This window comes from Phoxinus phoxinus, assembly GCF_949152265.1.
Source record: "Phoxinus phoxinus genome assembly, chromosome: 9".
In the NCBI taxonomy this organism is placed as follows: Eukaryota; Metazoa; Chordata; class Actinopteri; order Cypriniformes; family Leuciscidae; genus Phoxinus; species Phoxinus phoxinus.
The window spans coordinates 19,069,791-19,141,879 of record NC_136884.1 but is presented as its reverse complement, the minus strand read 5'-3'; the positions used below and the strand labels follow the sequence as shown (position 1 = coordinate 19,141,879).

The 72,089-nt window shown below is 46.7% G+C and overlaps 1 protein-coding gene across 1 annotated transcript; it reads left to right on the top strand.

The window, feature by feature from the left end:
- Positions 1 to 49,875: 49,875 nt before the first annotated feature.
- On the top strand, positions 49,876 to 53,376 carry LOC307004060 (uncharacterized protein; the record flags this gene model as incomplete). Its single annotated transcript, XM_079623002.1, has 4 exons — positions 49,876 to 50,807; positions 50,947 to 52,030; positions 52,129 to 52,201; positions 52,319 to 53,376. The coding sequence occupies 4 exons, from the start codon at positions 49,876 to 49,878 to the stop codon at positions 53,374 to 53,376; spliced, it is 3,147 nt and encodes a 1,048-aa protein (XP_079479128.1).
- Between the last annotated feature and the right edge of the window lie 18,713 nt (positions 53,377 to 72,089).

Genomic DNA, 72,089 nt, shown 5'->3' with positions numbered 1-72,089 from the left:
CTGGATACCGCCATGCGGTCAGCAAGAATGCTTGCAACACATTAGCAGCTACCAGGTGTAGAGGAACTGAAACTCTCTTCGTTTGGACCCGGCATTGAAAAAAAACGCATTAACTTATTGTCCTGACCTAGCAGGGTCTTTATTAAAAAACAAGCTATCTAATTAAATAAAGTAACACGTTTTATACAGACATTTCATATTTAAATGCTATTAGATGGGTTTTTTTTTTTTACTTCACTGGCTTCTGTGAAGCGATGACATAAAATGACGCATGAGGCCGTTCCTGGAAATGGGAAGGCTGTTTGAAGCGAGCTGCAGTCGCGCTGATCGGGAGAGGCTACCTGTCTCTGCAGCTCCTCGTTAGTATAGTGGACAGTATCTCCGCCTGTCACGCGGAAAACCGGGGTTCGATTCCCCGACGGGGAGACCTAGTCCTTTACTGCTGCCCAAAGACCCATACAAATGTTTTGCTCCAGCCACGAGTTACAGAAGGAGTTGGCCAGGGGCCCCGGACGACTGCTTGAGCAAAAGGCAATGCGTTGGCCGGGAATCGAACCCGGGTCAACTGCTTGGAAGGCAGCTATGCTCACCACTATACCACCAACGCAGGGGTTTGTATGTAGGCTGGATGCAGGCTGGATACCGCCATGCGGTCAGCAAGAATGCTTGCAACACATTAGCAGCTACCAGGTGTAGAGGAACTGAAACTCTCTTCGTTTGGACCCGGCATTGAAAAAAAACGCATTAACTTATTGTCCTGACCTAGCAGGGTCTTTATTAAAAAACAAGCTATCTAATTAAATAAAGTAACACGTTTTATACAGACATTTCATATTTAAATGCTATTAGATGGGGGTTTTTTTTACTTCACTGGCTTCTGTGAAGCGATGACATAAAATGACGCATGAGGCCGTTCCTGGAAATGGGAAGGCTGTTTGAAGCGAGCTGCAGTCGCGCTGATCGGGAGAGGCTACCTGTCTCTGCAGCTCCTCGTTAGTATAGTGGACAGTATGTCCACCTGTCACGCGGAAGACCGGGGTTCGATTCCCTGACGGGGAGACCTAGTCCTTTACTGCTGCCCAAAGACCCATACAAATGTTTTGCTCCAGCCACGAGTTACAGAAGGAGTTGGCCAGGGGCCCCGGACGACTGCTTGAGCAAAAGGCAATGCGTTGGCCGGGAATCGAACCCGGGTCAACTGCTTGGAAGGCAGCTATGCTCACCACTATACCACCAACGCAGGGCTTTGTATGTAGGCTGGATACCGCCATGCGGTCAGCAAGAATGCTTGCAACACATTAGCAGCTACCAGGTGTAGAGGAACTGAAACTCTCTTCGTTTGGACCCGGCATTGAAAAAAAACGCATTAACTTATTGTCCTGACCTAGCAGGGTCTTTATTAAAAAACAAGCTATCTAATTAAATAAAGTAACACGTTTTATACAGACATTTCATATTTAAATGCTATTAGATGGGTTTTTTTTTTACTTCACTGGCTTCTGTGAAGCGATGACATAAAATGACGCATGAGGCCGTTCCTGGAAATGGGAAGGCTGTTTGAAGCGAGCTGCAGTCGCGCTGATCGGGAGAGGCTACCTGTCTCTGCAGCTCCTCGTTAGTATAGTGGACAGTATCTCCGCCTGTCACGCGGAAGACAGGGGTTCGATTCCCCGACGGGGAGACCTAGTCCTCTACTGCTGCCCAAAGACCCATACAAATGTTTTGCTCCAGCCACGAGTTACAGAAGGAGTTGGCCAGGGGCCCCGGACGACTGCTTGAGCAAAAGGCAATGCGTTGGCCGGGAATCGAACCCGAGTCAACTGCTTGGAAGGCAGCTATGCTCACCACTATACCACCAACGCAGGGGTTTGTATGTAGGCTGGATGCAGGCTGGATGCAGGCTGGATACCGCCATGCGGTCAGCAAGAATGCTTGCAACACATTAGCAGCTACCAGGTGTAGAGGAACTGAAACTCTCTTCGTTTGGACCCGGCATTGAAAAAAAACGCATTAACTTATTGTCCTGACCTAGCAGGGTCTTTATTAAAAAACAAGCTATCTAATTAAATAAAGTAACACCTTTTATACAGACATTTCATATTTAAATGCTATTAGATGGGTTTTTTTTTTACTTCACTGGCTTCTGTGAAGCGATGACATAAAATGACGCATGAGGCCGTTCCTGGAAATGGGAAGGCTGTTTGAAGCGAGCTGCAGTCGCGCTGATCGTGAGAGGCTACCTGTCTCTGCAGCTCCTCGTTAGTATAGTGGACAGTATCTCCGCCTGTCTCGTGGAAGACCGGGGTTCGATTCCCCGACGGGGAGACCTAGTCCTTTACTGCTGCCCAAAGACCCATACAAATGTTTTGCTCCAGCCACGAGTTACAGAAGGAGTTGGCCAGGGGCCCTGGACGACTGCTTGAGCAAAAGGCAATGCGTTGGCCGGGAATCGAACCCGGGTCAACTGCTTGGAAGGCAGCTATTCTCACCACTATACCACCAACGCAGGGGTTTGTATGTAGGCTGGATGCAGGCTGGATGCAGGCTGGATACCGCCATGCGGTCAGCAAGAATGCTTGCAACACATTAGCAGCTACCAGGTGTAGAGGAACTGAAACTCTCTTCGTTTGGACCCGGCATTGAAAAAAAACGCATTAACTTATTGTCCTGAACTAGCAGGGTCTTTATTAAAAAACAAGCTATCTAATTAAATAAAGTAACACGTTTTATACAGACATTTCATATTTAAATGCTATTAGATGGGTTTTTTTTTTTACTTCACTGGCTTCTGTGAAGCGATGACATAAAATGACGCATGAGGCCGTTCCTGGAAATGGGAAGGCTGTTTGAAGCGAGCTGCAGTCGCGCTGATCAGGAGAGGCTACCTGTCTCTGCAGCTCCTCGTTAGTATAGTGGACAGTATCTCCGCCTGTCACGCGGAAGACCGGGGTTCGATTCCCCGACGGGGAGACCTAGTCCTTTACTGCTGCCCAAAGACCCATACAAATGTTTTGCTCCAGCCACGAGTTACAGAAGGAGTTGGCCAGGGGCCCCGGACGACTGCTTGAGCAAAAGGCAATGCGTTGGCCGGGAATCGAACCCGGGTCAACTGCTAGGAAGGCAGCTATGCTCACCACTATACCACCAACGCAGGGGTTTGTATGTAGGCTGGATGCAGGCTGGATGCAGGCTGGATACCGCAATGCGGTCAGCAAGAATGCTTGCAACACATTAGCAGCTACCAGGTGTAGAGGAACTGAAACTCTCTTCGTTTGGACCCGGCATTGAAAAAAAAACGCATTAACTTATTGTCCTGACCTAGCAGGGTCTTTATTAAAAAACAAGCTATCTAATTAAATAAAGTCAAGTCAAGTCAAGTCAAGTCATCTTTATTTATATAGCGCTTTTTACAATACAGATTGTATCAAAGCAGCTTCACAGTGATAACATGAAAATAATACAAAAAAAAACAATTTCATCATCATCCACCTTTAAGGCAGATCTATAATATTGTTGAATATTAAATGTCCCCAACTAAGCAAGCCAGAAGGTAAGGCAACAGCGGCAAGGAACCAAAACTCCATCAGGTGACAGAATGGAGAAAAAAACCTTGGGAGAACCCAGGCTCAGTCGGGGGCCAGTTCTCCTCTGGCCAATGAGTGAACAGTGTATGAAGTTCAGAATGAATCAGAGTATTTGTCCAGTTCCGGTTGGTTGAAGTCGGAGTGGAGAGGAGGAGAGACTGGTTGACACTTCAGGTCAGCGGCGTCGTCGTCGTGTCCTGGCGCTGGTCCTTCATCAGATCTGGATACGGCCTGGTTCCGGTGGACAGCAGTAAACCTCGGGATAGACAGAGAGACTAATATTAGCGTAGACGCCATCCTTATTATGATGTACCAAGTACATCAGGATTTACGGGATTTACGGGAAGTGTTCCCGGTCCCGGCTGTTCTAAACTATGCAGCCTAATTATATAAGTCTATAATGTGTTATGTGTATGCTAGGCCGAAGAGATGTGTTTTTAGTCTAGATTTGAACTGACAGAGTGTGTCTGCTTCCCGGACAATGGTAGGAAGACTGTTCCAAAGTTTTGGTGCTAAGTAGGAAAAGGATCTACCGCCAGCAGTCGATTTTGATATTCTAGGTATTATTAACTGGCCGGAATTTTGAGATCGCAGTAGACGTGAAGGACTATAATAAGTTAAGAGCTCGCTCAAGTACTGCGGAGCTAAACCATTTAGTGCTTTGTAAGTGATCAGCAATATTTTAAAATTTATACGATGTTTAATAGGCAGCCAATGCAGTGTTGACAGAACGGGGCTAATATGGTCATACTTCCTGGTTCTAGTAAGAACTCGAGCTGCTGCGTTTTGAACTAGCTGTAGTTTGTTTATTAAGCGTGCAGGGCAGCCACCCAGTAGAGCATTACAATAATCTAGCCTTGAGGTCATAAACGCATGAACTAATTGTTCTGCATTATTCATTGAGAGCATATGACGTAATTTAGATATATTTTTAAGATGGAAGAAAGCGGTTTTACAGATACTAGACACATGACTTTCAAATGAAAGATTGGTATCAAAGAGCACACCCAGGTTCCTAACCGACGACGAAGACTTAACAGAGCAGCCATCAAGTGTTAGACAGTACTCTAGGTTATTACGTGTGGAAGTTTTTTGTCCAATAATTAGAATCTCTGTTTTTTCTGAATTTAGTAGTAGGAAATTACTAGTCATCAAATTTTTTATATCAGCTATGCATTCCGTTAATTTTGTGAATTGGTAGGTTTCGTTAGGTTTTGAAGAAATATACAGCTGAGTATCGTCGGCATAACAGTGAAAGCTAATTCCATGTTTCCTAATGATATCTCCTAATGGTAGCATATACAGAGTGAACAGCAGCGGTCCTAGTACTGAGCCTTGTGGTACGCTATACTGAACTTGTGATTGATAAGACATCTCTTCATTTACTGCTACAAACTGATAACGGTCAGATAAGTATGATTTAAACCATGCTAGTGCAATTCCACTAATGCCAACATAATGTTCGAGTCTATTTAAAAGGATGTTGTGGTCAATGGTGTCAAATGCAGCACTAAGATCCAGTAATACTAATAGAGAGATACAACCACGATCGGATGATAAGAGCAAATCATTTGTGACTCTAACGAGAGCTGTCTCGGTACTATGGTACGGTCTAAATCCGGTATAATTACTGTATAAAAGTAACACGTTTTATACAGACATTTCATATTTAAATGCTATTAGATGGGGTTTTTTTTTACTTCACTGGCTTCTGTGAAGCGATGACATAAAATGACGCATGAGGCCGTTCCTGGAAATGGGAAGGCTGTTTGAAGCGAGCTGCAGTCGCGCTGATCGGGAGAGGCTACCTGTCTCTGCAGCTCCTCGTTAGTATAGTGGACAGTATCTCCGCCTGTCACGCGGAAGACCGGGGTTCGATTCCCCGACGGGGAGACCTAGTCCTTTACTGCTGCCCAAAGACCCATACAAATGTTTTGCTCCAGCCACGAGTTACAGAAGGAGTTGGCCAGGGGCCCCGGACGACTGCTTGAGCAAAAGGCAATGCGTTGGCCGGGAATCGAACCCGGGTCAACTGCTTGGAAGGCAGCTATGCTCACCACTATACCACCAACGCAGGGGTTTGTATGTAGGCTGGATGCAGGCTGGATACCGCCATGCGGTCAGCAAGAATGCTTGCAACACATTAGCAGCTACCAGGTGTAGAGGAACTGAAACTCTCTTCGTTTGGACCCGGCATTGAAAAAAAACGCATTAACTTATTGTCCTGACCTAGCAGGGTCTTTATTAAAAAACAAGCTATCTAATTAAATAAAGTAACACGTTTTATACAGACATTTCATATTTAAATGCTATTAGATGGTTTTTTTTTTTTTACTTCACTGGCTTCTGTGAAGCGATGACATAAAATGACGCATGAGGCCGTTCCTGGAAATGGGAAGGCTGTTTGAAGCGAGCTGCAGTCGCGCTGATCGGGAGAGGCTACCTGTCTCTGCAGCTCCTCGTTAGTATAGTGGACAGTATCTCCGCCTGTCACGCGGAAGACCGGGGTTCGATTCCCCGACGGGGAGACCTATTCCTTTACTGCTGCCCAAAGACCCATACAAATGTTTTGCTCCAGCCACGAGTTACAGAAGGAGTTGGCCAGGGGCCCCGGACGACTGCTTGAGCAAAAGGCAATGCGTTGGCCGGGAATCGAACCCGGGTCAACTGCTTGGAAGGCAGCTATGCTCACCACTATACCACCAACGCAGGGGTTTGTATGTAGGCTGGATGCAGGCTGGATGCAGGCTGGATACCGCCATGCGGTCAGCAAGAATGCTTGCAACACATTAGCAGCTACCAGGTGTAGAGGAACTGAAACTCTCTTCGTTTGGACCCGGCATTGAAAAAAAACGCATTAACTTATTGTCCTGACCTTGCAGGGTCTTTATTAAAAAACAAGCTATCTAATTAAATAAAGTAACACGTTTTATACAGACATTACATATTTAAATGCTATTAGATGGTTTTTTTTTTACTTCACTGGCTTCTGTGAAGCGATGACATAAAATGACGCATGAGGCCGTTCCTGGAAATGGGAAGGCTGTTTGAAGCGAGCTGCAGTCGCGCTGATCGGGAGAGGCTACCTGTCTCTGCAGCTCCTCGTTAGTATAGTGGACAGTATCTCCGCCTGTCACGCGGAAGACCGGGGTTCGATTCCCCGACGGGGAGACCTAGTCCTTTACTGCTGCCCAAAGACCCATACAAATGTTTTGCTCCAGCCACGAGTTACAGAAGGAGTTGGCCAGGGGCCCCGGACGACTGCTTGAGCAAAAGGCAATGCGTTGGCCGGGAATCGAACCCGGGTCAACTGCTTGGAAGGCAGCTATGCTCACCACTATACCACCAACGCAGAGGTTTGTATGTAGGCTGGATACCGCCATGCGGTCAGCAAGAATGCTTGCAACACATTAGCAGCTACCAGGTGTAGAGGAACTGAAACTCTCTTCGTTTGGACCCGGCATTGAAAAAAAACGCATTAACTTATTGTCCTGACCTAGCAGGGTCTTTATTAAAAAACAAGCTATCTAATTAAATAAAGTAACACGTTTTATACAGACATTTCATATTTAAATGCTATTAGATGGGGGGTTTTTTTACTTCACTGGCTTCTGTGAAGCGATGACATAAAATGACGCATGAGGCCGTTCCTGGAAATGGGAAGGCTGTTTGAAGCGAGCTGCAGTCGCGCTGATCGGGAGAGGCTACCTGTCTCTGCAGCTCCTCGTTAGTATAGTGGACAGTATCTCCGCCTGTCACGCGGAAGACCGGGGTTCGATTCCCCGACGGGGAGACCTAGTCTTTTACTGCTGCCCAAAGACCCATACAAATGTTTTGCTCCAGCCACGAGTTACAGAAGGAGTTGGCCAGGGGCCCCGGACGACTGCTTGAGCAAAAGGCAATGCGTTGGCCGGGAATCGAACCCGGGTCAACTGCTTGGAAGGCAGCTATGCTCACCACTATACCACCAACGCAGGGGTTTGTATGTAGGCTGGATACCGCCATGCGGTCAGCAAGAATGCTTGCAACACATTAGCAGCTACCAGGTGTAGAGGAACTGAAACTCTCTTCGTTTGGACCCGGCATTGAAAAAAAACGCATTAACTTATTGTCCTGACCTAGCAGGGTCTTTATTAAAAAACAAGCTATCTAATTAAATAAAGTAACACGTTTTATACAGACATTTCATATTTAAATGCTATTAGATGGGGGTTTTTTTTACTTCACTGGCTTCTGTGAAGCGATGACATAAAATGACGCATGAGGCCGTTCCTGGAAATGGGAAGGCTGTTTGAAGCGAGCTGCAGTCGCGCTGATCGGGAGAGGCTACCTGTCTCTGCAGCTCCTCGTTAGTATAGTGGACAGTATCTCCGCCTGTCACGCGGAAGTCCGGGGTTCGATTCCCCGACGGGGAGACCTAGTCCTTTACTGCTGCCCAAAGACCCATACAAATGTTTTGCTCCAGCCACGAGTTACAGAAGGAGTTGGCCAGGGGCCCCGGACGACTGCTTGAGCAAAAGGCAATGCGTTGGCCGGGAATCGAACCCGGGTCAACTGCTTGGAAGGCAGCTATGCTCACCACTATACCACCAACGCAGGGGTTTGCATGTAGGCTGAATGCAGGCTGGATTCAGGCTGGATACCGCCATGCGGTCAGCAAGAATGCTTGCAACACATTAGCAGCTACCAGGTGTAGAGGAACTGAAACTCTCTTCGTTTGGACCCGGCATTGAAAAAAAACGCATTAACTTATTGTCCTGACCTAGCAGGGTCTTTATTAAAAAACAAGCTATCTAATTAAATAAAGTAACACGTTTTATACAGACATTTCATATTTAAATGCTATTAGATGGGTTTTTTTTTTTACTTCACTGGCTTCTGTGAAGCGATGACATAAAATGACGCATGAGGCCGTTCCTGGAAATGGGAAGGCTGTTTGAAGCGAGCTGCAGTCGCGCTGATCGGGAGAGGCTACCTGTCTCTGCAGCTCCTCGTTAGTATAGTGGACAGTATCTCCGCCTGTCACGCGGAAGACCGGGGTTCGATTCCCCGACGGGGAGACCTAGTCCTTTACTGCTGCCCAAAGACCCATACAAATGTTTTGCTCCAGCCACGAGTTACAGAAGGAGTTGGCCAGGGGCCCCGGACGACTGCTTGAGCAAAAGGCAATGCGTTGGCCGGGAATCGAACCCGGGTCAACTGCTTGGAAGGCAGCTATGCTCACTACTATACCACCAACGCAGGGGTTGTTTGTAGGCTGGATACCGCCATGCGGTCAGCAAGAATGCTTGCAACACATTAGCAGCTACCAGGTGTAGAGGAACTGAAACTCTCTTCGTTTGGACCCGCATTGAAAAAAAACGCATTAACTTATTGTCCTGACCTAGCAGGGTCTTTATTAAAAAACAAGCTATCTAATTAAATAAAGTAACACGTTTTATACAGACATTTCATATTTAAATGCTATTAGATGGGGGTTTTTTTTACTTCACTGGCTTCTGTGAAGCGATGACATAAAATGACGCATGAGGCCGTTCCTGGAAATGGGAAGGCTGTTTGAAGCGAGCTGCAGTCGCGCTGATCGGGAGAGGCTACCTGTCTCTGCAGCTCCTCGTTAGTATAGTGGACAGTATCTCCGCCTGTCACGCGGAAGACCGGGGTTCGATTCCCCGACGGGGAGACCTAGTCTTTTACTGCTGCCCAAAGACCCATACAAATGTTTTGCTCCAGCCACGAGTTACAGAAGGAGTTGGCCAGGGGCCCCGGACGACTGCTTGAGCAAAAGGCAATGCGTTGGCCGGGAATCGAACCCGGGTCAACTGCTTGGAAGGCAGCTATGCTCACCACTATACCACCAACGCAGGGGTTTGTATGTAGGCTGGATACCGCCATGCGGTCAGCAAGAATGCTTGCAACACATTAGCAGCTACCAGGTGTAGAGGAACTGAAACTCTCTTCGTTTGGACCCGGCATTGAAAAAAAACGCATTAACTTATTGTCCTGACCTAGCAGGGTCTTTATTAAAAAACAAGCTATCTAATTAAATAAAGTAACACGTTTTATACAGACATTTCATATTTAAATGCTATTAGATGGGGTTTATTCCCCGACGGGGAGACCTAGTCCTTTACTGCTGCCCAAAGACCCATACAAATGTTTTGCTCCAGCCACGAGTTACAGAAGGAGTTGGCCAGGGGCCCCGGACGACTGCTTGAGCAAAAGGCAAAATGCGTTGGCCGGGAATCGAACCCGGGTCAACTGCTTGGAAGGCTGCTATGCTCACCACTATACCACCAACACAGGGGTTTGTATGTAGGCTGGATGCAGGCTGGATACCGCCATGCGGTCAGCAAGAATGCTTGCAACACATTAGCAGCTACCAGGTGTAGAGGAACTGAAACTCTCTTCGTTTGGACCCGGCATTGAAAAAAAACGCATTAACTTATTGTCCTGACCTAGCAGGGTCTTTATTAAAAAAAACAAGCTATCTAATTAAATAAAGTAACACGTTTTATACAGACATTTCATATTTAAATGCTATTAGATGGGTTTTTTTTTTACTTCACTGGCTTCTGTGAAGCGATGACATAAAATGACGCATGAGGCCGTTCCTGGAAATGGGAAGGCTGTTTGAAGCGAGCTGCAGTCGCGCTGATCGGGAGAGGCTACCTGTCTCTGCAGCTCCTCGTTAGTATAGTGGACAGTATCTCCGCCTGTCACGCGGAAGACCGGGGTTCGGTTCCCCGACGGGGAGACCTAGTCCTTTACTGCTGCCCAAAGACCCATACAAATGTTTTGCTCCAGCCACGAGTTACAGAAGGAGTTGGCCAGGGGCCCCGGACGACTGCTTGAGCAAAAGGCAATGCGTTGGCCGGGAATCGAACCCGGGTCAACTGCTTGGAAGGCAGCTATGCTCACCACTATACCACCAACGCAGGGGTTTGTATGTAGGCTGGATGCAGGCTGGATACCGCCATGCGGTCAGCAAGAATGCTTGCAACACATTAGCAGCTACCAGGTGTAGAGGAACTGAAACTCTCTTCGTTTGGACCCGGCATTGAAAAAAAACGCATTAACTTATTGTCCTGACCTAGCAGGGTCTTTATTAAAAAACAAGCTATCTAATTAAATAAAGTAACACGTTTTATACAGACATTTCATATTTAAATGCTATTAGATGGGGGTTTTTTTTACTTCACTGGCTTCTGTGAAGCGATGACATAAAATGACGCATGAGGCCGTTCCTGGAAATGGGAAGGCTGTTTGAAGCGAGCTGCAGTCGCGCTGATCGGGAGAGGCTACCTGTCTCTGCAGCTCCTCGTTAGTATAGTGGACAGTATCTCCGCCTGTCACGCGGAAGACCGGGGTTCGATTCCCCGACGGGGAGACCTAGTCTTTTACTGCTGCCCAAAGACCCATACAAATGTTTTGCTCCAGCCACGAGTTACAGAAGGAGTTGGCCAGGGGCCCCGGACGACTGCTTGAGCAAAAGGCAATGCGTTGGCCGGGAATCGAACCCGGGTCAACTGCTTGGAAGGCAGCTATGCTCACCACTATACCACCAACGCAGGGGTTTGTATGTAGGCTGGATACCGCCATGCGGTCAGCAAGAATGCTTGCAACACATTAGCAGCTACCAGGTGTAGAGGAACTGAAACTCTCTTCGTTTGGACCCGGCATTGAAAAAAAACGCATTAACTTATTGTCCTGACCTAGCAGGGTCTTTATTAAAAAACAAGCTATCTAATTAAATAAAGTAACACCTTTTATACAGACATTTCATATTTAAATGCTATTAGATGGGGTTTTTTTTTACTTCACTGGCTTCTGTGAAGCGATGACATAAAATGACGCATGAGGCCGTTCCTGGAAATGGGAAGGCTGTTTGAAGCGAGCTGCAGTCGCGCTGATCGGGAGAGGCTACCTGTCTCTGCAGCTCCTCGTTAGTATAGTGGACAGTATCTCCGCCTGTCACGCGGAAGTCCGGGGTTCGATTCCCCGACGGGGAGACCTAGTCCTTTACTGCTGCCCAAAGACCCATACAAATGTTTTGCTCCAGCCACGAGTTACAGAAGGAGTTGGCCAGGGGCCCCGGACGACTGCTTGAGCAAAAGGCAATGCGTTGGCCGGGAATCGAACCCGGGTCAACTGCTTGGAAGGCAGCTATGCTCACCACTATACCACCAACGCAGGGGTTTGCATGTAGGCTGAATGCAGGCTGGATTCAGGCTGGATACCGCCATGCGGTCAGCAAGAATGCTTGCAACACATTAGCAGCTACCAGGTGTAGAGGAACTGAAACTCTCTTCGTTTGGACCCGCATTGAAAAAAAACGCATTAACTTATTGTCCTGACCTAGCAGGGTCTTTATTAAAAAACAAGCTATCTAATTAAATAAAGTAACACGTTTTATACAGACATTTCATATTTAAATGCTATTAGATGGGTTTTTTTTTTTACTTCACTGGCTTCTGTGAAGCGATGACATAAAATGACGCATGAGGCCGTTCCTGGAAATGGGAAGGCTGTTTGCCCAAAGACCCATACAAATGTTTTGCTCCAGCCACGAGTTACAGAAGGAGTTGGCCAGGGGCCCCGGACGACTGCTTGAGCAAAAGGCAATGCGTTGGCCGGGAATCGAACCCGGGTCAACTGCTTGGAAGGCAGCTATGCTCACCACTATACCACCAACGCAGGGGTTTGTATGTAGGCTGGATGCAGGCTGGATACCGCCATGCGGTCAGCAAGAATGCTTGCAACACATTAGCAGCTACCAGGTGTAGAGGAACTGAAACTCTCTTCGTTTGGACCTGGCATTGAAAAAAAACGCATTAACTTATTGTCCTGACCTAGCAGGGTCTTTATTAAAAAACAAGCTATCTAATTAAATAAAGTAACACGTTTTATACAGACATTTCATATTTAAATGCTATTAGATGGTTTTTTTTTTTTACTTCACTGGCTTCTGTGAAGCGATGACATAAAATGACGCATGAGGCCGTTCCTGGAAATGGGAAGGCTGTTTGAAGCGAGCTGCAGTCGCGCTGATCGGGAGAGGCTACCTGTCTCTGCAGCTCCTCGTTAGTATAGTGGACAGTATCTCCGCCTGTCACGCGGAAGACCGGGGTTCGATTCCCCGACGGGGAGACCTAGTCCTTTACTGCTGCCCAAAGACCCATACAAATGTTTTGCTCCAGCCACGAGTTACAGAAGGAGTTGGCCAGGGGCCCCGGACGACTGCTTGAGCAAAAGGCAATGCGTTGGCCGGGAATCGAACCCGGGTCAACTGCTTGGAAGGCAGCTATGCTCACCACTATACCACCAACGCAGGGGTTTGTATGTAGGCTGGATGCAGGCTGGATGCAGGCTGGATACCGCCATGCGGTCAGCAAGAATGCTTGCAACACATTAGCAGCTACCAGGTGTAGAGGAACTGAAACTCTCTTCGTTTGGATCCGGCATTGAAAAAAAACGCATTAACTTATTGTCCTGACCTAGCAGGGTCTTTATTAAAAAACAAGCTATCTAATTAAATAAAGTAATACGTTTTATACAGACATTTCATATTTAAATGCTATTAGATGGGTTTTTTTTTACTTCACTGGCTTCTGTGAAGCGATGACATAAAATGACGCATGAGGCCGTTCCTGGAAATGGGAAGGCTGTTTGAAGCGAGCTGCAGTCGCGCTGATCGGGAGAGGCTACCTGTCTCTGCAGCTCCTCGTTAGTATAGTGGACAGTATCTCCGCCTGTCACGCGGAAGACCGGGGTTCGATTCCCCGACGGGGAGACCTAGTCCTTTACTGCTGCCCAAAGACCCATACAAATGTTTTGCTCCAGCCACGAGTTACAGAAGGAGTTGGCCAGGGGCCCCGGACGACTGCTTGAGCAAAAGGCAATGCGTTGGCCGGGAATCGAACCCGGGTCAACTGCTTGGAAGGCAGCTATGCTCACCACTATACCACCAACGCAGGGGTTTGTATGTAGGCTGGATACCGCCATGCGGTCAGCAAGAATGCTTGCAACACATTAGCAGCTACCAGGTGTAGAGGAACTGAAACTCTCTTCGTTTGGACCCGGCATTGAAAAAAAACGCATTAACTTATTGTCCTGACCTAGCAGGGTCTTTATTAAAAAACAAGCTATCTAATTAAATAAAGTAACACCTTTTATACAGACATTTCATATTTAAATGCTATTAGATGGGTTTTTTTTTTACTTCACTGGCTTCTGTGAAGCGATGACATAAAATGACGCATGAGGCCGTTCCTGGAAATGGGAAGGCTGTTTGAAGCGAGCTGCAGTCGCGCTGATCGGGAGAGGCTACCTGTCTCTGCAGCTCCTCGTTAGTATAGTGGACAGTATCTCCGCCTGTCACGCGGAAGACCGGGGTTCGATTCCCCGACGGGGAGACCTAGTCCTTTACTGCTGCCCAAAGACCCATACAAATGTTTTGCTCCAGCCACGAGTAACAGAAGGAGTTGGCCAGGGGCCCCGGACGACTGCTTGAGCAAAAGGCAATGCGTTGGCCGGGAATCGAACCCGGGTCAACTGCTTGGAAGGCAGCTATGCTCACCACTATACCACCAACGCAGGGGTTTGTATGTAGGCTGGATGCAGGCTGGATACCGCCATGCGGTAAGCAAGAATGCTTGCAACACATTAGCAGCTACCAGGTGTAGAGGAACTGAAACTCTCTTCGTTTGGACCTGGCATTGAAAAAAAACGCATTAACTTATTGTCCTGACCTAGCAGGGTCTTTATTAAAAAACAAGCTATCTAATTAAATAAAGTAACACCTTTTATACAGACATTTCATATTTAAATGCTATTAGATGTTTTTTTTTTTACTTCACTGGCTTCTGTGAAGCGATGACATAAAATGACGCATGAGGCCGTTCCTGGAAATGGGAAGGCTGTTTGAAGCGAGCTGCAGTCGCGCTGATCGGGAGAGGCTACCTGTCTCTGCAGCTCCTCGTTAGTATAGTGGACAGTATCTCCGCCTGTCACGCGGAAGACCGGGGTTCGATTCCCCGACGGGGAGACCTAGTCCTTTACTGCTGCCCAAAGACCCATACAAATGTTTTGCTCCAGCCACGAGTTACAGAAGGAGTTGGCCAGGGGCCCCGGACGACTGCTTGAGCAAAAGGCAATGCGTTGGCCGGGAATCGAACCCGGGTCAACTGCTTGGAAGGCAGCTATGCTCACCACTATACCACCAACGCAGGGGTTTGTATGTAGGCTGGATGCAGGCTGGATGCAGGCTGGATACCGCCATGCGGTCAGCAAGAATGCTTGCAACACATTAGCAGCTACCAGGTGTAGAGGAACTGAAACTCTCTTCGTTTGGATCCGGCATTGAAAAAAAACGCATTAACTTATTGTCCTGACCTAGCAGGGTCTTTATTAAAAAACAAGCTATCTAATTAAATAAAGTAACACCTTTTATACAGACATTTCATATTTAAATGCTATTAGATGGGGGTTTTTTTTACTTCACTGGCTTCTGTGAAGCGATGACATAAAATGACGCATGAGGCCGTTCCTGGAAATGGGAAGGCTGTTTGAAGCGAGCTGCAGTCGCGCTGATCGGGAGAGGCTACCTGTCTCTGCAGCTCCTCGTTAGTATAGTGGACAGTATCTCCGCCTGTCACGCGGAAGACCGGGGTTCGATTCCCCGATGGGGAGACCTAGTCCTTTACTGCTGCCCAAAGACCCATACAAATGTTTTGCTCCAGCCACGAGTAACAGAAGGAGTTGGCCAGGGGCCCCGGACGACTGCTTGAGCAAAAGGCAATGCGTTGGCCGGGAATCGAACCCGGGTCAACTGCTTGGAAGGCAGCTATGCTCACCACTATACCACCAACGCAGGGGTTTGTATGTAGGCTGGATGCAGGCTGGATACCGCCATGCGGTCAGCAAGAATGCTTGCAACACATTAGCAGCTACCAGGTGTAGAGGAACTGAAACTCTCTTCGTTTGGACCCGGCATTGAAAAAAAACGCATTAACTTATTGTCCTGACCTAGCAGGGTCTTTATTAAAAAACAAGCTATCTAATTAAATAAAGTAACACGTTTTATACAGACATTTCATATTTAAATGCTATTAGATGGGTTTTTTTTTTTACTTCACTGGCTTCTGTGAAGCGATGACATAAAATGACGCATGAGGCCGTTCCTGGAAATGGGAAGGCTGTTTGAAGCGAGCTGCAGTCGCGCTGATCGGGAGAGGATACCTGTCTCTGCAGCTCCTCGTTAGTATAGTGGACAGTATCTCCGCCTGTCACGCGGAAGACCGGGGTTCGATTCCCCGATGGGGAGACCTAGTCCTTTACTGCTGCCCAAAGACCCATACAAATGTTTTGCTCCAGCCACGAGTTACAGAAGGAGTTGGCCAGGGGCCCCGGACGACTGCTTGAGCAAAAGGCAATGCGTTGGCCGGGAATCGAACCCGGGTCAATTGCTTGGAAGGCAGCTATGCTCACCACTATACCACCAACGCAGGGGTTTGTATGTAAGCTGGATACCGCCATGCGGTCAGCAAGAATGCTTGCAACACATTAGCAGCTACCAGGTGTAGAGGAACTGAAACTCTCTTCGTTTGGACCCGGCATTGAAAAAAAACGCATTAACTTATTGTCCTGACCTAGCAGGGTCTTTATTAAAAAACAAGCTATCTAATTAAATAAAGTAACACGTTTTATACAGACATTTCATATTTAAATGCTATTAGATGGGGTTTTTTTTTACTTCACTGGCTTCTGTGAAGCGATGACATAAAATGACGCATGAGGCCGTTCCTGGAAATGGGAAGGCTGTTTGAAGCGAGCTGCAGTCGCGCTGATCGGGAGAGGCTACCTGTCTCTGCAGCTCCTCGTTAGTATAGTGGACAGTATCTCCGCCTGTCACGCGGAACACCGGGGTTCGATTCCCCGACGGGGAGACCTAGTCCTTTACTGCTGCCCAAAGACCCATACAAATGTTTTGCTCCAGCCACGAGTTACAGAAGGAGTTGGCCAGGGGCCCCGGACGACTGCTTGAGCAAAAGGCAATGCGTTGGCCGGGAATCGAACCCGGGTCAACTGCTTGGAAGGCAGCTATGCTCACCACTATACCACCAACGCAGGGGTTTGTATGTAGGCTGGATGCAGGCTGGATGCAGGCTGGATACCGCCATGCGGTCAGCAAGAATGCTTGCAACACATTAGCAGCTACCAGGTGTAGAGGAACTGAAACTCTCTTCGTTTGGACCCGGCATTGAAAAAAAACGCATTAACTTATTGTCCTGACCTAGCAGGGTCTTTATTAAAAAACAAGCTATCTAATTAAATAAAGTAACACGTTTTATACAGACATTTCATATTTAAATGCTATTAGATGGGGGTTTTTTTACTTCACTGGCTTCTGTGAAGCGATGACATAAAATGACGCATGAGGCCGTTCCTGGAAATGGGAAGGCTGTTTGAAGCGAGCTGCAGTCGCGCTGATCGGGAGAGGCTACCTGTCTCTGCAGCTCCTCGTTAGTATAGTGGACAGTATCTCCGCCTGTCACGCGGAAGACCGGGGTTCGATTCCCCGACGGGGAGACCTAGTCCTTTACTGCTGCCCAAAGACCCATACAAATGTTTTGCTCCAGCCACGAGTTACAGAAGGAGTTGGCCAGGGGCCCCGGACGACTGCTTGAGCAAAAGGCAATGCGTTGGCCGGGAATCGAACCCGAGTCAACTGCTTGGAAGGCAGCTATGCTCACCACTATACCACCAACGCAGGGGTTTGTATGTAGGCTGGATACCGCCATGCGGTCAGCAAGAATGCTTGCAACACATTAGCAGCTACCAGGTGTAGAGGAACTGAAACTCTCTTCGTTTGGACCCGGCATTGAAAAAAACCGCATTAACTTATTGTCCTGACCTAGCAGGGTCTTTATTAAAAAACAAGCTATCTAATTAAATAAAGTAACACCTTTTATACAGACATTTCATATTTAAATGCTATTAGATGGGGTTTTTTTTTACTTCACTGGCTTCTGTGAAGCGATGACATAAAATGACGCATGAGGCCGTTCCTGGAAATGGGAAGGCTGTTTGAAGCGAGCTGCAGTCGCGCTGATCGGGAGAGGCTACCTGTCTCTGCAGCTCCTCGTTAGTATAGTAGACAGTATCTCCGCCTGTCACGCGGAAGACCGGGGTTCGATTCCCCGACGGGGAGACCTAGTCCTTTACTGCTGCCCAAAGACCCATACAAATGTTTTGCTCCAGCCACGAGTTACAGAAGGAGTTGGCCAGGGGCCCCGGACGACTGCTTGAGCAAAAGGCAATGCGTTGGCCGGGAATCGAACCCGGGTCAACTGCTTGGAAGGCAGCTATGCTCACCACTATACCACCAACGCAGGGGTTTGTATGTAGGCTGGATGCAGGCTGGATACCGCCATGCGGTCAGCAAGAATGCTTGCAACACATTAGCAGCTACCAGGTGTAGAGGAACTGAAACTCTCTTCGTTTGGACCCGGCATTGAAAAAAAACGCATTAACTTATTGTCCTGACCTAGCAGGGTCTTTATTAAAAAACAAGCTATCTAATTAAATAAAGTAACACGTTTTATACAGACATTTCATATTTAAATGCTATTAGATGGGGTTTTTTTTTACTTCACTGGCTTCTGTGAAGCGATGACATAAAATGACGCATGAGGCCGTTCCTGGAAATGGGAAGGCTGTTTGAAGCGAGCTGCAGTCAGGCTGATTGTGAGAGGCTACCTGTCTCTGCAGCTCCTCATTAGTATAGTGGACAGTATCTCCGCCTGTCACGCGGAAGACCGGGGTTCGATTCCCCGACGGGGAGACCTAGTCCTTTACTGCTGCCCAAAGACCCATACAAATGTTTTGCTCCAGCCACGAGTTACAGAAGGAGTTGGCCAGGGGCCCCGGACGACTGCTTGAGCAAAAGGCAATGCGTTGGCCGGGAATCGAACCCGGGTCAACTGCTTGGAAGGCAGCTATGCTCACCACTATACCACCAACGCAGGGGTTTGTATGTAGGCTGGATGCAGGCTGGATACCGCCATGCGGTCAGCAAGAATGCTTGCAACACATTAGCAGCTACCAGGTGTAGAGGAACTGAAACTCTCTTCGTTTGGACCCGGCATTGAAAAAAAACGCATTAACTTATTGTCCTGACCTAGCAGGGTCTTTATTAAAAAACAAGCTATCTAATTAAATAAAGTAACACGTTTTATACAGACATTTCATATTTAAATGCTATTAGATGGGGTTTTTTTTTACTTCACTGGCTTCTGTGAAGCGATGACATAAAATGACGCATGAGGCCGTTCCTGGAAATGGGAAGGCTGTTTGAAGCGAGCTGCAGTCAGGCTGATTGTGAGAGGCTACCTGTCTCTGCAGCTCCTCATTAGTATAGTGGACAGTATCTCCGCCTGTCACGCGGAAGACCGGGGTTCGATTCCCCGACGGGGAGACCTAGTCCTTTACTGCTGCCCAAAGACCCATACAAATGTTTTGCTCCAGCCACGAGTTACAGAAGGAGTTGGCCAGGGGCCCCGGACGACTGCTTGAGCAAAAGGCAATGCGTTGGCCGGGAATCGAACCCGGGTCAACTGCTTGGAAGGCAGCTATGCTCACCACTATACCACCAACGCAGGGGTTTGTATGTAGGCTGGATACCGCCATGCGGTCAGCAAGAATGCTTGCAACACATTAGCAGCTACCAGGTGTAGAGGAACTGAAACTCTCTTCGTTTGGACCCGGCATTGAAAAAAAAAGCATTAACTTATTGTCCTGACCTAGCAGGGTCTTTATTAAAAAACAAGCTATCTAATTAAATAAAGTAACACGTTTTATACAGACATTTCATATTTAAATGCTATTAGATGGGGTTTATTCCCCGACGGGGAGACCTAGTCCTTTACTGCTGCCCAAAGACCCATACAAATGTTTTGCTCCAGCCACGAGTTACAGAAGGAGTTGGCCAGGGGCCCCGGACGACTGCTTGAGCAAAAGGCAATGCGTTGGCCGGGAATCGAACCCGGGTCAACTGCTTGGAAGGCTGCTATGCTCACCACTATACCACCAACACAGGGGTTTGTATGTAGGCTGGATGCAGGCTGGATACCGCCATGCGGTCAGCAAGAATGCTTGCAACACATTAGCAGCTACCAGGTGTAGAGGAACTGAAACTCTCTTTGTTTGGACCCGGCATTGAAAAAAAACGCATTAACTTATTGTCCTGACCTAGCAGGGTCTTTATTAAAAAACAAGCTATCTAATTAAATAAAGTAACACGTTTTATACAGACATTTCATATTTAAATGCTATTAGATGGGGTTTTTTTTTACTTCACTGGCTTCTGTGAAGCGATGACATAAAATGACGCATGAGGCCGTTCCTGGAAATGGGAAGGCTGTTTGAAGCGAGCTGCAGTCGCGCTGATCGGGAGAGGCTACCTGTCTCTGCAGCTCCTCGTTAGTATAGTGGACAGTATCTCCGCCTGTCACGCGGAAGACCGGGGTTCGATTCCCCGACGGGGAGACCTAGTCCTTTACTGCTGCCCAAAGACCCATACAAATGTTTTGCTCCAGCCACGAGTTACAGAAGGAGTTGGCCAGGGGCCCCGGACGACTGCTTGAGCAAAAGGCAATGCGTTGGCCGGGAATCGAACCCGGGTCAACTGCTTGGAAGGCAGCTATGCTCACCACTATACCACCAAAGCAGGGGTTTGTATGTAGGCTGGATGCAGGCTGGATACCGCCATGCGGTCAGCAAGAATGCTTGCAACACATTAGCAGCTACCAGGTGTAGAGGAACTGAAACTCTCTTCGTTTGGACCCGGCATTGAAAAAAAACGCATTAACTTATTGTCCTGACCTAGCAGGGTCTTTATTAAAAAACAAGCTATCTAATTAAATAAAGTAACACGTTTTATACAGACATTTCATATTTAAATGCTATTAGATGGGTTTTTTTTTTACTTCACTGGCTTCTGTGAAGCGATGACATAAAATGACGCATGAGGCCGTTCCTGGAAATGGGAAGGCTGTTTGAAGCGAGCTGCAGTCGCGCTGATCGGGAGAGGCTACCTGTCTCTGCAGCTCCTCGTTAGTATAGTGGACAGTATCTCCGCCTGTCACGCGGAAGACCGGGGTTCGATTCCCCGACGGGGAGACCTAGTCCTTTACTGCTGCCCAAAGACCCATACAAATGTTTTGCTCCAGCCACGAGTTACAGAAGGAGTTGGCCAGGGGCCCCGGACGACTGCTTGAGCAAAAGGCAATGCGTTGGCCGGGAATCGAACCCGGGTCAACTGCTTGGAAGGCAGCTATGCTCACCACTATACCACCAACGCAGGGGTTTGTATGTAGGCTGGATGCAGGCTGGATACCGCCATGCGGTCAGCAAGAATGCTTGCAACACATTAGCAGCTACCAGGTGTAGAGGAACTGAAACTCTCTTCGTTTGGACCCGGCATTGAAAAAAAACGCATTAACTTATTGTCCTGACCTAGCAGGGTCTTTATTAAAAAACAAGCTATCTAATTAAAGAAAGTAACACGTTTTATACAGACATTTCATATTTAAATGCTATTAGATGGTTTTTTTTTTTTTACTTCACTGGCTTCTGTGAAGCGATGACATAAAATGACGCATGAGGCCGTTCCTGGAAATGGGAAGGCTGTTTGAAGCGAGCTGCAGTCGCGCTGATCGGGAGAGGCTACCTGTCTCTGCAGCTCCTCGTTAGTATAGTGGACAGTATCTCCGCCTGTCACGCGGAAGACCGGGGTTCGATTCCCCGACGGGGAGACCTAGTCCTTTACTGCTGCCCAAAGACCCATACAAATGTTTTGCTCCAGCCACGAGTTACAGAAGGAGTTGGCCAGGGGCCCCGGACGACTGCTTGAGCAAAAGGCAATGCGTTGGCCGGGAATCGAACCCGGGTCAACTGCTTGGAAGGCAGCTATGCTCACCACTATACCACCAACGCAGGGGTTTGTATGTAGGCTGGATGCAGGCTGGATACCGCCATGCGGTCAGCAAGAATGCTTGCAACACATTAGCAGCTACCAGGTGTAGAGGAACTGAAACTCTCTTCGTTTGGACCCGGCATTGAAAAAAAACGCATTAACTTATTGTCCTGACCTAGCAGGGTCTTTATTAAAAAACAAGCTATCTAATTAAATAAAGTAACACGCTTTATACAGACATTTCATATTTAAATGCTATTAGATGGTTTTTTTTTTTACTTCACTGGCTTCTGTGAAGCGATGACATAAAATGACGCATGAGGCCGTTCCTGGAAATGGGAAGGCTGTTTGAAGCGAGCTGCAGTCGCGCTGATCGGGAGAGGCTACCTGTCTCTGCAGCTCCTCGTTAGTATAGTGGACAGTATCTCCGCCTGTCACGCGGAAGACCGGGGTTCGATTCCCCGACGGGGAGACCTAGTCCTTTACTGCTGCCCAAAGACCCATACAAATGTTTTGCTCCAGCCACGAGTTACAGAAGGAGTTGGCCAGGGGCCCCGGACGACTGCTTGAGCAAAAGGCAATGCGTTGGCCGGGAATCGAACCCGGGTCAACTGCTTGGAAGGCAGCTATGCTCACCACTATACCACCAACGCAGGGGTTTGTATGTAGGCTGGATGCAGGCTGGATGCAGGCTGGATACCGCCATGCGGTCAGCAAGAATGCTTGCAACACATTAGCAGCTACCAGGTGTAGAGGAACTGAAACTCTCTTCGTTTGGACCCGGCATTGAAAAAAACCGCATTAACTTATTGTCCTGACCTAGCAGGGTCTTTATTAAAAAACAAGCTATCTAATTAAATAAAGTAACACCTTTTATACAGACATTTCATATTTAAATGCTATTAGATGGGGTTTTTTTTTACTTCACTGGCTTCTGTGAAGCGATGACATAAAATGACGCATGAGGCCGTTCCTGGAAATGGGAAGGCTGTTTGAAGCGAGCTGCAGTCGCGCTGATCGGGAGAGGCTACCTGTCTCTGCAGCTCCTCGTTAGTATAGTAGACAGTATCTCCGCCTGTCACGCGGAAGACCGGGGTTCGATTCCCCGACGGGGAGACCTAGTCCTTTACTGCTGCCCAAAGACCCATACAAATGTTTTGCTCCAGCCACGAGTTACAGAAGGAGTTGGCCAGGGGCCCCGGACGACTGCTTGAGCAAAAGGCAATGCGTTGGCCGGGAATCGAACCCGGGTCAACTGCTTGGAAGGCAGCTATGCTCACCACTATACCACCAACGCAGGGGTTTGTATGTAGGCTGGATGCAGGCTGGATACCGCCATGCGGTCAGCAAGAATGCTTGCAACACATTAGCAGCTACCAGGTGTAGAGGAACTGAAACTCTCTTCGTTTGGACCCGGCATTGAAAAAAAACGCATTAACTTATTGTCCTGACCTAGCAGGGTCTTTATTAAAAAACAAGCTATCTAATTAAATAAAGTAACACGTTTTATACAGACATTTCATATTTAAATGCTATTAGATGGGGTTTTTTTTACTTCACTGGCTTCTGTGAAGCGATGACATAAAATGACGCATGAGGCCGTTCCTGGAAATGGGAAGGCTGTTTGAAGCGAGCTGCAGTCGCGCTGATCGGGAGAGGCTACCTGTCTCTGCAGCTCCTCGTTAGTATAGTGGACAGTATCTCCGCCTGTCACGCGGAAGAGCGGGGTTCGATTCCCCGACGGGGAGACCTAGTTCTTTACTGCTGCCCAAAGACCCATACAAATGTTTTACTCCAGCCACGAGTTACAGAAGGAGTTGCCCAGGGGCCCCGGACGACTGCTTGAGCAAAAGGCAATGCGTTGGCCGGGAATCGAACCCGGGTCAACTGCTTGGAAGGCAGCTATGCTCACCACTATACCACCAACGCAGGGGTTTGTATGTAGGCTGGATGCAGGCTGGATACCGCCATGCGGTCAGCAAGAATGCTTGCAACACATTAGCAGCTACCAGGTGTAGAGGAACTGAAACTCTCTTCGTTTGGACCCAGCATTGAAAAAAAACGCATTAACTTATTGTCCTGACCTAGCAGGGTCTTTATTAAAAAACAAGCTATCTAATTAAATAAAGTAACACATTTTATACAGACATTTCATATTTAAATGCTATTAGATGGGTTTTTTTTTACTTCACTGGCTTCTGTGAAGCGATGACATAAAATGACGCATGAGGCCGTTCCTGGAAATGGGAAGGCTGTTTGAAGCGAGCTGCAGTCGCGCTGATCGGGAGAGGCTACCTGTCTCTGCAGCTCCTCGTTAGTATAGTGGACAGTATCTCCGCCTGTCACGCGGAAGACCGGGGTTCGATTCCCCGACGGGGAGACCTAGTCCTTTACTGCTGCCCAAAGACCCATACAAATGTTTTGCTCCAGCCACGAGTTACAGAAGGAGTTGGCCAGGGGCCCCGGACGACTGCTTGAGCAAAAGGCAATGCGTTGGCCGGGAATCGAACCCGGGTCAACTGCTTGGAAGGCAGCTATGCTCAGCACTATATCACCAACGCAGGGGTTTGTATGTAGGCTGGATACCGCCATGCGGTCAGCAAGAATGCTTGCAACACATTAGCAGCTACCAGGTGTAGAGGAACTGAAACTCTCTTTGTTTGGACCCGGCATTGAAAAAAAACGCATTAACTTATTGTCCTGACCTAGCAGGGTCTTTATTAAAAAACAAGCTATCTAATTAAATAAAGTAACACGTTTTATACAGACATTTCATATTTAAATGCTATTAGATGGGGTTTTTTTTTACTTCACTGGCTTCTGTGAAGCGATGACATAAAATGACGCATGAGGCCGTTCCTGGAAATGGGAAGGCTGTTTGAAGCGAGCTGCAGTCGCGCTGATCGGGAGAGGCTACCTGTCTCTGCAGCTCCTCGTTAGTATAGTGGACAGTATCTCCGCCTGTCACGCGGAAGACCGGGGTTCGATTCCCCGACGGGGAGACCTAGTCCTTTACTGCTGCCCAAAGACCCATACAAATGTTTTGCTCCAGCCACGAGTTACAGAAGGAGTTGGCCAGGGGCCCCGGACGACTGCTTGAGCAAAAGGCAATGCGTTGGCCGGGAATCGAACCCGGGTCAACTGCTTGGAAGGCAGCTATGCTCACCACTATACCACCAAAGCAGGGGTTTGTATGTAGGCTGGATGCAGGCTGGATACCGCCATGCGGTCAGCAAGAATGCTTGCAACACATTAGCAGCTACCAGGTGTAGAGGAACTGAAACTCTCTTCGTTTGGACCCGGCATTGAAAAAAAACGCATTAACTTATTGTCCTGACCTAGCAGGGTCTTTATTAAAAAACAAGCTATCTAATTAAATAAAGTAACACGTTTTATACAGACATTTCATATTTAAATGCTATTAGATGGGTTTTTTTTTTACTTCACTGGCTTCTGTGAAGCGATGACATAAAATGACGCATGAGGCCGTTCCTGGAAATGGGAAGGCTGTTTGAAGCGAGCTGCAGTCGCGCTGATCGGGAGAGGCTACCTGTCTCTGCAGCTCCTCGTTAGTATAGTGGACAGTATCTCCGCCTGTCACGCGGAAGACCGGGGTTCGATTCCCCGACGGGGAGACCTAGTCCTTTACTGCTGCCCAAAGACCCATACAAATGTTTTGCTCCAGCCACGAGTTACAGAAGGAGTTGGCCAGGGGCCCCGGACGACTGCTTGAGCAAAAGGCAATGCGTTGGCCGGGAATCGAACCCGGGTCAACTGCTTGGAAGGCAGCTATGCTCACCACTATACCACCAACGCAGGGGTTTGTATGTAGGCTGGATGCAGGCTGGATACCGCCATGCGGTCAGCAAGAATGCTTGCAACACATTAGCAGCTACCAGGTGTAGAGGAACTGAAACTCTCTTCGTTTGGACCCGGCATTGAAAAAAAACGCATTAACTTATTGTCCTGACCTAGCAGGGTCTTTATTAAAAAACAAGCTATCTAATTAAAGAAAGTAACACGTTTTATACAGACATTTCATATTTAAATGCTATTAGATGGTTTTTTTTTTTTTACTTCACTGGCTTCTGTGAAGCGATGACATAAAATGACGCATGAGGCCGTTCCTGGAAATGGGAAGGCTGTTTGAAGCGAGCTGCAGTCGCGCTGATCGGGAGAGGCTACCTGTCTCTGCAGCTCCTCGTTAGTATAGTGGACAGTATCTCCGCCTGTCACGCGGAAGACCGGGGTTCGATTCCCCGACGGGGAGACCTAGTCCTTTACTGCTGCCCAAAGACCCATACAAATGTTTTGCTCCAGCCACGAGTTACAGAAGGAGTTGGCCAGGGGCCCCGGACGACTGCTTGAGCAAAAGGCAATGCGTTGGCCGGGAATCGAACCCGGGTCAACTGCTTGGAAGGCAGCTATGCTCACCACTATACCACCAACGCAGGGGTTTGTATGTAGGCTGGATGCAGGCTGGATACCGCCATGCGGTCAGCAAGAATGCTTGCAACACATTAGCAGCTACCAGGTGTAGAGGAACTGAAACTCTCTTCGTTTGGACCCGGCATTGAAAAAAAACGCATTAACTTATTGTCCTGACCTAGCAGGGTCTTTATTAAAAAACAAGCTATCTAATTAAATAAAGTAACACGTTTTATACAGACATTTCATATTTAAATGCTATTAGATGGTTTTTTTTTTTACTTCACTGGCTTCTGTGAAGCGATGACATAAAATGACGCATGAGGCCGTTCCTGGAAATGGGAAGGCTGTTTGAAGCGAGCTGCAGTCGCGCTGATCGGGAGAGGCTACCTGTCTCTGCAGCTCCTCGTTAGTATAGTGGACAGTATCTCCGCCTGTCACGCGGAAGACCGGGGTTCGATTCCCCGACGGGGAGACCTAGTCCTTTACTGCTGCCCAAAGACCCATACAAATGTTTTGCTCCAGCCACGAGTTACAGAAGGAGTTGGCCAGGGGCCCCGGACGACTGCTTGAGCAAAAGGCAATGCGTTGGCCGGGAATCGAACCCGGGTCAACTGCTTGGAAGGCAGCTATGCTCACCACTATACCACCAACGCAGGGGTTTGTATGTAGGCTGGATGCAGGCTGGATGCAGGCTGGATACCGCCATGCGGTCAGCAAGAATGCTTGCAACACATTAGCAGCTACCAGGTGTAGAGGAACTGAAACTCTCTTCGTTTGGACCCGGCATTGAAAAAAACCGCATTAACTTATTGTCCTGACCTAGCAGGGTCTTTATTAAAAAACAAGCTATCTAATTAAATAAAGTAACACCTTTTATACAGACATTTCATATTTAAATGCTATTAGATGGGGGTTTTTTTTACTTCACTGGCTTCTGTGAAGCGATGACATAAAATGACGCATGAGGCCGTTCCTGGAAATGGGAAGGCTGTTTGAAGCGAGCTGCAGTCGCGCTGATCGGGAGAGGCTACCTGTCTCTGCAGCTCCTCGTTAGTATAGTAGACAGTATCTCCGCCTGTCACGCGGAAGACCGGGGTTCGATTCCCCGACGGGGAGACCTAGTCCTTTACTGCTGCCCAAAGACCCATACAAATGTTTTGCTCCAGCCACGAGTTACAGAAGGAGTTGGCCAGGGGCCCCGGACGACTGCTTGAGCAAAAGGCAATGCGTTGGCCGGGAATCGAACCCGGGTCAACTGCTTGGAAGGCAGCTATGCTCACCACTATACCACCAACGCAGGGGTTTGTATGTAGGCTGGATGCAGGCTGGATGCAGGCTGGATACCGCCATGCGGTCAGCAAGAATGCTTGCAACACATTAGCAGCTACCAGGTGTAGAGGAACTGAAACTCTCTTCGTTTGGACCCGGCATTGAAAAAAAACGCATTAACTTATTTTCCTGACCTAGCAGGGTCTTTATTAAAAAACAAGCTATCTAATTAAATAAAGTAACACGTTTTATACAGACATTTCATATTTAAATGCTATTAGATGGGGTTTTTTTTACTTCACTGGCTTCTGTGAAGCGATGACATAAAATGACGCATGAGGCCGTTCCTGGAAATGGGAAGGCTGTTTGAAGCGAGCTGCAGTCGCGCTGATCGGGAGAGGCTACCTGTCTCTGCAGCTCCTCGTTAGTATAGTGGACAGTATCTCCGCCTGTCACGCGGAAGACCGGGGTTCGATTCCCCGACGGGGAGACCTAGTCCCTTACTGCTGCCCAAAGACCCATACAAATGTTTTGCTCCAGCCACGAGTTACAGAAGGAGTTGGCCAGGGGCCCCGGACGACTGCTTGAGCAAAAGGCAATGCGTTGGCCGGGAATCGAACCCGGGTCAACTGCTTGGAAGGCAGCTATGCTCACCACTATACCACCAACGCAGGGGTTTGTATGTAGGCTGGATACCGCCATGCGGTCAGCAAGAATGCTTGCAACACATTAGCAGCTACCAGGTGTAGAGGAACTGAAACTCTCTTCGTTTGGACCCGGCATTGAAAAAAACCGCATTAACTTATTGTCCTGACCTAGCAGGGTCTTTATTAAAAAACAAGCTATCTAATTAAATAAAGTAACACCTTTTATACAGACATTTCATATTTAAATGCTATTAGATGGGGGTTTTTTTTACTTCACTGGCTTCTGTGAAGCGATGACATAAAATGACGCATGAGGCCGTTCCTGGAAATGGGAAGGCTGTTTGAAGCGAGCTGCAGTCGCGCTGATCGGGAGAGGCTACCTGTCTCTGCAGCTCCTCGTTAGTATAGTAGACAGTATCTCCGCCTGTCACGCGGAAGACCGGGGTTCGATTCCCCGACGGGGAGACCTAGTCCTTTACTGCTGCCCAAAGACCCATACAAATGTTTTGCTCCAGCCACGAGTTACAGAAGGAGTTGGCCAGGGGCCCCGGACGACTGCTTGAGCAAAAGGCAATGCGTTGGCCGGGAATCGAACCCGGGTCAACTGCTTGGAAGGCAGCTATGCTCACCACTATACCACCAACGCAGGGGTTTGTATGTAGGCTGGATGCAGGCTGGATACCGCCATGCGGTCAGCAAGAATGCTTGCAACACATTAGCAGCTACCAGGTGTAGAGGAACTGAAACTCTCTTCGTTTGGACCCGGCATTGAAAAAAAACGCATTAACTTATTGTCCTGACCTAGCAGGGTCTTTATTAAAAAACAAGCTATCTAATTAAATAAAGTAACACCTTTTATACAGACATTTCATATTTAAATGCTATTAGATGGGTTTTTTTTTACTTCACTGGCTTCTGTGAAGCGATGACATAAAATGACGCATGAGGCCGTTCCTGGAAATGGGAAGGCTGTTTGAAGCGAGCTGCAGTCGCGCTGATCAGACATTTCATATTTAAATGCTATTAGATGGGGGTTTTTTTTACTTCACTGGCTTCTGTGAAGCGATGACATAAAATGACGCATGAGGCCGTTCCTGGAAATGGGAAGGCTGTTTGAAGCGAGCTGCAGTCGCGCTGATCGGGAGAGGCTACCTGTCTCTGCAGCTCCTCGTTAGTATAGTGGACAGTATCTCCGCCTGTCACGCGGAAGACCGGGGTTCGATTCCCCGACGGGGAGACCTAGTCCTTTACTGCTGCCCAAAGACCCATACAAATGTTTTGCTCCAGCCACGAGTTACAGAAGGAGTTGGCCAGGGGCCCCGGACGACTGCTTGAGCAAAAGGCAATGCGTTGGCCGGGAATCGAACCCGGGTCAACTGCTTGGAAGGCAGCTATGCTCACCACTATACCACCAACGCAGGGGTTTGTATGTAGGCTGGATGCAGGCTGGATGCAGGCTGGATACCGCCATGCGGTCAGCAAGAATGCTTGCAACACATTAGCAGCTACCAGGTGTAGAGGAACTGAAACTCTCTTCGTTTGGACCCGGCATTGAAAAAAAACGCATTAACTTATTGTCCTGACCTAGCAGGGTCTTTATTAAAAAACAAGCTATCTAATTAAATAAAGTAACACGTTTTATACAGACATTTCATATTTAAATGCTATTAGATGGGTTTTTTTTTACTTCACTGGCTTCTGTGAAGCGATGACATAAAATGACGCATGAGGCCGTTCCTGGAAATGGGAAGGCTGTTTGAAGCGAGCTGCAGTCGCGCTGATCGGGAGAGGCTACCTGTCTCTGCAGCTCCTCGTTAGTATAGTGGACAGTATCTCCGCCTGTCACGCGGAAGAGCGGGGTTCGATTCCCCGACGGGGAGACCTAGTCCTTTACTGCTGCCCAAAGACCCATACAAATGTTTTGCTCCAGCCACGCGTTACAGAAGGAGTTGGCCAGGGGCCCCGGACGACTGCTTGAGCAAAAGGCAATGCGTTGGCCGGGAATCGAACCCGGGTCAACTGCTTGGAAGGCAGCTATGCTCACCACTATACCACCAACGCAGGGGTTTGTATGTAGGCTGGATACCGCCATGCGGTCAGCAAGAATGCTTGCAACACATTAGCAGCTACCAGGTGTAGAGGAACTGAAACTCTCTTCGTTTGGACCCGGCATTGAAAAAAAACGCATTAACTTATTGTCCTGACCTAGCAGGGTCTTTATTAAAAAACAAGCTATCTAATTAAATAAAGTAACACGTTTTATACAGACATTTCATATTTAAATGCTATTAGATGGGGGGGTTTTTTACTTCACTGGCTTCTGTGAAGCGATGACATAAAATGACGCATGAGGCCGTTCCTGGAAATGGGAAGGCTGTTTGAAGCGAGCTGCAGTCGCGCTGATCGGGAGAGGCTACCTGTCTCTGCAGCTCCTCGTTAGTATAGTGGACAGTATCTCCGCCTGTCACGCGGAAGAGCGGGGTTCGATTCCCCGACGGGGAGACCTAGTCCTTTACTGCTGCCCAAAGACCCATACAAATGTTTTGCTCCAGCCACGCGTTACAGAAGGAGTTGGCCAGGGGCCCCGGACGACTGCTTGAGCAAAAGGCAATGCGTTGGCCGGGAATCGAACCCGGGTCAACTGCTTGGAAGGCAGCTATGCTCACCACTATACCACCAACGCAGGGGTTTGTATGTAGGCTGGATACCGCCATGCGGTCAGCAAGAATGCTTGCAACACATTAGCAGCTACCAGGTGTAGAGGAACTGAAACTCTCTTCGTTTGGACCCGGCATTGAAAAAAAACGCATTAACTTATTGTCCTGACCTAGCAGGGTCTTTATTAAAAAACAAGCTATCTAATTAAATAAAGTAACACGTTTTATACAGACATTTCATATTTAAATGCTATTAGATGGGGGGGTTTTTTACTTCACTGGCTTCTGTGAAGCGATGACATAAAATGACGCATGAGGCCGTTCCTGGAAATGGGAAGGCTGTTTGAAGCGAGCTGCAGTCGCGCTGATCGGGAGAAGCTACCTGTCTCTGCAGCTCCTCGTTAGTATAGTGGACAGTATCTCCGCCTGTCACGCGGAAGACCGGGGTTCGATTCCCCGACGGGGAGGCCTAGTCCTTTACTGCTGCCCAAAGACCCATACAAATGTTTTGCTCCAGCCACGAGTTACAGAAGGAGTTGGCCAGGGGCCCCGGACGACTGCTTGAGCAAAAGGCAATGCGTTGGCCGGGAATCGAACCCGGGTCAACTGCTTGGAAGGCAGCTATGCTCACCACTATACCACCAACACAGGGTTTTGTATGTAGGCTGGATACCGCCATGCGGTCAGCAAGAATGCTTGCAACACATTAGCAGCTACCAGGTGTAGAGGAACTGAAACTCTCTTCGTTTGGACCCGCATTGAAAAAAAACGCATTAACTTATTGTCCTGACCTAGCAGGGTCTTTATTAAAAAACAAGCTATCTAATTAAATAAAGTAACACGTTTTATACAGACATTTCATATTTAAATGCTATTAGATGGGGTTTTTTTTTACTTCACTGGCTTCTGTGAAGCGATGACATAAAATGACGCATGAGGCCGTTCCTGGAAATGGGAAGGCTGTTTGCCCAAAGACCCATACAAATGTTTTGCTCCAGCCACGAGTTACAGAAGGAGTTGGCCAGGGGCCCCGGACGACTGCTTGAGCAAAAGGCAATGCGTTGGCCGGGAATCGAACCCGGGTCAACTGCTTGGAAGGCAGCTATGCTCACCACTATACCACCAACGCAGGGGTTTGTATGTAGGCTGGATGCAGGCTGGATACCGCCATGCGGTCAGCAAGAATGCTTGCAACACATTAGCAGCTACCAGGTGTAGAGGAACTGAAACTCTCTTCGTTTGGACCCGGCATTGAAAAAAAACGCATTAACTTATTGTCCTGACCTAGCAGGGTCTTTATTAAAAAACAAGCTATCTAATTAAATAAAGTAACACGTTTTATACAGACATTTCATATTTAAATGCTATTAGATGGGGTTTTTTTTTACTTCACTGGCCTCTGTGAAGCGATGACATAAAATGACGCATGAGGCCGTTCCTGGAAATGGGAAGGCTGTTTGAAGCGAGCTGCAGTCGCGCTGATCGGGAGAGGCTACCTGTCTCTGCAGCTCCACGTTAGTATAGTGGACAGTATCTCCGCCTGTCACGCGGAAGACCGGGGTTTGATTCCCCGACGGGGAGACCTAGTCCTTTACTGCTGCCCAAAGACCCATACAAATGTTTTGCTCCAGCCACGAGTTACAGAAGGAGTTGGCCAGGGGCCCCGGACGACTGCTTGAGCAAAAGGCAATGCGTTGGCCGGGAATCGAACCCGGGTCAACTGCTTGGAAGGCAGCTATGCTCACCACTATACCACCAACGGAGGGGTTTGTATGTAGGCTGGATGCAGGCTGGATGCAGGCTGGATACCGCCATGCGGTCAGCAAGAATGCTTGCAACACATTAGCAGCTACCAGGTGTAGAGGAACTGAAACTCTCTTCGTTTGGACCCGGCATTGAAAAAAAACGCATTAACTTATTGTCCTGACCTAGCAGGGTCTTTATTAAAAAACAAGCTATCTAATTAAATAAAGTAACACGTTTTATACAGACATTTCATATTTAAATGCTATTAGATGGGTTTTTTTTTACTTCACTGGCTTCTGTGAAGCGATGATATAAAATGACGCATGAGGCCGTTCCTGGAAATGGGAAGGCTGTTTGAAGCGAGCTGCAGTCGCGCTGATCGGGAGAGGCTACCTGTCTCTGCAGCTCCTCGTTAGTATAGTGGACAGTATCTCCGCCTGTCACGCGGAAGAGCGGGGTTCGATTCCCCGACGGGGAGACCTAGTCCTTTACTGCTGCCCAAAGACCCATACAAATGTTTTGCTCCAGCCACGCGTTACAGAAGGAGTTGGCCAGGGGCCCCGGACGACTGCTTGAGCAAAAGGCAATGCGTTGGCCGGGAATCGAACCCGGGTCAACTGCTTGGAAGGCAGCTATGCTCACCACTATACCACCAACGCAGGGGTTTGTATGTAGGCTGGATACCGCCATGCGGTCAGCAAGAATGCTTGCAACACATTAGCAGCTACCAGGTGTAGAGGAACTGAAACTCTCTTCGTTTGGACCCGGCATTGAAAAAAAACGCATTAACTTATTGTCCTGACCTAGCAGGGTCTTTATTAAAAAACAAGCTATCTAATTAAATAAAGTAACACCTTTTATACAGACATTTCATATTTAAATGCTATTAGATGGGTTTTTTTTTTACTTCACTGGCTTCTGTGAAGCGATGACATAAAATGACGCATGAGGCCGTTCCTGGAAATGGGAAGGCTGTTTGAAGCGAGCTGCAGTCGCGCTGATCGGGAGAGGCTACCTGTCTCTGCAGCTCCTCGTTAGTATAGTGGACAGTATCTCCGCCTGTCACGCGGAAGACCGGGGTTCGATTCCCCGACGGGGAGACCTAGTCCTTTACTGCTGCCCAAAGACCCATACAAATGTTTTGCTCCAGCCACGAGTTACAGAAGGAGTTGGCCAGGGGCCCCGGACGACTGCTTGAGCAAAAGGCAATGCGTTGGCCGGGAATCGAACCCGGGTCAACTGCTTGGAAGGCAGCTATGCTCACCACTATACCACCAACGCAGGGGTTTGTATGTAGGCTGGATGCAGGCTGGATACCGCCATGCGGTCAGCAAGAATGCTTGCAACACATTAGCAGCTACCAGGTGTAGAGGAACTGAAACTCTCTTCGTTTGGACCCGGCATTGAAAAAAAACGCATTAACTTATTGTCCTGACCTAGCAGGGTCTTTATTAAAAAACAAGCTATCTAATTAAAAAAAGTAACACGTTTTATACAGACATTTCATATTTAAATGCTATTAGATGGGTTTTTTTTTTACTTCACTGGCTTCTGTGAAGCGATGACATAAAATGACGCATGAGGCCGTTCCTGGAAATGGGAAGGCTGTTTGAAGCGAGCTGCAGTCGCGCTGATCGGGAGAGGCTACCTGTCTCTGCAGCTCCTCGTTAGTATAGTGGACAGTATCTCCGCCTGTCACGCGGAAGACCGGGGTTCGATTCCCCGACGGGGAGACCTAGTCCTTTACTGCTGCCCAAAGACCCATACAAATGTTTTGCTCCAGCCACGAGTTACAGAAGGAGTTGGCCAGGGGCCCCGGACGACTGCTTGAGCAAAAGGCAATGCGTTGGCCGGGAATCGAACCCGGGTCAACTGCTTGGAAGGCAGCTATGCTCACCACTATACCACCAACGCAGGAGTTTGTATGTAGGCTGGATGCAGGCTGGATACCGCCATGCGGTCAGCAAGAATGCTTGCAACACATTAGCAGCTACCAGGTGTAGAGGAACTGAAACTCTCTTCGTTTGGACCCGGCATTGAAAAAAAACGCATTAACTTATTGTCCTGACCTAGCAGGGTCTTTATTAAAAAACAAGCTATCTAATTAAATAAAGTAACACCTTTTATACAGACATTTCATATTTAAATGCTATTAGATGGGTTTTTTTTTTACTTCACTGGCTTCTGTGAAGCGATGACATAAAATGACGCATGAGGCCGTTCCTGGAAATGGGAAGGCTGTTTGAAGCGAGCTGCAGTCGCGCTGATCGGGAGAGGCTACCTGTCTCTGCAGCTCCTCGTTAGTATAGTGGACAGTATCTCCGCCTGTCACGCGGAAGACCTGGGTTCGATTCCCTGACGGGGAGACCTAGTCCTTTACTGCTGCCCAAAGACCCATACAAATGTTTTGCTCCAGCCACGAGTTACAGAAGGAGTTGGCCAGGGGCCCCGGACGACTGCTTGAGCAAAAGGCAATGCGTTGGCCGGGAATCGAACCCGGGTCAACTGCTTGGAAGGCAGCTATGCTCACCACTATACCACCAACGCAGGGGTTTGTATGTAGGCTGGATGCAGGCTGGATGCAGGCTGGATACCGCCATGCGGTCAGCAAGAATGCTTGCAACACATTAGCAGCTACCAGGTGTAGAGGAACTGAAACTCTCTTCGTTTGGACCCGGCATTGAAAAAAAACGCATTAACTTATTGTCCTGACCTAGCAGGGTCTTTATTAAAAAACAAGCTATCTAATTAAATAAAGTAACACGTTTTATACAGACATTTCATATTTAAATGCTATTAGATGGGGTTTTTTTTTACTTCACTGGCTTCTGTGAAGCGATGACATAAAATGACGCATGAGGCCGTTCCTGGAAATGGGAAGGCTGTTTGAAGCGAGCTGCAGTCGCGCTGATCGGGAGAGGCTACCTGTCTCTGCAGCTCCTCGTTAGTATAGTGGACAGTATCTCCGCCTGTCACGCGGAAGACCGGGGTTCGATTCCCCGACGGGGAGACCTAGTTCTTTACTGCTGCCCAAAGACCCATACAAATGTTTTGCTCACCACTATACCACCAACGCAGGGGTTTGTATGTAGGCTGGATGCAGGCTGGATGCAGGCTGGATACCGCCATGCGGTCAGCAAGAATGCTTGCAACACATTTGCAGCTACCAGGTGTAGAGGAACTGAAACTCTCTTCGTTTGGACCCGGCATTGAAAAAAAACGCATTAACTTATTGTCCTGACCTAGCAGGGTCTTTATTAAAAAACAAGCTATCTAATTAAATAAAGTAACACGTTTTATACAGACATTTCATATTTAAATGCTATTAGATGGGGGTTTTTTTTACTTCACTGGCTTCTGTGAAGCGATGACATAAAATGACGCATGAGGCCGTTCCTGGAAATAGGAAGGCTGTTTGAAGCGAGCTGCAGTCGCGCTGATCGGGAGAGGCTACCTGTATCTGCAGCTCCTCGTTAGTATAGTGGACAGTATCTCTGCCTGTCACGCGGAAGACCGGGGTTCGATTCCCCGACGGGGAGACCTAGTCCTTTACTGCTGCCCAAAGACCCATACAAATGTTTTGCTCCAGCCACGAGTTACAGAAGGAGTTGGCCAGGGGCCCCGGACGACTGCTTGAGCAAAAGGCAATGCGTTGGCCGGGAATCGAACCCGGGTCAACTGCTTGGAAGGCAGCTATGCTCAGCACTATACCACCAACGCAGGGGTTTGTATGTAGGCTGGATACCGCCATGCGGTCAGCAAGAATGCTTGCAACACATTAGCAGCTACCAGGTGTAGAGGAACTGAAACTCTCTTCGTTTGGACCCAGCATTGAAAAAAAACGCATTAACTTATTGTCCTGACCTAGCAGGGTCTTTATTAAAAAACAAGCTATCTAATTAAATAAAGTAACACGTTTTATACAGACATTTCATATTTAAATGCTATTAGATGGGTTTTTTTTTTTACTTCACTGGCTTCTGTAAAGCGATGACATAAAATGACGCATGAGGCCGTTCCTGGAAATGGGAAGGCTGTTTGAAGCGAGCTGCAGTCGCGCTGATCGGGAGAGGCTACCTGTCTCTGCAGCTCCTCGTTAGTATAGTGGACAGTATCTCCGCCTGTCACGCGGAAGACCGGGGTTCGATTCCCCGACGGGGAGACCTAGTCCTTTACTGCTGCCCAAAGACCCATACAAATGTTTTGCTCCAGCCACGAGTTACAGAAGGAGTTGGCCAGGGGCCCCGGACGACTGCTTGAGCAAAAGGCAATGCGTTGGCCGGGAATCGAACCCGGGTCAACTGCTTGGAAGGCAGCTATGCTCACCACTATACCACCAACGCAGGGGTTTGTATGTAGGCTGGATGCAGCCTGGATACCGCCATGCGGTCAGCAAGAATGCTTGCAACACATTAGCAGCTACCAGGTGTAGAGGAACTGAAACTCTCTTCGTTTGGACCCGGCATTGAAAAAAAACGCATTAACTTATTGTCCTGACCTAGCAGGGTCTTTATTAAAAAACAAGCTATCTAATTAAATAAAGTAACACGTTTTATACAGACATTTCATATTTAAATGCTATTAGATGGTTTTTTTTTTACTTCACTGGCTTCTGTGAAGCGATGACATAAAATGACGCATGAGGCCGTTCCTGGAAATGGGAAGGCTGTTTGAAGCCAGCTGCAGTCGCGCTGATCGGGAGAGGCTACCTGTCTCTGCAGCTCCTCGTTAGTATAGTGGACAGTATCTCCGCCTGTCACGCGGAAGACCGGGGTTCGATTCCCCGACGGGGAGACCTAGTCCTTTACTGCTGCCCAAAGACCCATACAAATGTTTTGCTCCAGCCACGAGTTACAGAAGGAGTTGGCCAGGGGCCCCGGACGACTGCTTGAGTAAAAGGCAATGCGTTGGCCGTGAATCGAACCCGGGTCAACTGCTTGGAAGGCAGCTATGCTCACCACTATACCACCAACGCAGGGGTTTGTATGTAGGCTGGATACCGCCATGCGGTCAGCAAGAATGCTTGCAACACATTAGCAGCTACCAGGTGTAGAGGAACTGAAACTCTCTTCGTTTGGACCCGGCATTGAAAAAAAACGCATTAACTTATTGCCCTGACCTAGCAGGGTCTTTATTAAAAAACAAGCTATCTAATTAAATAAAGTAACACGTTTTATACAGACATTTCATATTTAAATGCTATTAGATGGGGGGTTTTTTTACTTCACTGGCTTCTGTGAAGCGATGACATAAAATGACGCATGAGGCCGTTCCTGGAAATGGGAAGGCTGTTTGAAGCGAGCTGCAGTCGCGCTGATCGGGAGAGGCTACCTGTCTCTGCAGCTCCTCGTTAGTATAGTGGACAGTATCTCCGCCTGTCACGCGGAAGACCGGGGTTCGATTCCCCGAAGGGGAGACCTAGTCCTTTACTGCTGCCCAAAGACCCATACAAATGTTTTGCTCCAGCCACGAGTTACAGAAGGAGTTGGCCAGGGGCCCCGGATGACTGCTTGAGCAAAAGGCAATGCGTTGGCCGGGAATCGAACCCGGGTCAACTGCTTGGAAGGCAGCTATGCTCACCACTATACCACCAACGCAGGGGTTTGTATGTAGGCTGGATACCGCCATGCGGTCAGCAAGAATGCTTGCAACACATTAGCAGCTACCAGGTGTAGAGGAACTGAAACTCTCTTCGTTTGGACCCGGCATTGAAAAAAAACGCATTAACTTATTGTCCTGACCTAGCAGGGTCTTTATTAAAAAACAAGCTATCTAATTAAATAAAGTAACACGTTTTATACAGACATTTCATATTTAAATGCTATTAGATGGTTTTTTTTTTTTACTTCACTGGCTTCTGTGAAGCGATGACATAAAATGACGCATGAGGCCGTTCCTGGAAATGGGAAGGCTGTTTGAAGCGAGCTGCAGTCGCGCTGATCGGGAGAGGCTACCTGTCTCTGCAGCTCCTCGTTAGTATAGTGGACAGTATCTCCGCCTGTCACGCGGAAGACCGGGGTTCGATTCCCCGACGGGGAGACCTAGTCCTTTACTGCTGCCCAAAGACCCATACAAATGTTTTGCTCCAGCCACGAGTTACAGAAGGAGTTGGCCAGGGGCCCCGGACGACTGCTTGAGCAAAAGGCAATGCGTTGGCCGGGAATCGAACCCGGGTCAACTGCTTGGAAGGCAGCTATGCTCACCACTATACCACCAACGCAGGGGTTTGTATGTAGGCTGGATGCAGGCTGGATGCAGGCTGGATGCAGGCTGGATACCGCCATGCGGTCAGCAAGAATGCTTGCAACACATTAGCAGCTACCAGGTGTAGAGGAACTGAAACTCTCTTCGTTTGGACCCGGCATTGAAAAAAAACGCATTAACTTATTGTCCTGACCTAGCAGGGTCTTTATTAAAAAACAAGCTATCTAATTAAATAAAGTAACACGTTTTATACAGACATTTCATATTTAAATGCTATTAGATGGTTTTTTTTTTACTTCACTGGCTTCTGTGAAGCGATGACATAAAATGACGCATGAGGCCGTTCCTGGAAATGGGAAGGCTGTTTGAAGCGAGCTGCAGTCGCGCTGATCGGGAGAGGCTATCTGTCTCTGCAGCTCCTCGTTAGTATAGTGGACAGTATCTCCGCCTGTCACGCGGAAGACCGGGGTTCGATTCCCCGACGGGGAGACCTAGTTCTTTACTGCTGCCCAAAGACCCATACAAATGTTTTGCTCCAGCCACGAGTTACAGAAGGAGTTGGCCAGGGGCCCCGGACGACTGCTTGAGCAAAAGGCAATGCGTTGGCCGGGAATCGAACCCGGGTCAACTGCTTGGAAGGCAGCTATGCTCACCACTATACCACCAACGCAGGGGTTTGTATGTAGGCTGGATGCAGGCTGGATACCGCCATGCGGTCAGCAAGAATGCTTGCAACACATTAGCAGCTACCAGGTGTAGAGGAACTGAAACTCTCTTCGTTTGGACCCAGCATTGAAAAAAAACGCATTAACTTATTGTCCTGACCTAGCAGGGTCTTTATTAAAAAACAAGCTATCTAATTAAATAAAGTAACACGTTTTATACAGACATTTCATATTTAAATGCTATTAGATGGGTTTTTTTTTTTTTACTTCACTGGCTTCTGTAAAGCGATGACATAAAATGACGCATGAGGCCGTTCCTGGAAATGGGAAGGCTGTTTGAAGCGAGCTGCAGTCGCGCTGATCGGGAGAGGGTACCTGTCTCTGCAGCTCCTCGTTAGTATAGTGGACAGTATCTCCGCCTGTCACGCAGAAGACCGGGGTTCGATTCCCCGACGGGGAGACCTAGTCCTTTACTGCTGCCCAAAGACCCATACAAATGTTTTGCTCCAGCCACGAGTTACAGAAGGAGTTGGCCAGGGGCCCCGGACGACTGCTTGAGCAAAAGGCAATGCGTTGGCCGGGAATCAAACCCGGGTCAACTGCTTGGAAGGCAGCTATGCTCACCACTATACCACCAACGCAGGGGTTTGTATGTAGGCTGGATGCAGGCTGGATACCGCCATGCGGTCAGCAAGAATGCTTGCAACACATTAGCAGCTACCAGGTGTAGAGGAACTGAAACTCTCTTCGTTTGGACCCGGCATTGAAAAAAAACGCATTAACTTATTGTCCTGACCTAGCAGGGTCTTTATTAAAAAACAAGCTATCTAATTAAATAAAGTAACACGTTTTATACAGACATTTCATATTTAAATGCTATTAGATGGGGTTTTTTTTACTTCACTGGCTTCTGTGAAGCGATGACATAAAATGACGCATGAGGCCGTTCCTGGAAATGGAAAGGCTGTTTGAAGCGAGCTGCAGTCGCGCTGATCGGGAGAGGCTACCTGTCTCTGCAGCTCCTCGTTAGTATAGTGGACAGTATCTCCGCCTGTCACGCGGAAGACCGGGGTTCGATTCCCCGACGGGGAGACCTAGTCCTTTACTGCTGCCCAAAGACCCATACAAATGTTTTGCTCCAGCCACGAGTTACAGAAGGAGTTGGCCAGGGGCCCCGGACGACTGCTTGAGCAAAAGGCAATGCGTTGGCCGTGAATCGAACCCGGGTCAACTGCTTGGAAGGCAGCTATGCTCACCACTATACCACCAACGCAGGGGTTTGTATGTAGGCTGGATACCGCCATGCGGTCAGCAAGAATGCTTGCAACACATTAGCAGCTACCAGGTGTAGAGGAACTGAAACTCTCTTCGTTTGGACCCGGCATTGAAAAAAAACGCATTAACTTATTGCCCTGACCTAGCAGGGTCTTTATTAAAAAACAAGCTATCTAATTAAATAAAGTAACACGTTTTATACAGACATTTCATATTTAAATGCTATTAGATGGGTTTTTTTTTTACTTCACTGGCTTCTGTGAAGCGATGACATAAAATGACGCATGAGGCCGTTCCTGGAAATGGGAAGGCTGTTTGAAGCGAGCTGCAGTCGCGCTGATCGGGAGAGGCTACCTGTCTCTGCAGCTCCTCGTTAGTATAGTGGACAGTATCTCCGCCTGTCACGCGGAAGACCGGGGTTCGATTCCCCGACGGGGAGACCTAGTCCTTTACTGCTGCCCAAAGACCCATACAAATGTTTTGCTCCAGCCACGAGTTACAGAAGGAGTTGGCCAGGGGCCCCGGACGACTGCTTGAGCAAAAGGCAATGCGTTGGCCGGGAATCGAACCCAGGTCAACTGCTTGGAAGGCAGCTATGCTCACCACTATACCACCAACGCAGGGGTTTGTATGTAGGCTGGATGCAGGCTGGATACCGCCATGCGGTCAGCAAGAATGCTTGCAACACATTAGCAGCTACCAGGTGTAGAGGAACTGAAACTCTCTTCGTTTGGACCCGGCATTGAAAAAAAACGCATTAACTTATTGTCCTGACCTAGCAGGGTCTTTATTAAAAAACAAGCTATCTAATTAAATAAAGTAACACGTTTTATACAGACATTTCATATTTAAATGCTATTAGATGGGGGTTTTTTTTACTTCACTGGCTTCTGTGAAGCGATGACATAAAATGACGCATGAGGCCGTTCCTGGAAATGGGAAGGCTGTTTGAAGCGAGCTGCAGTCGCGCTGATCGGGAGAGGCTACCTGTCTCTGCAGCTCCTCGTTAGTATAGTGGACAGTATCTCCGCCTGTCACGCGGAAGACCGGGGTTCGATTCCCTGACGGGGAGACCTTAGGGTTGCCACCCGTCCCTTAAAATACGGAATCGTCCCGTATTTGAGAATAAAATAGCGCGTCCCGTTTTGAATCAATACGGGACGGGGTTTGTCCCGTATTTTCGGAGTTGTCTTCAATGCAGCATCTCATGCAAATCATCCCACCGGCATTCTGTGAAGACTCGTCCTATTCTGCCCCTGATTGGGTAATACTCGCTGCCATCGTTGGATTGATTGGTTTGTTTCAGGTTCACGGCCAATCAGAGTCAGAGGAGGGCGGGTCTCTTGACAGAGAGTCGATTTGAAAGAATGGCGGAGGCTGCTCCAGATACCCCCCCGCGTCCAGCGCTGAAACGAAAGCGGATGCAAAAGTACCGTCGAGAGTGGGAAGAATCAAATACTTGGCTGGAAAGTGTCAGCGGAAATGAGTATCAAGCCAACTGCACAATTTGTCGGAGAGTGTTCTCTGTTGCGCACGGTGGCTTGTCAGATGTGCGTCAGCATGCCTCGGGAGAGCAACATTCCCGCAATGCTAGAGGTCACAGAAATCAAAGCACCGTCTCACAGTTCTTCATACCTCAATCATCTCCTGAGGCAGATAGTGTAATGACAGTTTTTTAATCACCCTAATCATTTTCTGATTGATTACATTAGATTTCATAAGCTGCCTATTTGTTAAGAAATCATGTTAAAAATGTAAATGAATCATGTTAGTATGATTTGTTTGTAACACTTTACAATAAGGTTCATTTATTAAACATTAGTTAATGTATTAACTAACATGAACTAGCAATGAGTAGCTAATACATGTGTTACAGTATTTATTAATCTTTGTTAATAAAGCTGTTAATTGTTTGTTCATGTTAGTTCACAGTACATTAACTAATATTAACAAGATTTTAATAAAGTATTAGTAAATGTGGAAATGAACATTAACAAAGATGAACAAATGCTGTATAAATGCAGTTCATTATTAGTTCATGTTAATTAATGTAGTTAACTAATGAACCTTATTGTAAAGTGTTACCGATTTGTTTATTGCGGTTAAGGTGTACAGTCAGACATATAAGCATTATTTTAATAAGAGATAAGAAAGAGATATTTAATAATAAAAAATATAGTGCCTATGTGAAGCAAATAAACAACTTAACTAATTTAAATTATTGCATCCTTAAATAGGCTACTGTAGAATTAACAATAAAATAATTAACTTACCAATAATAAACAATTTTTTTGTGTGTTTTACATGAATTTAGAAATGTTTGTAGATCGGTTATTTATTATGTGGTTTCACTGTTTGGATGGTGTTACTGTCTGCAAACAATGACAAATATGTTATCCAAAATCTGTGTTCACGCCACCTTATACAAGTTCATTAGCAATTTCTCATCCTACTCCTCTCTAGGTTACAGCAGCGGAGTTAACGCAGGTGTACCACACGGTTAAACACAACCTAAGCTATAACAGTGCTGACTGTGGACACAAGCTTAACCAAAAGATTCTGCATGACTCCAAAATCATAAAGAAAATGTCCATCGGGAGAACTAAGGCAGAAGCAATGGCCAAAGATGTCCTTGCTCCAAAGGCAGTGGCTGATGTTGTTGACGTCTTAACATCAGGTAAACCCCTCCCGTTCTCCATACAGACGGATGCATCAAATAAAGGGAACAGGAAGATGTTTCCCCTTGCTGTACAGTATTTCAGGCCAGAAACTGGGATCTGCAACAAAATGCTTGATTTTGGAGAGAATGCAGATGAGTCAGCTGCTGGTATTATGGATTACATAGAACATTCCCTTGATAAATTTGGCTTATCGTTAGATCAAGTTACAGCATATAGTGCAGACAATACTAATGTAAATTATGGAATCCACAACTCTGTCTTCACCAACCTAAAGAAAAAGAAAAAAGATCTGCGGCAAGGAAACTGCCATGCCCATATTGTGCACAACACAGTGAAGCATGCTCTTGACCAGCTCACTGTAGATGTGGAAAATGTTGTGCTGAAGGTCTATGGCCACTTTTCCACATCTGCCAAACGAAGGGAATCACTGAAAGAGTTTTGCAAGTTCTGTGATGTGGAGTTCCGCGAGATTCTGCGACATGTTACAACAAGGTGGCTGTCCCTCAATCCAGCCATTTCCCGGCTTATGCAATCCTGGACTGCTCTCAGGTCTTATTTCATCAGCCTGGGGGAAGAGTGTCCCAGACAGATCAGAGCTTTGTTAAAGCTCAATGATGCCTCAACTGAGGAAGATGCTGATAATGTGGAAGTTTACCTCCTGTTCTCCAATAACATCCTCTCCCTCTTTGAGGATGTTGTAAAGAAGCTGGAAAATGATTCAACCACCTGTGTTGAGTTATATTCCATCATGTCTACCTTCAAGCAAAAACTCACACAGAGAAGAGATGACCAGTTTTATGGCTACTTAACAAAAGTGAAGCTGCAGCATCTTCTCCCACATGACGCAGACAGGGCAAGGAGAGATTTCACAGAGTTTCTCAACACAGCAATCTCATACATTGAGAAATGGTTTGACTTTTCAGAGGACAACTGGCTGTTCTCCCTGCAACCTCTCTCTCTTCACCATGGCATGCTTTCCTTCAGCGACACTGAGATCATCACTAATAAGCTTAACCTCATCCAAAAAGTCAGCATGGATGAACTTTATGATGAATGCACCACAGCAAATAGCATTCTGAAGGGGCTCAGAGAAGGTGCAGATGATGAATGGAAGTCCAAAGACGTGGCTGCCAGGTGGGTGGCTCTCTTTCAAGTAGCTAACCTGCCTAACATGCTGTCCATCATTAGCCACATCTTAAGTATCCCAGCATCCACTGGTTATGTGGAAAGGATCTTTTCCAGAATGTCCAACAAATGGAGTGACAGCAGGAACAGGTGCTCTGTGGAGCTCATAAGGAGTGAGCTCTTGATCACTCTCAACTTTGAGCAGTCCTGTTCAGAGTTTTACTCTATCTGTTTGAAAGACAAACAGCTTCTCAGTGCTGCACGGAGTGACAAGAAGTACACTTATAAAAGGAAGTAGGCATGCTCCAATACTGCACACTACTACTTGTGGGCCACTGATGTTATCATGTTCATGATGTTCATGGAAGATCCTTTGCAAGTCTCATGCACTATATATTTTTTTTCCAATAGTTTTTTTTGAGTATGAAAGCATTTGTTTAATTTAAAGTTAATAAGTTATGGATCTGTTAATTTAATAAGTTAATAAAATATGGTTCACATCTCACAAGTTCCTCCAAACGCCTATTTTTTTTGTGTTCTCACTGTCAAACTTTGTTGGCCTATGTTTGTTATCGTCATAGCTGTGTGTATCGTCATAGCCCCCCCCCCCCCCCCCCCCCTCCCCCCCCCTCCCCCCGCGGCAGGCGTCCCTTATTTTTCTGTATTGAAGGTGGCAACCCTAATCGGGAGAGGCTACCTGTCTATGCAGCTCCTCGTTAGTATAGTGGACAGTATCTCCGCCTGTCACGCGGAAGACAGGGGTTCGATTCCCCGACGGGGAGACCTAGTCCTCTACTGCTGCCCAAAGACCCATACAAATGTTTTGCTCCAGCCACGAGTTACAGAAGGAGTTGGCCAGGGGCCCCGGACGACTGCTTGAGCAAAAGGCAATGCGTTGGCCGGGAATCGAACCCGAGTCAACTGCTCGGGAGCCGAAAATGGGTAAGCTTAACTTCCCTTAACTTTTCCCATTCATTCTCTATGGTAGTGCTTAACACTACGGATGCAATATACTTTTGGCCACAGGTAGACTTCATGGCGCTGTTTCGTTTTTCCTTGGCGGGGAATTTAAGAAGCGTAGTGTCATCTGTCAATCATTCGCAGTGGAGGAGGGGAGACCCGTTTTACGATCGGAGAGATATTTGTTTACCGAATTGTCAGTAAATTGTTTTGTTTTTTACAACAAATATTTACAGTCTAAATTACCGTCAGACAGATTTTACCTCAGGTGACCCCATATACATTATTATTCATATATTTTATAATTTAAATTGCTTGTATATTATCATGTAACGTTAATCGTATTGTTAATTGTGTTGAATAGTTTGTGACCAAGTAAACCAAACTCCTCGTTGTAAATACAACTGTATTTTATAAGAGTATATTTGTTTGTAAAGGTGAATGTTTCGTCATTGATTTCTTATTAACGTTATGCACTCAAATAAAATGTTTAAAAATATAACGTTATATGTTAACAGTGCAGTTTGATGTAGTACTTTTAATGTAATTATTATATAGTACACACACATATATTACATTTAAATTACAAAAAAATATGTGTGCAATATAATGGTATAGTAGTATATGAATAACATTTTATTATGAAACAAATTATAATTAAACACAACAATAGTGTGTGAAAGAGGATATTGTGAAATATATATTTATATTTATTTCATAATACATTTTTTCATTTAATTGTTGTTTTATTTAATAAGAAATAAAATCATTTAAATCAGAATAGAAGTGTGTTAATTAAGTGTGTTAATGCAACAGACCATAAACACTAATCAGCTCTTTGTGAATGTATATGTACAGCACAGCAGGATGAAGGTGAAAGTGATCTTCCCAGGCAAGATCAACGTGTGCTTCAGGAAAGGACCTACTGGATATCTGAGACAAGAACCCTCAGATGAAGCCAAGAGGATCAAAGACAACCCCAATCTCCAGGACAAATCAGCCCCTCAAAGGGAAGACAAGGTCAAGGAGAATGCCCGCTCTGTTGTCTTCATGAGAGGAGGAGATGTGTCAGACAGACAGGAGGTGCTGGGAGAGTATCTGCTTCAGTTTGGAAAGTACAAAGGCAAGTCATTCCGGTGGCTACTAGAGAATGATGTAGGCTATACCATATTCTTGACTAAGAAGGTTGAGGAGGAGGAGAGAGCCGGACAGTTTAAACCAGAGGGTCCCAAGAAGGACAGCCTACTTTCATTTCTTGAGTACAGTAGAAGCTTCCAGGAAATCGAGGATCTCCTAAAGTATTTAACTGGAAGATCAGTGGCACCACCTGTGAGGAATGAAGATGACAACTTGGTTGGCTTTGGGATTAATGCAGAAAAGACTTGGAGGGATGTTTGGGAGAGCAGAGCAGATGGATATGCTGCATTCATCCTCCAGAAACAGTGTGTCCCAGGCAGCAAAATGTATCGGTTGCAGCAGTACCTCACTCAGAAAAAGAGCCAGCTTCAGACTGCTTCCGCTGGCCTTACAGCATCTGCCTCTCATCCTACAGGTTTGTTGACAGTACAGTTGAGTATATATAAGGTCAAATTGAAATATGTAAATGTGGGATGACATATGATTCACATCTTTGCTTTTATGCTTTGTTTCACAGAAATGGAGGATGATGAAGAATTGGAGAGAATGATGCTTTCTATATCCCCATCCAAACTCCAAGACCAACTGAGTAAGAAAAACTCACAGACACATTTTTGGATCGTTACGATTTGTTCTAATAAGTCTGTTGTACTCACCAAGGCTGCATTTATTTGATTCAAATACATTTTTTTTAAAACACAGTCAAAATTGTGAAATATTATTATAATTCAAAATAGCAGTTTTCTATGTGAATATATAGTAAAGTGTAATTTATTCCTGTGATCAAATCTGAATTTTGAGCATCATTACTCCAGTCTTCAGTGTCACATGATTCTGATGATTTGATGTTCAAGAAACATTTTATCATTATTATCAATGTTGAAAATAGTTATTTACATTTTAGTTTCAGGATTCTTTGATGAACAGCATTAATTTGAAATAGAAAGCTTTTGTAACATTAAACACTACCCTTCAAAAGTTTGGGGTCAGTAAGACTTTTTATTTATTTTTGGAGGGGAAAGAAATTAAAGAAATAAATACTTTTATTCATCAAAGGATGAATTAAATTGATCAAAAGTTACAGTAAAGACATTTATAATGTTGCAAAAGATTATATTTCAAATTAAAGCTGAATTAAAAGCTTTTCAAATTCAAATTAAAGCTTTTGAACTTTCTATTCATCAAAGAATCCAGAAAAAACAGTTTTCCACATCAATAATAATAATGAATGTTTTTTTAGCATCAAATCCCAAAACTTTTGACCGGTAGTGTAGGTGCATGCGCACACACACACACACACACACACACACACACACACATACACACACACACGCACACACACACAGTATTTATTTTATTGTGGTTGCTATATCCATATTTTTCTGAATGTAGGCTACACCTGTATGAATGTGGACTCGGCTTTTGCTGTAAAAGAGCTTACGTAATGCTCAGTCAATTTTCCCTGAATAAACAACAGTTGATGATATTTATAATTCCATCCTTTCATAACATTTTTTGGTTTGTTATTTTTCCATAGAAATGGAGGAAGGTGAAGATTTGGGGAGGATGATGCTACCCACATTTTCATCTAAAATTCCAGGCCAACTGAGTGAGAACCACATACATGCACATACATGCTCTATCAAACTGCATTCATTTCCATGAAACATCATAACATTTTTATTCAGCGTTATTGAAGATGGTAAATGTTTGGGATGTTACATTGTTTCTGCGCTGTGCACTCAGGTTCACAAGTTGTTGGAGTCCCTATGGCCAAAGGTCATTTTCTGACTGCACACTTGGGGATGATTCTGACATCAATCAGGATTATCCATCCAACACTGTCAAATCACTGTTTGTTTATTAGGTGTGATCAGTCCTGTTCTAATGCCCGTAAATTATTATACTACAGGTTTTTTCAAATTGATTACATTATTACATATTGTAGCTTGTATAGTATGTATATTCATACATACATATATATATATATATATATATATATATATATATATATATATATGAATATACATACAAGCTACAATATAGATTTTCACAGAAGCTTCACAATACTAACAAATTCAAAACAAAATCTGCTGTAAAGCATCTCTAACAAGCCAATTGTGACATTATTCAGCTCAAGTCACTTCTGTGTTGATTCAGTTTCAACTCAATTCAAGATTTAGATCAATTGTGCATACATACTGTATATACAGTGCATTTGTGCACATACATGTACGTGTGACTTCTAAATGCTTGAAAGTTAAATTATCTTCACTATGCTTTCAGGTTCAGAAGTTGTTGGAGTCCCGCTGGTCAAAGGTCTTATTCCTACAGCATACTAGGGATGATTCTGACATGAATCAGGATGATCTGTTCTACATTGATTTGTTGCTGTTTGTTGGTTTGGCCACGTTCAGGCCTGTTCTAATTCTTGTGTTCAATTGTTCTACTAACATTTATAAGGCATTTATATCTCATCATTAAGGGTAAGTACAGAGTTCTTGTTTTGCATGCTTTTTTGCATGCTATACTTTAAAGGTTTGGTATGTATATGATCTACAGAGTAAAATAAGTACATCTCCAAAATGCAGAAGTACAGCAAAAGTACAAATATGTATTCATTTGGACTAGAATGACGCATCTGTTTTGATACTTGAAGCTGTAGATTACTCATGTAATGTAGATCCATTAACATACCACACCTCTAATATTATAAAGAGTCTTGACATGTGTTCTATGGGTTTGTATGCATTTGCATTACGATTTAATAACACATTTACTAAGGGACAGTTCTACATGGTATTAGAATGGCATTACATTTTTCTGTGTTAGGGAGGCGTAAACCACCAGCAACACTCTTAAAACCAGACCAGCCTGATGAATATAGTGCTACTGCATCTCCACAGCCAGGTTAGTATATGGACTTGTACACAAGCCGACTCAACTGTAAGGATATGCCTGTTTCTGATCAGTGTTATTGTTTTACACCAATTCCCTTCACTCCAGTGAGGGTTCCTTTGCCAGTACCTCCAGAGTTGCTTGAATTGGGGTTATCGACAAGCAAGACCACATCGCCTTTGAGACCAGTGCAGGAAACCATGCTCTGTCAATGTAAGGACTTAATGTAACATAATTTTACTTATTACAATTTAAAACAGATTTAACATATTTAACAAATGTAATGCTCATCTATGACTAATGCCACCCATGTCATCCAGCAGCCCTCCTCCCAGTGACCTCTGCACAGTCTATAGCCTCTACTCCTCCCTCAGGCCCCCCTGCAGCTGCTGTCCAGTCGGGACTCCTTGCAGCCTCTACTCCTCCCACAGCACTTCCTGCAGCCTCTGCTGGGTACCCCTCAACTCAGTTGGAGGAGAAGCATGCTGTTCCACCACTGCCAAGCTATGAGCAGGATGTAAGCCAATGGCACTGCTCTCACCAGCAGAGAATCTGGATGAAAACAGAAATGGAAGCCTTGGGACTGTGGCCAGGCTCTAGACTGGTGAGACATCCAATGAACATGATCTCCTTGTGGCGTTACCCACCTCAGCCTGAGCTTATTGATGCTGTCTATAAGCTACCATCGGCAAAATACTTTCAACTTCATCCATTCTTCATTTGGAAACCAGAGCACACCATTATGGAAAGAGTCCGCAACAACTACACTCTGCCATGTCTGAACGGCTGTCCGAATCCTTACGTTGTCTCATCAGGAGTTGGACGACCCCGTGTCATTATTGGTACAAGCAGCCAATACTACATACTGGCCTCTCGGCTCAGCTGTAAAGTCTGTAAAAAGTACTGGTTTGCAGACAAACCCCAATGGATGGACATGCTGCCAAGTCGGTTCCGCAACATTTTTCCAGCTTTTCTGACGCACAAGAAGGCCATATGTAAGACGGTGATGGATGAGTTGCGGCGCACAGCAAAGTCTCCCAATGATATGGCCAATCAGTTGAATGAAGCTCTCCACCTCAGGTATGAGCGTGCACACCTGGCTTACCTGTCCACTGTTAAGAATGTGCTGGATGGAGACAGTGGACTTTATGGTCAGCAGACTATCACAGGGGCACTAAGAGCAACAAATACTCCTGCTCCATTTGGTGGGTATGGTGATGTGGCCGGCTGGTCCGGAGTAACAGTCTCACCCCACTACTTGGTTGACTGCCTCATTCAGGAGTACCATAGGCAGGAGAGCACACTCAATCTGCTCCTTCAAGGCACGTTTGGACAAGTATTAAGGGCTGACCATACCCGCAAGGTGGCCCGGAAGGTTGTGCTTGCATCGGGTACTATGTCATCATACGCTGTGATGAATGAAAACTGGATGATCTTGTCCTGGGTGATGCTGCAGTCTGAAAGTGATAAATCCCTGCAGCCAATGTATGAGGGGCTGTCCCGTCGTTACATTTTTGCAGGACTGCCAAAAGCCAACTACCAGTGGGTTGACAGGTAAGAACCAGCCATCACATTTTCCTTCCCACCTATATTATATTTGTAAAGGAAACAAAATATAGTATAGCAAATACATGTATCCTATTTATTTGAATGTTTACAATTTTAAATATACTTCTCTTTGTGTGTGGAACAGAGATTGCTGTGCTGCCTTCAGGATCCCAAACCCTGATCCCCAGGAGCACCTCCTCTGGGATTCTTGGAAGACCACTGAGGCTATAGTGACTGCAGCAACCTCTGGACATCTCATCAACACCTGTGCCTCCCGCAAAGAATATAATAGCGGCATCAACATCAAGCTGGACTTGTTCCACTGCATGCGGCGGTTCTCCAGAGAGTGTACTTCAGAGCACCATCCACTGCACAGTGCTTTCTGCAAGTTTCTGTCAGCAGCTTTTAGTGTTGTGGACCAGACGGACCTACAGAGACTGAAGCAGGCTTATGTCTTCTGTGGGATAGTGCCTGCAAATCCAACAAAGAAGCACATCAGGGAGCACTGCCGCAATAGGGTCCCACACCCCAAAGAGCTGCTGGAGAGAGTAGAGAGTGTTCTCCAAAGATTCTTTTTAGAATGCGATCCTGATGGTGGGCCACTGTTCAAACCATCGATGTTGAAGGTGTGGAGGATTCAGCGAGTCCATATCCTCAGAGGCTGCCTGAGTGACCCAGAGATTGAAGAGGGGATCCTCTATAGGCATGGTGGAACGGTCCAGCTGAACCATGTGAAGGGGGAGGCGGCAGCTGTACCCGTGTGGATCCCTGTGAGAGGCACCTCTCAGCAGGAGGGGTTCCATTTCCATCAGGCGAGATGGGTCACAGGCACTCAGGTATCCACAGAACTTTTCCAGGCGCAGGGCATGATTGGAGTGGCTCGCTGGAATTTTCAGCGCCTTGTGGACCTGAAGCAGCCTGGAGTGAAGCTGCCTGCAGTTTTTGATCCTGTGCTGATCATGGAACTGAACAAGCTCTCAGACGTGGTGACAGGACAGGCCAAGTACCCTGCCTTACTTGTCTCACAGACAGACACCAGAGAAAGGTTTGGACTGCAGTATGTGGAGCCTGGTTGTCGTCCTGTCCCCCTGGACTGGGACAAGCACAAGTCCCAGAAGTTACCTGTTGCAGGGGAGAGAGAGCATCAGTCCTCACAGCCGTCTGCTCTCAGTGAGATATTCCCACCTGATGACACACCTGAGGAGGTGAGGGAGGAACACTTTGCTCAGGTAAACTTGACTGTTTACAAATATCCCCACTCACTAAAATACAAAATTTAACTATGTAATCACTGATTGTAACCCAAATTAATTACCATATGCTCCAGGATGACATCTTTGGTGTGGCTTCTCCTGGCTCACAAATAATGATCCAGCCTACACAGCCCACCGATGTAAAAGGTGATTCAGCTCACATCTTCATCCCTTAATTATTCCTTATTTATATGAATACTACAGATATTTCAGAGATAAAAGTGAAAATGATTTATTTTTTCTGTCCCTTTTCCTCTCTTTTAGATGAGATGACACCACCACTGCCCTTTGCTCCTTCTCCACGAGCTGCTCGCACAGGTTCCATCAAGGCAGGCGGTCTACTTTTTGTCCTGGACCATTTTCGGTGGACACAGCCCATGAGGGATTCCATTGATGGCCTTCTGGCAAAGTACCATGGGCAGAAAGACCTTCTCACCCAGGTAGATGCGGAGTATGCTGCCCTTGTGCAGGCTGCCTCCAGGGATCCCAATAGCCTCTTACACCCCACCACGAAACAGCATATCTCACGTTATGTGAAACACCTGGCCAAGATGACGAACACAAATTCATCCCTGAATACCAGTCCGGAGAAACTACTGGAGACCCAGCAGCTATGGCATCACCTCACAAAAGGTAGTGAAACTGTAAGTGTTCCAGTGGTAACCCTCCCACCTGCCCCAGTGAACCCACCCAGAAATAATCCCAAGGAGTCCTTGCTAACTAAGGGTGAGATTGAACAGATGGTGAAAGAGATTGTGGAGAAGCAGCAGCAGCAACAACAGCAACAGCAGCCTGTTACAAAGAGGACACGGAACTGTCTAGCTTGTGGCCAGCCAAAGTCACGTTACCTTGGTGATGGCTCCTCCATTCATTTCTTTTATCAGTCTGGGAGCGTGAAGTACTTCTACTGCTCTACAAAGGTATACCAGATGTATGCAGCGGAAGGCCTCACCAATCCTCGAATGCCGTTTGCTGACTTTGCTGAAACACCTTTTTTTAATCGAGAGCTACAGGCCGCAAAGCAGCGCTCTGCAGAGGCAAGACAGGTAATGGAGGAGCGGGGAAAGAGAAAGGCCATGGAGCAGCATCCCACTGGTCGCCTCTGTAGGTTTTGCCACAAGCCCCTCAAACAAGGCCCAGAGAGTCCACACACACATACTGGGTTCCCTGGTGTGGCAGGAAAGTATGTATATTGTCCTTCCAAAGTGTTTTCCCTATATCGGACAGAGGGGATGACTCACGAGATGACTTGGGGAGAGTTCTGTCAGTCTTCCTTTTATGAGGCAGAAAGGAAGAGATGGGTAGCAGAAAAGGGAAAGTGACTGCCCTCATGTTTCCTGTTTTTTAATGTATATATTGTAATTATTGTATCATAAAAAAATATAACTCTGTATCTTGTTTGTTATGGATATCTGTTACATGCTGAAACCACTGTGGTTTGTTCTTGCCTTATTTGTCTTTCTGGTTTTTGTTTTGTTTTTTACTTTAGAATGCCATGTTGGGCCATGCATGATTGTAAAATGTAAAAAAGTCTGCTTAACTTTTACTGTTATATATGCATAATTTATCAGTTAAAATGTTTTTACAATTTGTTAAAAAAAACTCTGATTGTTTAGATGATGGAAAGCACTACTTTTAATCTTTTGTAATTGTAAATACTTTGCATTTCACCTGTAAGAATTTTTTTGTATATAATATTTCTTAAGCATGTTGTAATATTGTTCTTACTTTATATTAGTTTATTACTTTTGACACAATCATATTTATAATTGTACTGTATACATGCACATGGGCAGTTGGATAATCTTTGAAATCTTTGAAAAAGTACTAGCCTGTTTCAGCCTGTTTCTTTTTTATTCTTCCATAGACCTTTGTTCAGTAGGTGTTTTTAAACTGTCACTTGATTTCATAGATTGATTATTTATTTTGGTCATGTTGAGATATTCCCATTTTTTTACATTTGTTCATTCAATCTAATTGCCTTGGTTCACATTATTGTGTACTTAACATGTACTGTACATAGTGTTGTAAATGAGTTTTAAAATTAAAAAGGTATTATTTTATAATTGTATATTTTATAAAGGTATACTTTTATTCTTTTGAATGTTTATTTTTTATTAAAACGTAATTTTACTGAAAATATCCCGAAAATCCTTGACTCTTATTTTGGACAAGCACAATAAGTTACAGTATATATCACATTGCACCAATTAATTTATCAGTAAAATAAGGACTGTTATTTTGGACAAGCACACTAAGTTATATATCACATACCAACAATTAATTTTTTCAGTAAAATAAGTATCCTTCAGAAACAAGTTTCATATTAGAAAACAAAAGTAAACATATACATATATGAATATTAGTGAATGTGTCAAAAGGTATAAATAACATCACCTCAGCTGGGATTCGAACCGAGATTTCGGTGGGGAATAATATTGATAAAACCTGGGACACGCCCTTAAATTTTTCTCACTACTGATTGGCTAGTCACCGATCTACAGGTATACATGCCTGGCTACTGCTTGGAAGGCAGCTATTCTCACCACTATACCACCAACGCAGGGGTTTGTATGTAGGCTGGATGCAGGCTGGATGCAGGCTGGATACCGCCATGCGGTCAGCAAGAATGCTTGCAACACATTAGCAGCTACCAGGTGTAGAGGAACTGAAACTCTCTTCGTTTGGACCCGGCATTGAAAAAAAACGCATTAACTTATTGTCCTGACCTAGCAGGGTCTTTATTAAAAAACAAGCTATCTAATTAAATAAAGTAACACGTTTTATACAGACATTTCATATTTAAATGCTATTAGATGGGTTTTTTTTTTTACTTCACTGGCTTCTGTGAAGCGATGACATAAAATGACGCATGAGGCCGTTCCTGGAAATGGGAAGGCTGTTTGAAGCGAGCTGCAGTCGCGCTGATCGGGAGAGGCTACCTGTCTCTGCAGCTCCTCGTTAGTATAGTGGACAGTATCTCCGCCTGTCACGCGGAAAACCGGGGTTCGATTCCCCGACGGGGAGACCTAGTCCTTTACTAATGCCCAAAGACCCATACAAATGTTTTGCTCCAGCCACGAGTTACAGAAGGAGTTGGCCAGGGGCCCCGGACGACTGCTTGAGCAAAAGGCAATGCGTTGGCCGGGAATCGAACCCGGGTCAACTGCTTGGAAGGCAGCTATGCTCACCACTATACCACCAACGCAGGGGTTTGTATGTAGGCTGGATGCAGGCTGGATACCGCCATGCGGTCAGCAAGAATGCTTGCAACACATTAGCAGCTACCAGGTGTAGAGGAACTGAAACTCTCTTCGTTTGGACCCGGCATTGAAAAAAAACGCATTAACTTATTGTCCTGACCTAGCAGGGTCTTTATTAAAAAACAAGCTATCTAATTAAATAAAGTAACACGTTTTATACAGACATTTCATATTTAAATGCTATTAGATGGGTTTTTTTTTTTACTTCACTGGCTTCTGTGAAGCGATGACATAAAATGACGCATGAGGCCGTTCCTGGAAATGGGAAGGCTGTTTGAAGCGAGCTGCAGTCGCGCTGATCGGGAGAGGCTACCTGTCTCTGCAGCTCCTCGTTAGTATAGTGGACAGTATCTCCGCCTGTCACGCGGAAAACCGGGGTTCGATTCCCCGACGGGGAGACCTAGTCCTTTACTAATGCCCAAAGACCCATACAAATGTTTTGCTCCAGCCACGAGTTACAGAAGGAGTTGGCCAGGGGCCCCGGACGACTGCTTGAGCAAAAGGCAATGCGTTGGCCGGGAATCGAACCCGGGTCAACTGCTTGGAAGGCAGCTATGCTCACCACTATACCACCAACGCAGGGGTTTGTATGTAGGCTGGATGCAGGCTGGATACCGCCATGCGGTCAGCAAGAATGCTTGCAACACATTAGCAGCTACCAGGTGTAGAGGAACTGAAACTCTCTTCGTTTGGACCCGGCATTGAAAAAAAACGCATTAACTTATTGTCCTGACCTAGCAGGGTCTTTATTAAAAAACAAGCTATCTAATTAAATAAAGTAACACGTTTTATACAGACATTTCATATTTAAATGCTATTAGATGGGGGTTTTTTTTACTTCACTGGCTTCTGTGAAGCGATGACATAAAATGACGCATGAGGCCGTTCCTGGAAATGGGAAGGCTGTTTGAAGCGAGCTGCAGTCGCGCTGATCGGGAGAGGCTACCTGTCTCTGCAGCTCCTCGTTAGTATAGTGGACAGTATGTCCACCTGTCACGCGGAAGACCGGGGTTCGATTCCCTGACGGGGAGACCTAGTCCTTTACTGCTGCCCAAAGACCCATACAAATGTTTTGCTCCAGCCACGAGTTACAGAAGGAGTTGGCCAGGGGCCCCGGACGACTGCTTGAGCAAAAGGCAATGCGTTGGCCGGGAATCGAACCCGGGTCAACTGCTTGGAAGGCAGCTATGCTCACCACTATACCACCAACGCAGGGCTTTGTATGTAGGCTGGATACCGCCATGCGGTCAGCAAGAATGCTTGCAACACATTAGCAGCTACCAGGTGTAGAGGAACTGAAACTCTCTTCGTTTGGACCCGGCATTGAAAAAAAACGCATTAACTTATTGTCCTGACCTAGCAGGGTCTTTATTAAAAAACAAGCTATCTAATTAAATAAAGTAACACGTTTTATACAGACATTTCATATTTAAATGCTATTAGATGGGGGTTTTTTTTACTTCACTGGCTTCTGTGAAGCGATGACATAAAATGACGCATGAGGCCGTTCCTGGAAATGGGAAGGCTGTTTGAAGCGAGCTGCAGTCGCGCTGATCGGGAGAGGCTACCTGTCTCTGCAGCTCCTCGTTAGTATAGTGGACAGTATCTCCGCCTGTCACGCGGAAGACAGGGGTTCGATTCCCCGACGGGGAGACCTAGTCCTCTACTGCTGCCCAAAGACCCATACAAATGTTTTGCTCCAGCCACGAGTTACAGAAGGAGTTGGCCAGGGGCCCCGGACGACTGCTTGAGCAAAAGGCAATGCGTTGGCCGGGAATCGAACCCGAGTCAACTGCTTGGAAGGCAGCTATGCTCACCACTATACCACCAACGCAGGGGTTTGTATGTAGGCTGGATGCAGGCTGGATGCAGGCTGGATACCGCCATGCGGTCAGCAAGAATGCTTGCAACACATTAGCAGCTACCAGGTGTAGAGGAACTGAAACTCTCTTCGTTTGGACCCGGCATTGAAAAAAAACGCATTAACTTATTGTCCTGACCTAGCAGGGTCTTTATTAAAAAACAAGCTATCTAATTAAATAAAGTAACACGTTTTATACAGACATTTCATATTTAAATGCTATTAGATGGGTTTTTTTTTTACTTCACTGGCTTCTGTGAAGCGATGACATAAAATGACGCATGAGGCCGTTCCTGGAAATGGGAAGGCTGTTTGAAGCGAGCTGCAGTCGCGCTGATCGTGAGAGGCTACCTGTCTCTGCAGCTCCTCGTTAGTATAGTGGACAGTATCTCCGCCTGTCTCGTGGAAGACCGGGGTTCGATTCCCCGACGGGGAGACCTAGTCCTTTACTGCTGCCCAAAGACCCATACAAATGTTTTGCTCCAGCCACGAGTTACAGAAGGAGTTGGCCAGGGGCCCTGGACGACTGCTTGAGCAAAAGGCAATGCGTTGGCCGGGAATCGAACCCGGGTCAACTGCTTGGAAGGCAGCTATTCTCACCACTATACCACCAACGCAGGGGTTTGTATGTAGGCTGGATGCAGGCTGGATGCAGGCTGGATACCGCCATGCGGTCAGCAAGAATGCTTGCAACACATTAGCAGCTACCAGGTGTAGAGGAACTGAAACTCTCTTCGTTTGGACCCGGCATTGAAAAAAAACGCATTAACTTATTGTCCTGAACTAGCAGGGTCTTTATTAAAAAACAAGCTATCTAATTAAATAAAGTAACACGTTTTATACAGACATTTCATATTTAAATGCTATTAGATGGGTTTTTTTTTTTACTTCACTGGCTTCTGTGAAGCGATGACATAAAATGACGCATGAGGCCGTTCCTGGAAATGGGAAGGCTGTTTGAAGCGAGCTGCAGTCGCGCTGATCAGGAGAGGCTACCTGTCTCTGCAGCTCCTCGTTAGTATAGTGGACAGTATCTCCGCCTGTCACGCGGAAGACCGGGGTTCGATTCCCCGACGGGGAGACCTAGTCCTTTACTGCTGCCCAAAGACCCATACAAATGTTTTGCTCCAGCCACGAGTTACAGAAGGAGTTGGCCAGGGGCCCCGGACGACTGCTTGAGCAAAAGGCAATGCGTTGGCCGGGAATCGAACCCGGGTCAACTGCTAGGAAGGCAGCTATGCTCACCACTATACCACCAACGCAGGGGTTTGTATGTAGGCTGGATGCAGGCTGGATGCAGGCTGTATACCGCAATGCGGTCAGCAAGAATGCTTGCAACACATTAGCAGCTACCAGGTGTAGAGGAACTGAAACTCTCTTCGTTTGGACCCGGCATTGAAAAAAAAACGCATTAACTTATTGTCCTGACCTAGCAGGGTCTTTATTAAAAAACAAGCTATCTAATTAAATAAAGTCAAGTCAAGTCAAGTCATCTTTATTTATATAGCGCTTTTTACAATACAGATTGTATCAAAGCAGCTTCACAGTGATAACATGAAAATAATACAAAAAAAAACAATTTCATCATCATCCACCTTTAAGGCAGATCTATAATATTGTTGAATATTAAATGTCCCCAACTAAGCAAGCCAGAAGGTAAGGCAACAGCGGCAAGGAACCAAAACTCCATCAGGTGACAGAATGGAGAAAAAAACCTTGGGAGAACCCAGGCTCAGTCGGGGGCCAGTTCTCCTCTGGCCAATGAGTGAACAGTGTATGAAGTTCAGAATGAATCAGAGTATTTGTCCAGTTCCGGTTGGTTGAAGTCGGAGTGGAGAGGAGGAGAGACTGGTTGACACTTCAGGTCAGCGGCGTCGTCGTCGTGTCCTGGCGCTGGTCCTTCATCAGATCTGGATACGGCCTGGTTCCGGTGGACAGCAGTAAACCTCGGGATAGACAGAGAGACTAATATTAGCGTAGACGCCATCCTTATTATGATGTACCAAGTACATCAGGATTTACGGGATTTACGGGAAGTGTTCCCGGTCCCGGCTGTTCTAAACTATGCAGCCTAATTATATAAGTCTATAATGTGTTATGTGTATGCTAGGCCGAAGAGATGTGTTTTTAGTCTAGATTTGAACTGACAGAGTGTGTCTGCTTCCCGGACAATGGTAGGAAGACTGTTCCAAAGTTTTGGTGCTAAGTAGGAAAAGGATCTACCGCCAGCAGTCGATTTTGATATTCTAGGTATTATTAACTGGCCGGAATTTTGAGATCGCAGTAGACGTGAAGGACTATAATAAGTTAAGAGCTCGCTCAAGTACTGCGGAGCTAAACCATTTAGTGCTTTGTAAGTGATCAGCAATATTTTAAAATTTATACGATGTTTAATAGGCAGCCAATGCAGTGTTGACAGAACGGGGCTAATATGGTCATACTTCCTGGTTCTAGTAAGAACTCGAGCTGCTGCGTTTTGAACTAGCTGTAGTTTGTTTATTAAGCGTGCAGGGCAGCCACCCAGTAGAGCATTACAATAATCTAGCCTTGAGGTCATAAACGCATGAACTAATTGTTCTGCATTATTCATTGAGAGCATATGACGTAATTTAGATATATTTTTAAGATGGAAGAAAGCGGTTTTACAGATACTAGACACATGACTTTCAAATGAAAGATTGGTATCAAAGAGCACACCCAGGTTCCTAACCGACGACGAAGACTTAACAGAGCAGCCATCAAGTGTTAGACAGTACTCTAGGTTATTACGTGTGGAAGTTTTTTGTCCAATAATTAGAATCTCTGTTTTTTCTGAATTTAGTAGTAGGAAATTACTAGTCATCAAATTTTTTATATCAGCTATGCATTCCGTTAATTTTGTGAATTGGTAGGTTTCGTTAGGTTTTGAAGAAATATACAGCTGAGTATCGTCGGCATAACAGTGAAAGCTAATTCCATGTTTCCTAATGATATCTCCTAATGGTAGCATATACAGAGTGAACAGCAGCGGTCCTAGTACTGAGCCTTGTGGTACGCTATACTGAACTTGTGATTGATAAGACATCTCTTCATTTACTGCTACAAACTGATAACGGTCAGATAAGTATGATTTAAACCATGCTAGTGCAATTCCACTAATGCCAACATAATGTTCGAGTCTATTTAAAAGGATGTTGTGGTCAATGGTGTCAAATGCAGCACTAAGATCCAGTAATACTAATAGAGAGATACAACCACGATCGGATGATAAGAGCAAATCATTTGTGACTCTAACGAGAGCTGTCTCGGTACTATGGTACGGTCTAAATCCGGTATAATTACTGTATAAAAGTAACACGTTTTATACAGACATTTCATATTTAAATGCTATTAGATGGGGTTTTTTTTTACTTCACTGGCTTCTGTGAAGCGATGACATAAAATGACGCATGAGGCCGTTCCTGGAAATGGGAAGGCTGTTTGAAGCGAGCTGCAGTCGCGCTGATCGGGAGAGGCTACCTGTCTCTGCAGCTCCTCGTTAGTATAGTGGACAGTATCTCCACCTGTCACGCGGAAGACAGGGGTTCGATTCCCCGACGGGGACACCTAGTCCTTTACTGCTGCCCAAAAAGACCCATACAAATGTTTTGCTCCAGCCACGAGTTACAGAAGGAGTTGGCCAGGGGCCCCGGACGACTGCTTGAGCAAAAGGCAATGCGTTGGCCGGGAATCGAACCCGGGTCAACTGCTTGGAAGGCAGCTATGCTCACCACTATACCACCAACGCAGGGGTTTGTATGTAGGCTGGATGCAGGCTGGATACCGCCATGCGGTCAGCAAGAATGCTTGCAACACATTAGCAGCTACCAGGTGTAGAGGAACTGAAACTCTCTTCGTTTGGACCCGGCATTGAAAAAAAACGCATTAACTTATTGTCCTGACCTAGCAGGGTCTTTATTAAAAAACAAGCTATCTAATTAAATAAAGTAACACGTTTTATACAGACATTTCATATTTAAATGCTATTAGATGGGGGTTTTTTTTTACTTCACTGGCTTCTGTGAAGCGATGACATAAAATGACGCATGAGGCCGTCCCTGGAAATGGGAAGGCTGTTTGAAGCGAGCTGCAGTCGCGCTGATCGGGAGAGGCTACCTGTCTCTGCAGCTCCTCGTTAGTATAGTGGACAGTATCTCCGCCTGTCACGCGGAAGACAGGGGTTCGATTCCCCGACGGGGAGACCTAGTCCTTTACTGCTGCCCAAAGACCCATACAAATGTTTTGCTCCAGCCACGAGTTACAGAAGGAGTTGGCCAGGGGCCCCGGACGACTGCTTGAGCAAAAGGCAATGCGTTGGCCGGGAATCGAACCCGGGTCAACTGCTTGGAAGGCAGCTATGCTCACCACTATACCACCAACGCAGGGGTTTGTATGTAGGCTGGATGCAGGCTGGATGCAGGCTGGATACCGCCATGCGGTCAGCAAGAGTGCTTGCAACACATTAGCAGCTACCAGGTGTAGAGGAACTGAAACTCTCTTCGTTTGGACCCGGCATTGAAAAAAAACGCATTAACTTATTGTCCTGACCTAGCAGGGTCTTTAATAAAAAACAAGCTATCTAATTAAATAAAGTAACACGTTTTATACAGACATTTCATATTTAAATGCTATTAGATGGGGTTTTTTTTTACTTCACTGGCTTCTGTGAAGCGATGACATAAAATGACGCATGAGGCCGTTCCTGGAAATGGGAAGGCTGTTTGAAGCGAGCTGCAGTCGCACTGATCGGGAGAGGCTACCTGTCTCTGCAGCTCCTCGTTAGTATAGTGGACTGTATCTCCGCCTGTCGCGCGGAAGACCGGGGTTCGATTCCCCGACGGGGAGACCTAGTCCTTTACTGCTGCCCAAAGACCCATACAAATGTTTTGCTCCAGCCACGAGTTACAGAAGGAGTTGGCCAGGGGCCCCGACGACTGCTTGAGCAAAAGGCAATGCGTTGGCCGGGAATCGAACCCGGGTCAACTGCTTGGAAGGCAGCTATGCTCACCACTATACCACCAACGCAGGGGTTTGTATGTAGGCTGGATGCAGGCTGGATACCGCCATGCGGTCAGCAAGAATGCTTGCAACACATTAGCAGCTACCAGGTGTAGAGGAACTGAAACTCTCTTCGTTTGGACCCGGGATTGAAAAAAAAACGCATTAACTTATTGTCCTGACCTAGCAGGGTCTTTATTAAAAAACAAGCTATCTAATTAAATAAAGTAACACGTTTTATACAGACATTTCATATTTAAATGCTATTAGATGGGGGGTTTTTTTTACTTCACTGGCTTCTGTGAAGCGATGACATAAAATGACGCATGAGGCCGTTCCTGGAAATGGGAAGGCTGTTTGAAGCGAGCTGCAGTCGCGCTGATCGGGAGAGGCTACCTGTCTCTGCAGCTCCTCGTTAGTATAGTGGACAGTATCTCCGCCTGTCACGCGGAAGACAGGGGTTCGATTCCCCGACGGGGAGACCTAGTCCTTTACTGCTGCCCAAAGACCCATACAAATGTTTTGCTCCAGCCACGAGTTACAGAAGGAGTTGGCCAGGGGCCCCGGACGACTGCTTGAGCAAAAGGCAATGCGTTGGCCGGGAATCGAACCCGGGTCAACTGCTTGGAAGGCAGCTATGCTCACCACTATACCACCAACGCAGGGGTTTGTATGTAGGCTGGATGCAGGCTGGATACCGCCATGCGGTCAGCAAGAATGCTTGCAACACATTAGCAGCTACCAGGTGTAGAGGAACTGAAACTCTCTTCGTTTGGACCCGGCATTGAAAAAAAACGCATTAACTTATTGTCCTGACCTAGCAGGGTCTTTATTAAAAAACAAGCTATCTAATTAAATAAAGTAACACGTTTTATACAGACATTTCATATTTAAATGCTATTAGATGGGTTTTTTTTTTACTTCACTGGCTTCTGTGAAGCGATGACATAAAATGACGCATGAGGCCGTTCCTGGAAATGGGAAGGCTGTTTGAAGCGAGCTGCAGTCGCACTGATCGGGAGAGGCTACCTGTCTCTGCAGCTCCTCGTTAGTATAGTGGACTGTATCTCCGCCTGTCGCGCGGAAGACCGGGGTTCGATTCCCCGACGGGGAGACCTAGTCCTTTACTGCTGCCCAAAGACCCATACAAATGTTTTGCTCCAGCCACGAGTTACAGAAGGAGTTGGCCAGGGGCCCCGACGACTGCTTGAGCAAAAGGCAATGCGTTGGCCGGGAATCGAACCCGGGTCAACTGCTTGGAAGGCAGCTATGCTCACCACTATACCACCAACGCAGGGGTTTGTATGTAGGCTGGATGCAGGCTGGATACCGCCATGCGGTCAGCAAGAATGCTTGCAACACATTAGCAGCTACCAGGTGTAGAGGAACTGAAACTCTCTTCGTTTGGACCCGGGATTGAAAAAAAAACGCATTAACTTATTGTCCTGACCTAGCAGGGTCTTTATTAAAAAACAAGCTATCTAATTAAATAAAGTAACACGTTTTATACAGACATTTCATATTTAAATGCTATTAGATGGGGGTTTTTTTTTACTTCACTGGCTTCTGTGAAGCGATGACATAAAATGACGCATGAGGCCGTTCCTGGAAATGGGAAGGCTGTTTGAAGCGAGCTGCAGTCGCGCTGATCGGGAGAGGCTACCTGTCTCTGCAGCTCCTCGTTAGTATAGTGGACAGTATCTCCGCCAGTCACGCGGAAGACAGGGGTTCGATTCCCCGACGGGGAGACCTAGTCCTTTACTGCTGCCCAAAGACCCATACAAATGTTTTGCTCCAGCCACGAGTTACAGAAGGAGTTGGCCAGGGGCCCCGGACGACTGCTTGAGCAAAAGGCAATGCGTTGGCTGGGAATCGAACCCGGGTCAACTGCTTGGAAGGCAGCTATGCTCACCACTATACCACCAACGCAGGGGTTTGTATGTAGGCTGGATGCAGGCTGGATGCAGGCTGGATACCGCCATGCGGTCAGCAAGAATGCTTGCAACACATTAGCAGCTACCAGGTGTAGAGGAACTGAAACTCTCTTCGTTTGGACCCGGCATTGAAAAAAAACGCATTAACTTATTGTCCTGACCTAGCAGGGTCTTTATTAAAAAACAAGCTATCTAATTAAATAAAGTAACACGTTTTATACAGACATTTCATATTTAAATGCTATTAGATGGGTTTTTTTTTTACTTCACTGGCTTCTGTGAAGCGATGACATAAAATGACGCATGAGGCCGTTCCTGGAAATGGGAAGGCTGTTTGAAGCGAGCTGCAGTCGCGCTGATCGGGAGAGGCTACCTGTCTCTGCAGCTCCTCGTTAGTATAGTGGACAGTATCTCCGCCTGTCACGCGGAAGACCGGGGTTCGATTCCCCGACGGGGAGACCTAGTCCTTTACTGCTGCCCAAAGACCCATACAAATGTTTTGCTCCAGCCACGAGTTACAGAAGGAGTTGGCCAGGGGCCCCGGACGACTGCTTGAGCAAAAGGCAATGCGTTGGCCGGGAATCGAACCCGGGTCAACTGCTTGGAAGGCAGCTATGCTCACCACTATACCACCAACGCAGGGGTTTGTATGTAGGCTGGATACCGCCATGCGGTCAGCAAGAATGCTTGCAACACATTAGCAGCTACCAGGTGTAGAGGAACTGAAACTCTCTTCGTTTGGACCCGGCATTGAAAAAAAACGCATTAACTTATTGTCCTGACCTAGCAGGGTCTTTATTAAAAAACAAGCTATCTAATTAAATAAAGTAACACGTTTTATACAGACATTTCATATTTAAATGCTATTAGATGGGGGGTTTTTTTTACTTCACTGGCTTCTGTGAAGCGATGACATAAAATGACGCATGAGGCCGTTCCTGGAAATGGGAAGGCTGTTTGAAGCGAGCTGCAGTTGCGCTGATCAGGAGAGGCTACCTCTCTCTGCAGCTCCTCGTTAGTATAGTGGACAGTATCTCCACCTGTCACGCGGAAGACAGGGGTTCGATTCCCCGACGGGGAGACCTAGTCCTTTACTGCTGCCCAAAGACCCATACAAATGTTTTGCTCCAGCCACGAGTTACAGAAGGAGTTGGCCAGGGGCCCCGGACGACTGCTTGAGCAAAAGGCAATGCGTTGGCCGGGAATCGAACCCGGGTCAACTGCTTGGAAGGCAGCTATGCTCACCACTATACCACCAACGCAGGGGTTTGTATGTAGGCTGGATGCAGGCTGGATGCAGGCTGGATACCGCCATGCGGTCAGCAAGAATGCTTGCAACACATTAGCAGCTACCAGGTGTAGAGGAACTGAAACTCTCTTCGTTTGGACCCGGCATTGAAAAAAAACGCATTAACTTATTGTCCTGACCTAGCAGGGTCTTTATTAAAAAACAAGCTATCTAATTAAATAAAGTAACACGTTTTATACAGACATTTCATATTTAAATGCTATTAGATGGGGTTTTTTTTTACTTCACTGGCTTCAGTGAAGCGATGACATAAAATGACGCATGAGGCCGTTCCTGGAAATGGGAAGGCTGTTTGAAGCGAGCTGCAGTCGCGCTGATCGGGAGAGGCTACCTGTCTCTGCAGCTCCTCGTTAGTATAGTGGACATTATCTCCGCCTGTCACGCGGAAGACAGGGGTTCGATTCCCCGACGGGGAGACCTAGTCCTTTACTGCTGCCCAAAGACCCATACAAATGTTTTGCTCCAGCCACGAGTTACAGAAGGAGTTGGCCAGGGGCCCCGGACGACTGCTTGAGCAAAAGGCAATGCGTTGGCCGGGAATCGAACCCGGGTCAACTGCTTGGAAGGCAGCTATGCTCACCACTATACCACCAACGCAGGGGTTTGTATGTAGGCTGGATGCAGGCTGGATGCAGGCTGGATACCGCCATGCGGTCAGCAAGAATGCTTGCAACACATTAGCAGCTACCAGGTGTAGAGGAACTGAAACTCTCTTCGTTTGGACCCGGCATTGAAAAAAAACGCATTAACTTATTGTCCTGACCTAGCAGGGTCTTTATTAAAAAACAAGCTATCTAATTAAATAAAGTAACACGTTTTATACAGACATTTCATATTTAAATGCTATTAGATGGGTTTTTTTTTTACTTCACTGGCCTCTGTGAAGCGATGACATAAAATGACGCATGAGGCCGTTCCTGGAAATGGGAAGGCTGTTTGAAGCGAGCTGCAGTCACGCTGATCGTGAGAGGCTACCTGTCTCTGCAGCTCCTCGTTAGTATAGTGGACAGTATCTCCGCCTGTCACGCGGAAGACCGGGGTTCGATTCCCCGACGGGGAGACTTAGTCCTTTACTGCTGCCCAAAGACCCATACAAATGTTTTGCTCCAGCCACGAGTTACAGAAGGAGTTGGCCAGGGGCCCCGGACGACTGCTTGAGCAAAAGGCAATGCGTTGGCCGGGAATCGAACCCGGGTCAACTGCTTGGAAGGCAGCTATGCTCACCACTATACCACCAACGCAGGGGTTTGTATGTAGGCTGGATGCAGGCTGGATACCGCCATGCGGTCAGCAAGAATGCTTGCAACACATTAGCAGCTACCAGGTGTAGAGGAACTGAAACTCTCTTCGTTTGGACCCGGCATTGAAAAAAAACGCATTAACTTATTGTCCTGACCTAGCAGGGTCTTTATTAAAAAACAAGCTATCTAATTAAATAAAGTAACACGTTTTATACAGACATTTCATATTTAAATGCTATTAGATGGGGGTTTTTTTTACTTCACTGGCTTCTGTGAAGCGATGACATAAAATGACGCATGAGGCCGTTCCTGGAAATGGGAAGGCTGTTTGAAGCGAGCTGCAGTCGCGCTGATCGGGAGAGGCTACCTGTCTCTGCAGCTCCTCGTTAGTATAGTGGACAGTATCTCCGCCTGTCACGCGGAAGACAGGGGTTCGATTCCCCGACGGGGAGACCTAGTCCTTTACTGCTGCCCAAAGACCCATACAAATGTTTTGCTCCAGCCACGAGTTACAGAAGGAGTTGGCCAGGGGCCCCGGACGACTGCTTGAGCAAAAGGCAATGCGTTGGCCGGGAATCGAACCCGGGTCAACTGCTTGGAAGGCAGCTATGCTCACCACTATACCACCAACGCAGGGGTTTGTATGTAGGCTGGATGCAGGCTGGATGCAGGCTGGATACCGCCATGCGGTCAGCAAGAATGCTTGCAACACATTAGCAGCTACCAGGTGTAGAGGAACTGAAACTCTCTTCGTTTGGACCCGGCATTGAAAAAAAACGCATTAACTTATTGTCCTGACCTAGCAGGGTCTTTATTAAAAAACAAGCTATCTAATTAAATAAAGTAACACGTTTTATACAGACATTTCATATTTAAATGCTATTAGATGGGTTTTTTTTTTACTTCACTGGCTTCTGTGAAGCGATGACATAAAATGACGCATGAGGCCGTTCCTGGAAATGGGAAGGCTGTTTGAAGCGAGCTGCAGTCGCTCTGATCGGGAGAGGCTACCTGTCTCTGCAGCTCCTCGTTAGTATAGTGGAAAGTATCTCCGCCTGTCACGCGGAAGACCGGGGTTCGATTCCCCGACGGGGAGACCTAGTCCTTTACTGCTGCCCAAAGACCCATACAAATGTTTTGCTCCAGCCACGAGTTACAGAAGGAGTTGGCCAGGGGCCCCGGACGACTGCTTGAGCAAAAGGCAATGCGTTGGCCGGGAATCGAACCCGGGTCAACTGCTTGGAAGGCAGCTATGCTCACCACTATACCACCAACGCAGGGGTTTGTATGTAGGCTGGATGCAGGCTGGATGCAGGCTGGATACCGCCATGCGGTCAGCAAGAATGCTTGCAACACATTAGCAGCTACCAGGTGTAGAGGAACTGAAACTCTCTTCGTTTGGACCCGGCATTGAAAAAAAACGCATTAACTTATTGTCCTGACCTAGCAGGGTCTTTATTAAAAAACAAGCTATCTATTTAAATAAAGTAACACGTTTTATACAGACATTTCATATTTAAATGCTATTAGATGGGGGTTTTTTTTACTTCACTGGCTTCTGTGAAGCGATGACATAAAATGACGCATGAGGCCGTTCCTGGAAATGGGAAGGCTGTTTGAAGCGAGCTGCAGTCGCGCTGATCGGGAGAGGCTACCTGTCTCTGCAGCTCCTCGTTAGTATAGTGGACAGTATCTCCGCCTGTCACGCGGAAGACCGGGGTTCGATTCCCCGACGGGGAGACCTAGTCCTTTACTGCTGCCCAAAGACCCATACAAATGTTTTGCTCCAGCCACGAGTTACAGAAGGAGTTGGCCAGGGGCCCCGGACGACTGCTTGAGCAAAAGGCAATGCGTTGGCCGGGAATCGAACCCGGGTCAACTGCTTGGAAGGCAGCTATGCTCACCACTATACCACCAACGCAGGGGTTTGTATGTAGGCTGGATGCAGGCTGGATGCAGGCTGGATACCGCCATGCGGTCAGCAAGAATGCTTGCAACACATTAGCAGCTACCAGGTGTAGAGGAACTGAAACTCTCTTCGTTTGGACCCGGCATTGAAAAAAAACGCATTAACTTATTGTCCTGACCTAGCAGGGTCTTTATTAAAAAACAAGCTATCTAATTAAATAAAGTAACACGTTTTATACAGACATTTCATATTTAAATGCTATTAGATGGGGGTTTTTTTTACTTCACTGGCTTCTGTGAAGCGATGACATAAAATGACGCATGAGGCCGTTCCTGGAAATGGGAAGGCTGTTTGAAGCGAGCTGCAGTCGCGCTGATCGGGAGAGGCTACCTGTCTCTGCAGCTCCTCGTTAGTATAGTGGACAGTATCTCCGCCTGTCACGCGGAAGACAGGAGTTCGATTCCCCGACGGGGAGACCTAGTCCTTTACTGCTGCCCAAAGACCCATACAAATGTTTTGCTCCAGCCACGAGTTACAGAAGGAGTTGGCCAGGGGCCCCGGACGACTGCTTGAGCAAAAGGCAATGCGTTGGCCGGGAATCGAACCCGGGTCAACTGCTTGGAAGGCAGCTATGCTCACCACTATACCACCAACGCAGGGGTTTGTATGTAGGCTGGATACCGCCATGCGGTCAGCAAGAATGCTTGCAACACATTAGCAGCTACCAGGTGTAGAGGAACTGAAACTCTCTTCGTTTGGACCCGGCATTGAAAAAAAACGCATTAACTTATTGTCCTGACCTAGCAGGGTCTTTATTAAAAAACAAGCTATCTAATTAAATAAAGTAACACGTTTTATACAGACATTTCATATTTAAATGCTATTAGATGGGGTTTTTTTTTACTTCACTGGCTTCTGTGAAGCGATGACATAAAATGACGCATGAGGCGTTCCTGGAAATGGGAAGGCTGTTTGAAGTGAGCTGCAGTCGCGCTGATCGGGAGAGGCTACCTGTCTCTGCAGCTCCTCGTTAGTATAGTGGACAGTATCTCCGCCTGTCACGCGGAAGACCGGGGTTCGATTCCCCGACGGGGAGACCTAGTCCTTTACTGCTGCCCAAAGACCCATACAAATGTTTTGCTCCAGCCACGAGTTACAGAAGGAGTTGGCCAGGGGCCCCGCACGACTGCTTGAGCAAAAGGCAATGCGTTGGCCGGGAATCGAACCCGGGTCAACTGCGTGGAAGGCAGCTATGCTCACCACTATACCACCAACTCAGGGGTTTGTATGTAGGCTGGATGCAGGCTGGATACCGCCATGCGGTCAGCAAGAATGCTTGCAACACATTAGCAGCTACCAGGTGTAGAGGAACTGAAACTCTCTTCGTTTGGACCCGGCATTGAAAAAAAACCGCATTAACTTATTGTCCTGACCTAGCAGGGTCTTTATTAAAAAACAAGCTATCTAATTAAATAAAGTAACACGTTTTATACAGACATTTCATATTTAAATGCTATTAGATGGGGGTTTTTTTTACTTCACTGGCTTCTGTGAAGCGATGACATAAAATGACGCATGAGGCCGTTCCTGGAAATGGGAAGGCTGTTTGAAGCGAGCTGCAGTCGCGCTGATCGGGAGAGGCTACCTGTCTCTGCAGCTCCTCGTTAGTATAGTGGACAGTATCTCCGCCTGTCACGTGGAAGACCGGGGTTCGATTCCCCGACGGGGAGACCTAGTCCTTTACTGCTGCCCAAAGACCCATACAAATGTTTTGCTCCAGCCACGAGTTACAGAAGGAGTTGGCCAGGGGCCCCGGACGACTGCTTGAGCAAAAGGCAATGCGTTGGCCGGGAATCGAACCCGGGTCAACTGCTTGGAAGGCAGCTATGCTCACCACTATACCACCAACGCAGGGGTTTGTATGTAGGCTGGATGCAGGCTGGATACCGCCATGCGGTCAGCAAGAATGCTTGCAACACATTAGCAGCTACCAGGTGTAGAGGAACTGAAACTCTCTTCGTTTGGACCCGGCATTGAAAAAAAACCGCATTAACTTATTGTCCTGACCTAGCAGGGTCTTTATTAAAAAACAAGCTATCTAATTAAATAAAGTAACACGTTTTATACAGACATTTCATATTTAAATGCTATTAGATGGGGTTTTTTTTTACTTCACTGGCCTCTGTGAAGCGATGACATAAAATGACGCATGAGGCCGTTCCTGGAAATGGGAAGGCTGTTTGAAGCGAGCTGCAGTCACGCTGATCGTGAGAGGCTACCTGTCTCTGCAGCTCCTCGTTAGTATAGTGGACATTATCTCCGCCTGTCACGCGGAAGACCGGGGTTCGATTCCCCGACGGTGAGACTTAGTCCTTTACTGCTGCCCAAAGACCCATACAAATGTTTTGCTCCAGCCACGAGTTACAGAAGGAGTTGGCCAGGGGCCCCGGACGACTGCTTGAGCAAAAGGCAATGCGTTGGCCGGGAATCGAACCCGGGTCAACTGCTTGGAAGGCAGCTATGCTCACCACAATACCACCAACGCAGGGGTTTGTATGTAGGCTGGATGCAGGCTGGATACCGCCATGCGGTCAGCAAGAATGCTTGCAACACATTAGCAGCTACCAGGTGTAGAGGAACTGAAACTCTCTTCGTTTGGACCCGGCATTGAAAAAAAACGCATTAACTTATTGTCCTGACCTAGCAGGGTCTTTATTAAAAAACAAGCTATCTAATTAAATAAAGTAACACGTTTTATACAGACATTTCATATTTAAATGCTATTAGATGGGGGTTTTTTTTACTTCACTGGCTTCAGTGAAGCGATGACATAAAATGACGCATGAGGCCGTTCCTGGAAATGGGAAGGCTGTTTGAAGCGAGCTGCAGTCGCGCTGATCGGGAGAGGCTACCTGTCTCTGCAGCTCCTCGTTAGTATAGTGGACAGTATCTCCGCCTGTCACGCGGAAGACAGGGGTTCGATTCCCCGACGGGGAGACCTAGTCCTTTACTGCTGCCCAAAGACCCATACAAATGTTTTGCTCCAGCCACGAGTTACAGAAGGAGTTGGCCAGGGGCCCCGGACGACTGCTTGAGCAAAAGGCAATGCGTTGGCCGGGAATCGAACCCGGGTCAACTGCTTGGAAGGCAGCTATGCTCACCACTATACCACCAACGCAGGGGTTTGTATGTAGGCTGGATGCAGGCTGGATGCAGGCTGGATACCGCCATGCGGTCAGCAAGAATGCTTGCAACACATTAGCAGCTACCAGGTGTAGAGGAACTGAAACTCTCTTCGTTTGGACCCGGCATTGAAAAAAAACGCATTAACTTATTGTCCTGACCTAGCAGGGTCTTTATTAAAAAACAAGCTATCTAATTAAATAAAGTAACACGTTTTATACAGACATTTCATATTTAAATGCTATTAGATGGGGTTTTTTTTTACTTCACTGGCCTCTGTGAAGCGATGACATAAAATGACGCATGAGGCCGTTCCTGG